Source organism: Pleurodeles waltl, chromosome 3_1 (assembly GCF_031143425.1).
Source record: "Pleurodeles waltl isolate 20211129_DDA chromosome 3_1, aPleWal1.hap1.20221129, whole genome shotgun sequence".
Lineage (NCBI taxonomy): Eukaryota > Metazoa > Chordata > Amphibia > Caudata > Salamandridae > Pleurodeles > Pleurodeles waltl.
The window spans coordinates 198,830,847-198,902,935 of NC_090440.1; positions in this window are offsets into that span (position 1 = coordinate 198,830,847).

Consider the following 72,089-nt stretch of genomic DNA (forward strand, 5'->3'; position numbering starts at 1 on the left):
TGTAAAAAAAAATGAAATACACTGAAGTACATTATATTTGTGAAATATAGTGAAGTACAGTGCATTTTATTTTTTACATATTTACTTTTTTTTATTACTGTTGTGTCTCCTAGGTAATACAACCGTACTCTGTAAATGTTTATTCAGATATATGGAAACATACATTATTTTCCCTTCACATGAAAGTGGTAATAGGTAGGAAAAAATACAAAACCTAATGCCTATACCTAAGGCTCTAACTCTGAACAAGGCCAAAGTGTACTTAAAACAACATAGCTGTGTTTAACTTTTGGAAAGGCAGTCTTTAGCCAATCACATAATGCCTTATCATTCCCATGTACCTCGGTACATTTGCGAAAGTTCACGAAACTAATGTGGTCACAGATATCTCTAAGTTAAAATGCCCTATCACATTAAAAAAAATGTCCTACTTACCTATAGTACCAGAAAGGATTGCATGTTCACCATAATCTATAATCCTGCCAAATTCAACTGTCCGTTTTGCGCTATATCCAATACAAAGGTCTATGGAAAATGCATTTCGAAAAAACTCGTTTTGGACCCTCCTTTTTAATTTGCACCCCTGATGAATCACCATGAAACTTTGCATCATCTCCCAATGTAGAAAAAGCAATAGGTCTGAAATGTTTTGTGGAGATTTGTCAAACGGGTGAAAAGTTATTTACTACTAAAAATCAGAGAAATTCGCCCAAGCCTAACTATAGCTAGAGAAGTCAAACTGGAAGTAGTGGTTCCTTTAATCCAACCAGTCGCTCAATAAAGATCCCATAAACGTATATCAGATGCACCCACTGACTGCTGGAGGTGCTGTGTACAAATGGCAGAGGTGCTAAATGTGTATCCTGATATCAAAACATTGCTACAAATAATTCCTAATTCTACACGTGCATTCGGCTTTGAAGGTGGCAGAGGATGTTCATGGGTTGCTGTGTTTATCCTCTGCTCTCTTCTTGGCTCTGTAGTTTTCAGCCTGCTCTTTGCCTGTACTGACAAAAGCTGCCCCCACTTAGTATTGCTGCCAGACAGTAAAAGCTATCATCTGGACAACAACGCACGCTCCATCAACACGTCACTTCACTGCCAATGACTGTCTACCTATAATTCTTTCGCTTTTACTTCAAAGACTGGGTCTTGCAAATTTTAATAATGCAAGCCCTTAGCCAAATAAGGCCTTGGCAAGATTTGCGCCTCGGTAACTCCAGAGTGACATTCTGGCAAGCAGGGCCGTGCCCGAGATTGGTTGATGCAGCTGGCGGAACGCTGTGGCTGGGAGCTCCATCCCTGGGCTGCCTTCTATTTTACTAAATTGTCCATCATAGCTCATCTAATTGGCCATTGCACATTTTTTATGCCTGTTTTATTCATAATAACATGCTTGTATCTTTCCGAGTTGGGTTTTTCTGTTTCCTTCTTTTCATCCCATTACGTTTGCTGCAGCAGAAGACCAACATATGCACGCGGCTGATAGAAACCACCAAAGATGGAAACAAAGGTCAAAATCGAGTTATATTGGGGAGAGAACGCATGGGTGTCTTCATTAGTGCTGATAGGGGGCAAACGATGTAGAGAAAGGAATATCTTATGCAGGTAAAATGTAGAAATCCCTAGCAGGTGTGGAGGACAGGTAGATATATATGGAGACAAATGCAAGGTGCCCAGTATCATACGGACATAATCTGTGGGAGATGCCCCCTGGAGAAGCATTTTTACTATGACATAGTGATATGCAGTGCTTTAAACGGGCAGGTACTCTCCCGTACTGAGTACCTGCACTTCAATTTGAAAGGGAGAGAGAGTGTTGGCACTACTGAGGAACAACCAGGTACTCTAAAGAGTGAGTACCTGGACTTCTGTATTTCCGTTTGAGAAGTGTGGCTCAATGGTTAGAGCGGCAGACCCTGAAGCAGAGATCTGGCTCAAGACCAGGGTTCAAGTCCTGCTTCAGCAGGTCTTGGGCTCAATTCCCCTTGACCAGATAATTCTCGCCTTGGTGCCTAATCTAATTCATGGGTCCCACTCTGCAACTCTGGGCAATAGCTTGCTTAATCTCCACAACGGCCCCAACAGTGCTTGGATGCCTGGCTTCACCCTGGGGGTGCTCAGGAGTGGGTGCCTCACAGGGAAAAAGCCAGGAGGGGTTCCATAGTGGTATGAGTACAGCGCCTTGAGACCCTAACGGGTGAGTAGTGCGCTATTCAAGTGCTAATTTACATTTTTACATTTTTTAAGGCACTGGTGATATGTACCTTAGAAAAATCATTGTGTTAATTGTCTAAAAATGAAGGCCATAATGGGAGCGACTCACCCTACCCTCCGGTTGTCTGTTCCTTCTTCTTGCACCAATTGCAGTCCCCTTTGTGCACGTGTGGAGACTCAGATGCTACTTACAACATGGATTGGCCTCACCCTATTTAGACCATGTAGCCTGTAACCCCACTGTAACTGATTGCACCTTTACTACAGGGAGAGTGGGCTGGAAAACCGTGAGCGTCCCACTGACATTTCTTGACCTTCCTGGTGGGATGTCTCTCTCAGAGGCTTGCGCACTGTGACCATGAGCTGTGAAGAGGTGTGTGTCTGGAGCTTGCATTTGTTTACGAGGGGACTTTGAGGGAGGTGCTGCAATACAGAAGGTATGCTTTAAAACATAGCTTTACAAACATGTTTTAGCTTTAGAGATAACCAGGAATGAGAAACCCTACAGTGAAGAAGCCCTCAAGCACCAGAGGAGTCGCCCCAAACTAGGGTGGGACCAGCTGCAAATTATTCACTGCCTTCAGGCCCACCTGGCAATTGCAAACTGAGCAATTGATCAGTCTGCTCCAGACAATCAGTGTCAAAGCAGGAGAGGGGGATTTGTGGTGAGCACATTACTTTGGGAAACAGAGGAAGAGGGAGCCTTTGGAGGATGCAGAAGTACATTTTACTCCTTCAAGCTAGCATAAGTTGACAAAACAATATCTTTTCAAACCTCTCCAGCCACATACAGACTCAGAAATTAAAGTTAAAATATTCCTTTTTATAGCACGTTTACACCTATAGACTCTTTAGGTGGGAGGCTCTCATATTGCACAGATGGACAAACAGTAGTAAAGTTTACAATTGCAAAGACCACTGTTGTCAGGCAGCTTACACTGATCTCTTGACCACTGGTTTATAGCAACAGTGAACTCCAGCTGCCATTTTCATTGATGGTGAAAATGTCATTCTCGGCAACAGCTGCTGCTTGGTTTTAAAAATGTAAGGCCCAATTTTGAGCTTGATGGACAGGTTCTCTAGCACAAAGGTGACAGATATTCAAGTAGCCTTATTACACATACCAGGAACTTTGGAATAATCATCAACAGCAAACAGCACAAGACCGCACGTCATTGTTGTCATTGCATCCTGCTTTCACATTCTGAAGATGCTGAGAAAGATATTCAAATGGCTCCCAAGTAACATTAGAAAAACTATCACTCATGCCCTCATCACCAGCAGGTTGAACTTTGGGAACACCTTCTATGCTGGGATCAAAAAGCAACTCACTAAAAGAATATAAACTATACCAAACTCGGCAGCAGGACTCATCTTCAACCTCCTATACAAAGTTTACATCACATCACACCTCAAGGAGCCCCGCTGGTTCCAGATACACAAACAAGCTGATTTCAAACTCCTCATACACACATTCAAGGCACTGCAAAACCTAGGCCCTATCTACCTTAACACTTGCATCTCCTTCCACCAACCACTCAGACAACCCACTGCAGGACTCCTACCCATACACATTCCACAAATACACAGAACCAGATCAAGAGGATGGGCGTTCTCCTACGTTGCCTCTAAAGCATGGAATGGCCTTTGGAATGCATCAAAGTGTCCTCCTCTCTTCTTGAATTCTGCAAAAAGCTGAAGACCTGGCTTTCCAGCTAGCCAACATATTATAGGTAAGGCTCAGCACACACACCTGCTAAGCGCCAGGATACTTTTGTGGATGATAGTGCGCTTTACAAGCACACTTTATATAATGTCTTCAATACACTGTCAGAGGACCCTCATAGACTAACACAAAAGCCTCCTCCCTTGCACTGTCAGGGGACTCTCTGAGACTTTCAGAAGACCATCAGTGTACTGCAGGAGGACCCTCAGAGATTGTCATAACACCCGCGGCACACTGTGGGAACACTCTCAGAGACTCATAACCCCTTAATATACTGGCAGACACTATCACACATTCCCCTGTACACTGTGAAAAGACTCTTAGAGGATCTATAAGATCAGAGGACACCCAGAGACTGTCACAAGACTCACAAGAGACAGAAAGCATACCCTAGAAGAGTTTCACCCCAATTACACTGGCAGAGACGTCTCTGAAACTTTCAGAAGACCATCCGTACACTGTCAAAAGACTCTCAGAACTGTCACAAGACCTTGGGTACAGGGCCAGAAGACATTCACAGAATGTCACAAGATCCCAGTATGCTGTGTGAGAGTATTCAGAGTATCACAATCCCTCAGTATACTGTGAAAATATTCTCAAAGAGTGTGAGACAGTGAAAAGAGAGTGTAAAGACAGTGCAAGAGCACCCTTACAGCAGTGCTGCACAACACTCAATGCAGTGTCAGAGAACCACAATGGATTGTAGGGACACTCCATACAACACCAAAACATACTGATTTCCACCAGTTGACCATATTCTAATATGAGAGGGCCCTAAGAACAATGGTAAATGTAGGCTTGGCAGGTAACTCCATTTCACTAGGGACCACCTACTCCATTCTGTATGTTCCCTATTACAAACCATTCATTTCAGGTTTTAGTCTTATTGATTTGATTTAATTGACCCAGTACTTGAACTCCCAGGCTCAGCATGCCAGCCCACATTGGGGAGGGGTCAGAGGAAGTTCACTGTTGGTTCCCCACTGAAATTGAATGGTATTAAAATGGACCACCACTGCATTTGGCTTCAAATGAGGCTTCTCAAGCCTTTCCCTCTCAGTCACTTTGATACGTTTTCTGGATACTTTTTCTAGAACACGGCCAATGACAGGCTTTCTAGACCCTCTGGCACTAAAGACTTTGTCAGTGTGCCACCTCAAGAAAGAAAGCTAGTTGGACTGCAACCAAACCATAACCAATTTAGCACTATGCGAACAGGATGCATTTAGGTAACAATCTATCCTATGAGCTATCCCAGAGGAGGTTAATGGAATCCAAACTTCCTTTCACATTGGAAAAACTCACTCAAAAGCACTAGGAAATCATGGATGTATTTTAGAGGTTTATTTTAGAATCAAAAGCCTATCTAAGTGCACACAGCATGAATAGTAACATAATATTACACATGAGATAAAGTATCTCCTGTCCTCTATTATAAGGATATTGTAAGTCACTGAGGAGTTCCATTACCGTATAAACGAATGAGGCTGAATGGTAAGTTACTTTATACAATTATGGAACTCTATGGTAACTTGCAATATCCTTAAAATGTATGGCAGGGGGCACTTTATTCCTTTTAATACATGGTTACAACATCATCCTTTCCACAAGCCACTTAAATCTTTGGTGCACAGCTCTTTCATATGAAAGAGACAGAGGGCCTGATTACAACTTTGGAGGAGGTGTTAATCCGTCCCAAAAGTGACGATAAAGTGACGGATATACCACCAGCCTTATTACGAGTCCTTTATATCCTATGGAATTCGCAATACGACTGGTGGTATATCCGCCACTTTACCGTCACTTTTGGAACGGATTAACACCTCCTCCAAAGTTGTAATCAGGCCCAGAGTGTTGGTAAATATGAAGAACAAAAATAGAATCTCTAGTGCAAAAATAAACACATAAAAAAGAGTTGTTAGATACATGTTCCAAAAAGATACTAGAATCAGATTAATGTGTCATTTTTTTTTTTTTTTTTTTAAAGGAGCAGTAGCTCGCAATTTGTAGCAATATGCAGAAAGATTTCAACTTAACTTTGCTATACTTATCTGAGGAGTGCAGAAAATAAACATGTTGCCATAAGTATCACCTTTCTATGTGTTAACTGAACAGCTAGAAAAACAGAGCAGAAGAAAGAAAAGTCACAGACCTACCTTTTCCCTTGGCTGCTGGCATTGTGACGTTAGGCATCAACTTAATTATCAAGTTACTGCAGTTTAACGGCTATGCCATTTCTTTATAATAAATGTCAGTTCACAAGTCACCTATCATTAAAAAAAATTGAGACAGGTTTTATACAGGGATTGCAGAATCCCATGTGTTATTAGTATATAATATATCTTATAACATGTTAAGTCAGGCAGAATATCCTTCACATTTGTGATGGAGTGACCCATCTGCCAAATTAAATTATGCCCCCAGTATTGTGGACTGAAGTAAAGGTCACTGTCCTAATTACATACCTATTTAAATGGTGCTGATCTGGATGTTTTGATAAACATCCTAAGGACTCAGATCGGGTAAAGAGCAGTGGTAATTGGTCCAGAGGGCCCATGAGCGGGATTTTGGTTTTCTGCAAACTAATACAAAACGTTTAAGCTGCATCCAGTGTGTGGTATCCTGGAGGCATACTGACACCTGATGGTTGGATCTCAGGTGCTTCTTCCAATTCTGAGGTAAATCTAGATGTCTCCTGTACATATAACAATAATTGGGGATAGACGCATTTGTAAGCGCCAGCTAAGTAGCAGTGGGGGCATGGGCCCTAATACATGCGAGGAAATGAGCCAGTGTCTTCCTGTTAAGAAGTAAAAATACAGCTATAGTCAGGGTGCATTTGGGTCCTCTCTACCCTTGGGTCCCGGTGCCACTGTCCCTGCTGCACCATTGATAGCTATACCTCTAGCAGGAATAGGGTTGTGAGGCCTATTCTTCATTCCAGTATTCCTCATAGTGTGTCCCTAATGCCTGTCAGCGCTTCTTCCGCGATCACCTAGCTGCTATCACATTTCACAAACAACAGGTGTTATTTGCTGCCATTTTAGTTCAGAAGCTGCTAATTGTTCCCTGGTGACGCTAATGTGACTGAAAAGAGTGGCAGGTGCCCAATTTGTGTTTAGGAGGCAACACATTAAAAGTGGAAATTATTGCATGAGCACTTTTAGCAGACATTTGTGTACGTCCTTTAGTCCATGAATGTATGCATATACACGGGACCGTCTTTACCCTACCTTTGTGGTGGGTTCGCGATTACTTGCCCTTTTACGGATCTGTGAAACAGTTTCATGTGAAATTATAGGCTTTGTGTGTTTTGTTTTTATAATTACACACTGTAGTTAAATGTTATTCATACCATGTAATCAGAGATAACCAGATGTTTTCTCTACATAGCAGCACAGTTTAAACTAACATGAGTCACCTTTGTTTTTACCAGACACATAATTGTCTAACATAATAATGTATAGTCTGAGCCTCTGGACTTGGTACAGGTGCTATATGTGAGCCTTCAGCCAGTGAGTCTAGGCAGGGAACGGGAGCATTGTTAGAGGCTGAGAGGGTTTGTGGTGCATGCCAAAGGCAGTGAGTAATAACAAAAGTGCAGGGGGCCAAAGCTTTTCTTGTCATACCTCTGCCAGCGCGGCTATTGTAAGGGCGGCCGAATACAAGGACTATTGGGTCTTGACCCAAATCAACACAAGCCTCCGTCTTTCTCCACCCTGTTTTTCCTGCCTGTTTGTCTCATTCTTGCAGGTTTGTTTGGCAACTCTGCTTTTTTACTTTTTCGCTTTTTTCCTAGCTTTCTTTTCCTTCTCCCTTTTCTGCCTTGCTCTGTCTTGCTGTTGGTCAAAGTCGGATAGCGAAAAATAAATAATTCTTGGTCCCCAAAAATGAGTACCGGTGGCCACCATGTTTCACCTCCAGTATTAAGGAAGCGCTGGAGACAGGTCTGGGATGGACTGGTGGGAAGCGCTGTACGTAAGCGCGCCCTGTGCCGCAGAAACCCCCGGCCCAGTAGTCACAGCCACCCATGCACTGAAACGATAATCATTTTGTCATTTATGTTTATTGCCTTTATGCTTCTTATTGTATTACCATATAATTGAATGCCGCATAAAGTGCAGACCTTATTCTACCACGCGACAAATGGCGCTTTACAAAACTCTTAAATTAGTAAATAAACAAGAGTGAGTTGCGTACATTATTGGAAACAAATTCGTTCAACCCTAGCATAGATAGGCCACCGATAGGTCCTATCATCAAGCGCTCTCTTCTGCCTTTCCCCAACCCTGGAGACGCCCACATTTCAAGCACTTTGTGCCGGGTTCACAATGAAGCGTTTATTTGGGAGAAAATGGCACAAGAACAATTTGCGCGACCTACCCGCTCTTGTTGAGGCACATAAATGTCCATTTGCTGCTGGCACAAAATGTGCATGGCGCAGAGTGTACATGTAAATACTAATCAAATATATCGATTATTAGGTTCAGGACCGTCCGCCGAAAGGATGTCAAACTTGTCACTGACGAGAACTGCCTTCTTCATTGCTCTTGCTTTCTTTTATTTGCCTTCTGAGACTCCCAGCACCATTTCAACTTGAATTCCATTCACTTAGTAAAAAGAACATGGTAGTCACTTAATTGATTACACTGTCTCGTGTGAGGGAACCTCTGCTGCGAAACCGCACAGAAGCCCGAGCCAACTGCCCTTCATTTGTCCTCTAAGCCATTTGTTTTCAACCTATTACAGAAAGGCCTGTCTTAAACTGCTCTCTTTGAGCACGGTATGTTAAACAAGTTGAAGGAATGGCTACATTTATCAGCAACAATAGATTCCCTGCGTTTGTAATCTCTAACACAGCTCTGCAGAAACCTTTGACCATAAATCTGAAGAGCTTCAATTTACTGAAGCATTTTGTTGGAAAATAGCACACTTCAATATTTTTTTGTAATGAATTTATAAAAATCATATTGAATCTGTGGCGTGGAACTAGAGACTGAAATATTTTATAATTGATTTTTCTTTTTTCTTTTGTGTTCAATATTTGAAGATCATGTAATATAACGAATAAAATACCCCCAGATGTAAATAAAGTTTGATGACTTTATAAAGGTACTCAGCTTGTGGTTTCATACTTGTATATAGTGCTAGGGCTTCACTGTTCCATCCTAACACACTGCCAACCCATTCCTTTTTGAAGGGTGTGTGGGATGCTGATGGCCTTACCCAGATGCATGGTTATGTGTTTGACTTCAGTTGGGTATCCCCTGCATGTGCCAGACCACTATCATTTTGCTTTCTTTGGCTAGGCTGTATTTTGTGAGTAGGGCCCCCTTCTTAATGTGTGCTGCTGTTTCAGTTTTGATTTTCTGCCCCTACCTCCCCATTTCTCTGGGTGCTGGCTGCATTAGGATGTCTCCTGTACTTTATGCTGTGGCATGGCCTAGGTCAGGAGCTGAGTGCTTTTAGGGGCTGAGTGATTGTGTCTTGGTGTGGCACCATACTCTGAATGGCTTTCTCTATTGAGTCTCTGCTCATTCCCAGTTGACTTGGTGCTTGTCGGTAGCTCTGTGCTTTCCCCTGGTGCCTCTGCTTGTGGATGGCTATTTCAACTTGACTCCTAGGGGGTTGGTTCAGTCTTTTTACTCGGACTTTGGTCTCAACCCATTATGTTTGCTTTGGCCCCTCCTTATGGTAGGCTTGGGGTTTTGAGGTGTTCTACCCTGCTTTCCATCCTCACTTTCTGGTGTCTGTGAAGGAGTTTGGATTTGTACTCTATGCTAGCTTCTCTGCCATATTTTGCTTGTATTTACTTTTACCTGCTTGGTCTCCTTTCGGTATGATCCTCTTTGCTCCTATTGCATTTGGAGCTAGTAGGTACTGTCCATGTGTTCTAGGGCACTGCTTCCTGCCTGCCTGCCTAAGTTTTGTGGTGCTGAAGGAGTTGTAACATTGTAGACTCGCCAGTTTGTCTTTGTATTTTGCAGTTGGCATCTAGTTTTTACTGGATTTTGCCCCCACACCCTGCTTGTTCGTTTTTCAGTCTGGTAGTCAGTTGTCCCAGGTGCCCCTTGTTGTGACTTGAATTATGGCACTTTTGCATTTTGGGGGGCGCTCCCCTCATTCCCTGAGAAGCATTCCCTCCCCTTGCAGCCATGCTTGAGGTGCCGGAGACTTCCTGAATTATCTTGTTGGTCTCTGTCCAAATCTCTGCTGTGGGATTCTTGCCTAGTCTCTCTTCTTGTTCTCTGCAGGACTGCAGATCATTGTCTTCGTTCTTGAGGTTGGATAGTTGTATCCTTAGAATGTTGGATGCTAACTTCCCTTGAACATTGTGCCCTAGCCCCAATGCTGGTCTTGAAGTTTTGCTATTTGGCTTTATGCTTTCTTCCCTCTTTCTCCTGTAGGCCTTTGGAGAGTGGGAAGCTTTAGACTGCCTTTCCTCAGCACTTTTCCTCTTGTGCCTTTGGCACTCCCACACATTGCTGGAGGTATTTCCCTTGGCATACTTTGCTTACTGATACATGCACTTTTGTTGGAGCCTTAGGCTTACTCGCCCTATTTTGTTGTAGGTTCTAATAATATGCTTTGCCAGGTGCTCCCAGTTGGACATGAGACAGGGACTGCATCTTCTCTGGTTGGATGAGATATATCTATATATATATAGATATATCTCTATATATATATATATCTATATATCTATATCTATATATAGATATATATATCTAGATATATCTATATATATATATATATATATATATATATATATATAGATATATATATATAGATATATCTAGATATATATATCTAGATATATCTATATATATATATCTATATATATATATATATATATATATATATATATTAGGGATTAGGGGTGGGCAGGGAGCACAGAGTTCTCCAAAAACTCCGCTAGACCCGCCAGTGGAGCAGAGCTCACGCAGTGCGCACTGCAGCCAAGTTATGGACTTCAAAGAGCAAGCGCAGACAATCTGCGCTTGCTCTGTGTAGCCCATAACCGGGCTGCAGTGCGCACTGGGGATGAAATGGGAGGGCCAGGGATCCCTCTGCCAGCAGTGGAGCAGGGGTCAGAGGGAGGCAGAGAGATAGCCAGGCCGCTGGGAGAAGTACAATGAGGACCCTCGCCACCTATTTTCTTTTTTTTTTTCATTGTTTATACACACTGGTTCACAAACAAGAGGCCTGAAACAGCAGCTTTGTTTTGCTGCCTACAGCCCTGGCCTGAATTCAGGCTACGGCTGAGGCAGCTAAAGCTGCCAGGCCTCTTGTGCACTGGCCTGCCCAGTGTGCAGTGGACATGGGACAGGCCAGTGCGCAAGAGGCCTGAAATGACAGCTTTCACTGCCTACGTCCCTCTCCTGAATGCGTCCTATCTCAGAAGCGCTAAGCAGTTCCAAACATGGCTAACCAGGCCCGAACCCTGCTTAACGCTTCCAAGATTGGGCGCATTCAGGACTCCGTGGGTCACCGAACTCTGCCTCAGCGGAATTCCAGAGTTTTTAATCACCTGCGCAGAAGTCGAACTCTGTGAACTCCACCCAGGCCTAATAATAAATATATATACATATTCCTATATATATATATATATATATATATATATTCTGCCATGGAGACCTCCACCTCCCAAGGGCTTATTATGATTATGAGCAGAGGGCCCAGTGGGCTCGCCCATGCCCCGGGGACCACCACCTCCTCTGAGCCTAATTCGCATTGTATGCAGGGGGCCGCAGGCCCCACCCCCCACACAGCCCTGGTGACCTCCACCTTCCGAGGGCCAACATTCAATAATTTGCAGGGGGCCACACACCCTTCCCAGCAGCCCTGGGGACAGCCACCTCCCTGGGGCTGAATTTAAAGAAGATAGCTGGTCCATTGCGGACCCCTGGCCCTGGGGACCGCCACTTCCCTGTGGCAAATTGAATTGTTGGAAGGGGGCCACACTGCCCTCCTCGAGGAGCCAAAGATGGCCCTGCGACCTCCAGCTCCAAGGGCCTGCTCATGGCCCACCCTCGGGGTCATGGCTATCTGTTGTGACTTGGCGAGAGCTTTGACAGCTCCAGCCAAGTCAGAGCAAATGCTCCGCTTGCAGCAAGTGAGAGTTGTCAAACAGCTCTCACTTGCTGTGAGTAGAGGCTTTCTCTGTTTCCCTGCCTGCAGAAATGCATCTTTAGCAGCTCCTTCAATGTGACAGCGATGCCGGCTCCCGCGGGGGAGGTGGGAGAGGCAGCTGGGACCTCAGAGGGCCTTGAGGCTCCTCCCGTGGTCCCAATGCACACTGGGCTGCAGGGCCCTGGGGGATGGGGTCCTGGGGTGATATTGGCCAGAGGTGGTGGGGTGCGCGGTCCACCTCCCCCACCAAAATATATTTTAGAAGGCTTGCCCTTAGAGGATAGGGACCCTAGAGCCAACATAGACTGGAGGATGGGGGCCCTGTGGCCCCCTCCCCAAAAAATCATTTTATAAGGCCAGGCCCTGGGGAATGGGGTCTTCCGGGCTGATATCGGCCAGGGGAGGGGCTGTGTGGGCCCCTCCTCCATTTCATGAAGGTCAGGCCCAGTGGGATGGGGTCCCCGGGGCGCGGATCAGCCTGGGGAGGGGGGCTGCACAGGCCCTCCTCCCCCACACTGGCCATTCACCCATTGAGGTAGCACTTACTAACTAACCAGTAGAAAGTGTTCCCTCTTACACCCACTCTCACACCCACATAGACCCTACCAACTCACTCCCACACCCACACAGGTAGTCTCACAGCCACTGACACACCCAGAGACACCCTCTCACACCTATTCTCACACCCAGAGAGACAGACGCTGTGGCCAACTCCCACGACAACGTGGCCAAATGCCGTGAGCATTGTGGGGTTGGTTGGTTAGGGGGATTGGCGGCAGGGACTGTGATGCGGGGTTGGGTAATTATGGGGATTGGCTGCCTTGTGCAACGGTGGTTGGAAATGTATAATAATGAAAATTACTTTACGGTAAAAAAACATCATAGAAATTCACTGAAAAAAACAAAATTTATAGAGACGTTATAGTTAAGAAATAGAATGTAATTTTTAGAAATTTACTTAAAATACCAAAGGTTACAGGGACATTCTAGTTAGGAAACAGAATGAAAAAAACATTAGAAATTCACTTAAAATAACCAAAGGTTACAGGGACGTTATAGTTACAGTTATTTCAAGTAACTATAACTCACTGCCTAAGGTAACTATAGCTCCTGCCCTCGCCATGCACTGCTAATTACGCCAGATATTACAGCACTCATGACAACTTTTAAAACGTCAATAAAAATATCAATTAAACATTAGAAGTCAAATTATTGAAGAACAATCTGTCATGGCAGGGGCGTGAGTTATAGTTACCTTAGGCTGAACTTATAGTTACTTAAAATAACTGTTACTATAACTGCTGAATTTCTGTGGTTTTGTGTGAGTAAATTCAGAACCTAACTATAACGTCCCATAAACTTTGGTTTTTCAAGTGAATATATATATATATATATATATATATATATTCACTTGAAAAACCAAAGGTTACAGGGATGTTATAGTTAGGCTCCCATTTTAAACGTACAAAACCATAAAAATTCACAAGCTAAGGTTAGTGTTAACTCATGTAACTATAAGTTGTGCCCTAAGGTAACTATAACTTGCGCCCTCCCCATGCACTGCTAATTACCCCACAAATTACGGCACTCATGACATCTTTGATAAAATCATTAATAATATCAATGTAATATTTTCAGTAAAAGGTTTGCCGAAAAAAACTGTGCATGGCGAGGCAAATTTCTGTTTCTTAAATTTTTTATTTTATAACAATAACACCCCTATAACCTTTGTGTTCTTTTTGTTTTTTAGTGAATTTCTGTAGGTTTTTTAAAGTATAGTAAATTTCATTAGAAAAGAAAAAAAATCAGCAAAAATTGCAGAAATCCAGCTAGACTCTGATGGGATCAGAAAGAAAACAAAATAGCTTCTGGGCTGCATTCCTTAGTTATAGAGAGCCAACCCTTTGGGACAAAATTGTCAAAAAAGGGGTGAGGGCTGAGCAGCCCCCCCACCCGGAGACTCCAGAGGCCCCATGTACCCCATCTCCAAACGCTGAATTTATTAATTAAGCAGAGCGGGGGACCACGCATCCCCTTCCTGAGCCATTAAGATCACCCGGGAGCCCACCCTGGGCCAAAATGTGCTGAAAAGGGAAGGGCTTCATGCCCCCCCCCAAGCCTCTAGAAGCCCCAAGGATCCCATCCTCAGGGGCCACTAAACTTAAGTAAAAGAGAAAGGGGCCACACTGCCCCCTCCTCTCTGAGCTAATAATGGCCCAAGGACCCCATCCCCAGGGGCTGGCTCAGTAGCTATGTCCTGGAGATTAGGTATGTAAGAGGTCTTAAGTATCTGGAGGAACTTGGTTTTCTGACCTTTTTGTAGGGTGTTCATCCCCTGGGCCTTCTTGAATTTTTTAACCATTAAATGCCTTTTATCTGGCTGGGTCTTCGACTCCTATGTGTTGGGCACTAATAAGCTGCCTTGCTGGTGACTGTTGCCCCCTTTTAGTATTCCTTAGTCTCTAGCTTGGGGAATTAGGCTCACATGCCTTGTTTTGGGTGTGGTATAGTGCCTGTTTGTAGCCCTGCAGCTGCAATCTTCTGTGTGCCTCTGCTTGGGTTCATTTTGGAAGCCTATGTCTGCTGGCTCAGACCAGGTGACTTTCTTTAGTGTTACCACTCCTGATTTAGGGGCTCATTACTAGTTCGGCGGATGGTTTACACTGTCCATCGAACCTCCGATGGGGAGGTTGTCGCTGTGCAGGCTACCTTCCCGCCGGGCCCATTAAGACTTTCCCACTAGGTCAGCGGGCAGAAACCTGAGTTTCCGCCCACTGGCCTAGTGCGAAACAGCCTACAGCATTGTCTGCGGCTCGTAATCGAGACGGGGCAATGCTGTAGAGCACAGGGTGCACCAGCACCCTCGCAATATTCACAGTCTGCAAGGCAGACAGTGAATATTACAAGGGTGCTGGCCTGCACTGCCCATGCCAAGTGTATAGGTCCCCCTGGAACCCCTGCACCCGTTCTCTGCCAGCATTTTCATGGTGGTGGTACCACCATGAAACCGCTGGCGGAAAAGGGGGTCGTAATCCCCAGGGCAGTGCTTCTTTCAGCACTGCCTGGTGGATTAGGGCCACCACCCCCTCCACACCCCCAGGATCTCCGATCCTGCCGGGGCTGGCGGATACCTGGCAGCCCGACCCCAAGGGTTTTAATGTGGCAGTCGGACTGCCACATTGACGGTGGTCCGACTGCCATCCACAAGTCTGGTGGCCTAGTGACCGCCAGACTCGTAATAAGGCCTTTAGTGTTGTGTGAGTTATTATTGATGGAACCCTTTTGCTCCTGATGGACTCCATAGAACTGTGACGTATGTGTTAGAGCATGGTGAAGTAAATGCAGGTTTAGAATGTTGAGTTTGCGGTTATACACAGAAGGATTAGGACGTTTAATACCCAGCTCTGTATGTGGCTTAGTCATTGGCGGGTACCCAGGCTGGGGAAGACTTTACAATTGGTGATGAGATAGGAGATAAGTAACCTGAAGAACAACAGTGCTCACCCAGAGAGTTTGCCATTGTCCAAGCAAACTGGTCGTGCCTGCCACGTGTGATTCCGTTGACGTGCGGAATCGACATTTGGCGTATGTGAAGTCAAAGTGTAGCTCCAGCCAGTGTGAAGCACTTGAAAATAACAAAAGCTTCACTGAGAAGTCTACACATCATTAGCCAAGAACCGGCTCGCAAGGCCGTAAAGAGGGGTATCCACTCTACTATGCAACATGCAGAGTGACAACGCTAATGGCAGACACAAACAGATATAGAAAAGTAGTGCTGAAAATTACCATAGTCAGATACGAGTAGAACACACAAAAGCACTCGCAGACAGAACAATTGATAATAAAGCATACTGACATTGCACTTACCAGAGCCTCGACAAGAAGAGCTCTATGACCTCAGCAGCGGGCGAGGAGACCCAAGAAGAAGCACAGGGTTGTGCTTATGAAGCTTTCCAGTACCTGAAGTGGAACACCATCAAGGCTGTTGGGTGGCTCAGAACAACTACAGGGAAAAGGGAAAGGTTCCAATAGAGACAAAGAAAAAGGCAACAGTTCCACAGACTCGACAAGATGACCCACAGGCCAGCATATGACAGGGTCTTAAAGATGGCACGGAGGAATCGGGTCCTAGTGGACAGCAGCCAGTATTGTCAGCATTCCATTCTCACTGTCAGCCAATCTCGTAAGCAGTTATAATGTCACCGCCTTCCTAAAACCACCACCACCATTCAGAACTGCCAAAAAGCTGAATATTTGTGATAGATGGGCTGCTACGATAGAGACATTTGATTACTTCATTGATGCTCTAGAAGAAACACTTAACAAGAAGATTATCAAATATCTTAAGAATCTTGCTCATAAAGAAAATGCTGTGAGCTGATGACATTACATACCATCAAATTAATGAAGCTTTGAATCTCAAGTTCAGTCTGATTCTGAATGTAGATTACAAAAAGTACATTTTCAGTCAAAAATAACAGCGAGTTGGTGAAAGCATAGATGAATTTGTTGAGAGACTGAATATGCTCATCAAACACTGGAGGTTCAATGAATTTACTGAGCAAGCCATATGTCTCAGAGTTATTGATGGATGCCTACCCTGTTCAATTAGGCAACGAAGGCTGATTGAAACGCTTAGCCTCGAGAGAGTTCTCATGGCAGCCAGAGCTGAAGAGCTTGGTAATCAACAGGCTGGTGACATGGAGGCCGGAGGTGCCCAAAGTGTCTCAGTTATGAACATGAAAAGCAAGCAGAAGCAGAAGGCTGAAGGACACAAAGTGATATCTCCATGGAAAAAGACGTTGTGTTTCAGGTGTGGATTTTCATTTCCACACGAAGGTAAATATCCAACCATTGGGCAGAGATGCAGAGACAGTGGGTAGGAGAACCATTTTGTAATAGTTTGCAAGTCGAAGAAAAAAGTAAGGCCCATATTTATACTTTTTTAGCGCCGCATTTGCGCCAATTTTTGACGCAAAAGCAGCGCAAATTTACAAAATACAATTGCATTTTGTAAGTTTGCGCCGTTTTTGCGTCAAAAAGCGGCGCAAAAACGGCGCTAAAAAAGTATAAATATGGGCCTAAGTGTGTTACGGCAAGAAGACAAAATGGCTGCCAGAGCATTCCTGAAGCAATGTTCGACACACACCCACAAGGCCAAGTGACAGTACCAATTGGGACAGATCAACACCAAATGTAGTGGATCGTCATCTAAATCATTGCCAAAACATTCTTCAGTATCAACATCAAGTAAAAGTGAAGAAGATGATTGTGCATGTCGATGTTTAAAATACCAAAGAAAAGTTGAAATGAAAAAGCACCTATGTCATTCAAACATTGTCTGAAGATCAAACTGAAAGTAAACGGCTGTGTAATACCTTTCATTAGTGACAGGGGTGCATTCATAAACATTATGCCTGAGGAGAAATATAAGGAACTATCTCAGAAGCCACATCTGATGCCATTGAAAACGAAAGTATATACATAGGCTGCATCAATGCTATTGAAAATTTGAGGCTTATTCGTAGCGACAATGGTACACAAAGTGCAAGTGCCCATTCATGTGCTTCAATGTATGCCGTCAAGTGCCTGTTTACTCAGTTTCAGCACAGCTGCTGATATGGGACTGATCTCAGTGAACTACAACATGAATGCTCATCATAAATACTAAGTCAGTTCCCTTTGTTGATTAGTTGTTTATGAAAACTTAAGACTATGAAAACACAATTGCATTTGAATGAAGACAAATATCCTGTTGCTCAAAGACACAGACAAACTTAATTTCATTTATAAGAAGCTGTTGAAAAGGAACTAAAATCATTAAACATGATATTATTGAGTGTTCTACTGGTCCAATGCCATGGGTTTCTCCAGTGGTGGCAGTACTCAAAAAGGGCAGTGAAGGAGCTGCTAGCATCTGTGTGGATGTGCATCAAATGAACAAGGCAAATGAAACGCCTTCAAGGTTTGCACATTGCTGACATGATTACACAATTGAATGGTGCGGTCTTCTCTTGCCTTGATTTAAATAAAGGATATCATCAGTTTGAACTCAAGAAATTGCAGGTACATTACAACCTTTTCTACACATATTGGTGTATTTTGATATATAAAAGTCTTTGTGCCTGATTTAGATTTCAGCGGATGGGTAACTCTGTCACAACGATGCTGGATATCCTGTCTGCCGAAATATAATTCTCAATTTTTGGCCATATCTACTCCGAGGGGGGTATAACACCCAATCCAGCTAAAGTGCAAATGTGGTCAACTGCCAGTCCCCCACAAGATGTTTCCATGTCCTTGGCTTGGCCAGTTACTGTTCCAGATACAGATGAGACTTTGCCACCTTGAGTGCTCCATTGAGATACTCTATGAAAAATAATTTTTCATTTCATTGGTCACATGAATGCAAGCAAAGCTTTAAGAGACTCAAACAAGCTATCAAGAATGCTACTGAAATGGCATACTTTAATCCAAAGTTTCATACTGAAGTTGTTGTTGATCCTAGCCTAGTTGGGTTAGGTATAGTCCTTGCACAACACAACGGACACCCAAATGCTCGAAGAAATATTGTGGCATATGTAAGCAAACGTTTGTCCTAAACAGAACATGCTTCTTCACAACCTGAGAAACAAAAGTTAGCAGTTGTGTGGGCATGTGAACATTTCTACATGTTCTTATATGGAAAGCCTTTTACGCTTGTGACAGAACATCAGGCATTGTTGACCATCTTTGGCATCCAAAGGCCATGCTGCCTCCTCGCATTGAATGTGGGGGTCTACGATACCAAGAATACAACTACACAATTGTGCACCTTCCAGGGAAAGATAAAAATACTGCTGACTCCTTCTCCAGGGCGCCTATACGTGTCATAGTACCCCTTCCAAGATGGCTGAAGTCTACATAAATTTCATTGTGAAATTAAACACACCAGCTGCCATTTCGCTGGAGCAAATAGTCACTGCCACATGTCAAAACAGTGACATGTGAAAATTGAAAGGCATTATTATACATCATTCTTGGAACCAGCATACTCAACCTCTTGCCAGTGACAGTGAAAACAAGAAGTTTGAAAATGTCAAAAATTAACTGTCCGTGACTCAAGAAAGCATTATCCTAAGGGGCTCAATAATTGTTATTCCAGAGAGTCTGCGACAATAGATGATTGAAGTGGCCAATGAAAGACATTGTGGAATTGTTGCTACCAAACGAGCTCTCCAAGACCAAATCTGTTTTCCTCATCTCAATGAGAGAGTTGAAAGAGAGTTGAAGGCTCATCATCTATGCAACTGCCTGTCATTGAAAACCACTCAGCACTCCTTATGCATGTCAGAGTTGCCAAAACATGTATTGGAAAGAGTTGTTGTGGATTGTTTTGGTCCTGTAGCCAAATGACATCACCTGATGGTGATTGTTGATGAATACTTCTGCTTTCCATTGATAAAAGATTCCTCATCTGTCACTCAAGAGAGAGTCATTGAGAGCTTAGACAGCATCTTTGCGATATGGGGTATTCCTGTGATCATAAAGTCTGATAATGGCCCACCTTTCAACAACTAAGATTTCAGAGACTTTCTCAGTCTTAATGTGAAGCATCAGAAGAGCACACCTCTTTGGCCACAGTCCAATGCCTTGTCGAACATTTCGTGAGTGCATTAAAGAAAGCTGTTCTGTGTGCTGTATTGGAAAAGCTCAACCTTAAAACTGTCTTGACTTCTACCCTGCAAGCTTACCATTCAACTCCTCACTCGACCACAGGTGAAAACCCCACAACTTTGATGTTCGTGAGAGCCATGACAACCGACTTACATCAATGGATCAACAGAAGGTCAAGTACTGAGGAAGAAACCGGTACCAAAGCCTTGGATCGTTAAAGGAAAATGAAGGCATATACAGACAAACCACAACATGCAAAATACATTGGTTTCACCAGAGGAGATCGAATGCTAGTAAGTCGAGAAAGCGTAAGTCTGATTTGTATTAGATGCTCAGCTATTCCATGTCGTAACCAGCAAAGGACACATAGGTGGTCATTACAACCCTGGCGGACGGTGTTAAAGCTGCGGTAATACCGCAAACAGGCCGGCAGACAAAAAAAGGGAATTACGACCCTGGCGGAAACCGCCAACTAAGACAGCCACTTTAACACACCGCCCGCCACGGCGGTACAGACAAACAGTGCAGCGGTCACCGCGGAAGACAGGCGGAAGACAATGTTCCGCCCACACTATCACAACACACCAATCCGCCACCTTTTCCGGGGTGGATTCACCATGGATAAAAACACGGCGGAAACAGCCATTTCAATGGGAAAACGCTCACCTCAACAGATCCCACGAGGAACGAGGACACCATGGATCCGGAACTACAAATACTCCCTGCCCTTGCATTCCTGCTCATCTACGACCAACAGCGATGTAGGCGCAGAACATACCGGTGAGTACAGCACCTACGACACGGGGAGGGGGGAGGCAAAAGTTACGGGGACACCCACCAAACACCCCCACCCTCGCATATTACAACATACACACCAATGCATTCACAAAAATCACAGTAACAACCCACAATCCCCCCGGAAGAATGCAAAGACAAAGCAAATAGCGGTCAAACTTTGTATTGTGCCAATATACTACTCATTAAAAAATATACGGATATATATATCACGAAATCTGTCAAAAATATATGTACAATACAAGAAGTAGTGCAGATATGTACACAACAATGTCCGTGCATCAACAGTCCAAAAATGCATGGGCGACGCCCACAATAGATACCTGACCAAAATCCGAGAGAACACTGCCGGGGCATCAGATAGAAACACTACAGGCACCTCAGGGGGAAAGGAAGTGGGTGCACCTCAGCCACATGAATGCGAAGCCAGATCCACGACGGGGCTCCATGCCCATTGATGTATCCTGGGGAGTGCAAAGCCACAGTCTCTCAAGTCACTTCAAAGGGTGGGTTGCCCACTGTGCCATCCTGGGGAGTGCAAAGACACATCTTCGCAAGTAGATGCAGTTCTCTACTGGTACTGGGTGGGACTGGTGCCCAGACTGGATGAGTCTCCCCGTGAAAGTACATGTCCTGTCACAGTCCCAGCTGCACATGGGAAAACAATGCCTGATGTGCCGGACTATTCATACCCACACGGTCTTTACCCTGTTCAGCGGTCTTCACCATGGCAGTCTTGGGCTTGTTCAGCGGTGCTTTGCCATGGCGGTCTTCGCCCTGTTCAGCGGTCTTCACCATGGCGGTCTTTGCCCTGTTCAGCGGTCTTCACCATGGCGGTCTTGGCCTTGTTCAGCGGTGCTTTGCCATGGCGGTCTTTGCCCTGTTCAGCGGTCTTCACCATGGCGGTCTTTGCCCTGTTCAGCGGTCTTCACCATGGCGGTCTTGGCCTTGTTCAGCGGTGCTTTGCCATGGCGGTCTTTGCCCTGTTCAGCGGTCTTCACCATGGCGGTCTTTGCCCTGTTCAGCGGTCTTCACCATGGCGGTCTTGGCCTTGTTCAGCGGTGCTTTGCCATGGCGGTCTTTGCCCTGTTCAGCGGTGCTTTGCCACGGCAGTCTTTGCCCTGTTCAGCGGTCTTCACCATGGCGGTCTTGGCCTTGTTCAGCGGTGCTTTGCCATGGCGGTTCTGGTACGGATATTGGTGTGTGGCATTACGATCTCCACAATGGACATTGGTGTGTGGCATTACGATCTCCACAATGGACATTGGTGTGTGGCATGACGATCTCCACAATGGACATTGGTGTGTGGCATTACGATCTCCACAATGGACATTGGTGTGTGGCATCACGATCTCCACAATGGACATTGGTGTGTGGCATGACGATCTCCACACTGGACATTGGTGTGTGGCATGACGAACTCCACACTGGACATTGGTGTGTGGCATGACGAACTCCACACTGGACATTGGTGTGTGGCATGACGAACTCCACACTGGACATTGGTGTGTGGCATGACGAACTCCAAACTGGATGCTGGTGTGTGGCTTGACGTTCCATCATTGCCCAGCGGGGCTGTGGGATTCTGGACCCTCCTGGGCTGTGACTCCGGCGGTGGCGGTGGTCTCCTGACCAGTAACGATACTTGGGCCCTCCTGGGCTATGACTCTGGCGGTGGTCACCTGACCAGTAACGATACTTGGGCCCTCCTGGGCTATGACTCTGGCGGTGGTCTCCTGACCAGTTACGATACTTGAGCCCTCCTGGGCTGTGACTCCGGCGGTGGCGGTGGTCTCCTGACCAGTAACGATACTTGGGCCCTCCTGGGCTGTGACTCCGGCGGTGGCGGTGGTCTCCTGACCAGTAACGATACTTGGGCCCTCCTGGGCTGTGACTCTGGCGGTGGCGGTGGTCTCCTGACCAGTAACGATACTTGGGCCCTCCTGGGCTGTGACTCCGGCGTTGGTCTCCTGACCAGTAACGATACTTGGGCCCTCCTGGGCTATGACTCTGGCGGTGGTCTCTGGACCAGTGACGACGGTGCTGGCGGTTGTGTCTGGACCGCCGGAAATGATGGCGCACTTCTCCTCCGTGACACTCACAACAGGTTGGGGAGACTTCCTCGGGACCTTCCCCACCTTCTTTTGAGTTACAGATGACTCACCAATCCCCTTGGATCCCATTTCACTGTGTGTCCCACCAGGAGTCTTGACATGGTCCCGTCGTCTACTCTCCAATTTCGGAGCCTTTACAGGGGGTGGGCTGACAGTGCCTTGGCTCCGGGTCCTACTGCCTGTCCTGGTGGACGGGGCACTCCAAAAACCTGGTACACGCACCACTGGTACTTGAGGCTTTTTGGCTGAGGCGCTACGACGGAACTGATGAATTGGAGGGGGGGGCGAAAAGGTCAATTTGACATAGGGACAGTTTCTGACGTACACTGGGATGGGTAGCTGGAGGGGCTCTGAGAGTGGAGGAAGAGGAGGTGGTTGTAGGAGGTGTCACTTTAGCTGTTTTGGGTGCAGGTGCAGGTACTGGAGGCTGTCGTGAGGTGGATGGATGTTGTGTGGGTGATGGTGTAGTGTGCCTCTGTGTGATGGTGTTATCTATTCTGTGCTGTCTCTCTCTGGCCTTCGTCTCTAATTTGTGGTCGTAGGGGTTTGTGGGTGATGTGGGTGTGTGTTTTATATAGTGTTGGGTGTGTGGGAGTGGTGTGTGTATGTGTATCAGGTGTGTGTATTTGGAATTGTCCAACGTGGCAGTGTTTTGGAGCTGTGTGTGTATTTTGAGCGCGGCGGTGTGTACCGCCAATGGAATACCGCGGTTGAAAGACCACCGCGTGGATTCGTGTGTCGTAATAGCATGGGCGTGTTTCTGTTGGCGTGGAGGTGGAGGATTTGTTTACACATATTTATCGCTGACCTTTGGTGTGGCGGACTTGTGTGGGTGTCAGAATTTCGGCGTATTCCGTGATGTGTGTCATAATAGCTGTGGCGGTCTCCCTCGCCGCGGCGGTGTATTGGCGGTCTTCTGCACGGCGGTAAGCGCCTTTTACCGCCAATGTTGTAATGACCCCCATAATACCTGCACAGCATCCTGGGAAGTCCATTACACGAGATTCCTTGCATTTCCTATATGTAGCTCACCACTTGTCAGATACTGCTGTCAACATAGAGACTGGTTCTGAAAGAACAATTGAAAAAACCCTCTCTGCTGTTGCTCCTGCATCACCAATACAGATCATGAACACTTCTAATACCAGCTTCCAGTTTCCAAAGACACAAACCAGGACAAGTACTCAGAGTGCCACAAAAGCTCATAGAATAACTATGATTTTGTATATGTATTTGTAAAAAATGTATTTTTTTATTTAAGAGAGGAGGAGATGTAGTGTCCTATGAGTCATTAATGACAGAACTGTTTTGGCTCCTGATGGACTCCGTAGAACTGTGATGTATGTGTAGAGCGTGATGCGGTGAATGCAGGTTTAGAATGTTGAGTTTGTGATTACATGCAGATGAATAAATACATGTAAAACCCATCTCCATGTGTGGCATAGTGGTTGGCGGCTACCCAGGGTGAGGCAGACGTTACACTGCCTCCCTCCTAGTCCTGGGTATAGGTGGCATTCTCTTTATGGGCTGCTTTCTTTGTAGGAGGGTCTCAATGCTTTTCGCCTTTTGCAATCTTCTGCTTTTTCTGCATCACTGGCTGTGAGTTAGTGCTACTCTCTTTGGTTTTCATGGTGCTCTTTTTGCTTCTTGTGGGTCACTATTCCAGGTGTCTCTTAATTTTGAACCCTGCCCCTCTCGGAGTATGGGTTTTGCCAACTACGTTTTGGGATTATATAGTTTGTTGGTTTGCTTTGGCATTGGCACTTGGGGCTTTGGTATCCTACCTGGTTTGGTCCTTCTTCCTATTTATCTGGATGTTACTCTTTCTGGCTGGCTCCCATTAAGGATGATCAATGATGGTCTTATCTCCTTTGATATATCCTCTTTTGATGACACAAGGACTGGGATAAGGACATGATAAACAAGTAATGCTTTGATTCCTGTCTGGTAATATATTTACTCTGTTTCTACTTTTTTGTCCTAGTCTTTATAAATAATGTGTGGCTGGCTTAAAATGTTGTCAGCTTGCGTGCTTTGGTGGTTAACTCGCCAGAGATTCTCCCGCTCAGATGCAGGCGGTGTCACTATCCTGCCAATGGCACAGTAGTGTCAGTAACACTATCACATAATTTGCAGACTGAAACCCAGGAAACCGAGCAAGCGTGCAGAGGGCTGAAAGCATCTGCGTTCTCTGTGCGCCCAAGGAGTTGTGCTAAAAGAGATCTGTTGTTAGAAGTTTAGAAAATCAACGTTCAAACAATACCTCCTTTTTACTTCAGAATGCCAGGGTCCACCTCCAACAGTAGATATTCCAGAATGACTAGGAGTGTTTGACGATGGAGCAGGAATTCCGGAAAGGTAGCCAGAAAAGCTCAGTGCCCATGGAGGACAGAGTTATCCTGAGCTGCCCTAATCAGCCAAATTAAACTAAAAGTGAAGAAAACAAAAAGGTTGCAGGGAACTCAATCGGTGAAAACTATGCAACTGGATTTCCTGTGACTGGTGCTTAAATCTTACTAGCTCTTACTGACCCAGAACTTTCTGGCTCCTTCCAGAATGTCTTCCTTCTCCAAAATATTCTGTCTCCTCCAGGGTCTTTGCACCATGCCCTGGAAATGCTGATATGTGTTACCCTGTGACTTTTCCCTCCCTCACCCCTCAACCACTACTGGGCCATCTGCCACAATCTCCAGGGGTGCCCCAAAGAAAGCAGGTATTATGGTGGCTGAGAAATGTGACAGCATCCCAGCAACACCACTGGACACAATTGCCAGAGAGCATGAACTGCAGGATTCCAGACATCCTTTAGTCTGCCACTTCACTTTTGTATTTTCCTTGTGACCTTTTGAGTTCTGGTTTCAAAACATTCAGGCCCTGATTATGAGTCTGGCGGTACTAGGTCCGACCGCCAGCACTGCCATGTTTTGGCCAGCTGACGGGTCGGCGGTGCCGGCAGTCTTAATCTACCAGGGCTGCACTGCAAGCAACGCTGCCCTGGGCATTACAACTCCTGTGTCTCCCAGCTTTTGCATGGCGGTTCCACTGCCATGCAAAGGCTGGCGGAGACGGGGCACCAGGTGCCCCATGGGGACCCCTGTACAGCCCATGCACTCGGCATGGGCAGTGCAGGGGCCCCCATGGATATTCCTGTTGTGCTTTTCACTGCCTGAAAAGTGAAAATCATGATGGGTGATGTCACACCTGATGCACCGCAACATTGCCGCCGGCTTGATTATGAGTCGGCGTCAATGTTTTGGGTAGTTTCCCTCTGGGCCAGCAGGTGGAAATGCTGTTTCCGCCTGCTGGCCCAGCAGTAAACTCATAATAGGGCCAGCGGGTGGAAGACCAGAGATGCGGTCCTAAACCTAAAGAGTTTGGAAGCCCTAATTTCTTCTTAGGTCACTTATTACTCTATGAATGCCATTCCAGGTGAACAACAGAGCAGTTGGGAAAGAACACAGATCTCCTAGATCTGTTTTCAAGATCTTCACTGAATTTCATGACAGCGCTACTCAAGTGGATGTTAAAGGGCCTGATTTAGATCTCGGTAGTGGGGTTATTTTGTTGCAACGGTGATGGATATCCTATCAGCGGAAATCTAAATAACATTGAAAACAATGGTATTTAAATTTCGTCAGACAGAATATCCGTCACCATTGCGATTGAGTAACCCCTCCACCAAGATCTAAATCGGGCCCAAAATGTTTTCCAAGATTCTAACAAACAGGCTAGCTAAGCTGATGTCTTATATGATTAAAGCATATCAAGTAGGCTTTATAAAAGGCAGATGTTAAAGATTTTTGTGCCTCCTCAACAATGTACAAAATTCGTTTTTTGTACACGCTGATATTGAGCTATTGTTTTTTAAACAAATTTCCTATGACATGTAAAAGTGTGTTTTTCCAACCCTTGTTAACCAGGTCTCAATTTGGCCTGGCAGCCTTGTTTTACAAAATGAATGCCTTCTCCCTGCATATTTCACTATCATTATTTTACAACACACAGTCAAGTAGTGTTATGTTTGTTTATTGCCATTGCTGTTCTGCTAGCTCATTCTGCCCTATTAATTCATACTAGTTTGCTGTTATTCATGTTTCTGGTTTGTTTCTCTATTGATTTTTCTGCTCATGTGGACCTTCAATTTTTTTTTATTTTGCATTTTATTCTCTATGCCATTTTGCTGAGAGCCTTCATGGCAAGGACTTCATGGTGATTCTCTATCACAAATCTTCGGAATTTTTTGTAATAAATCTTTCAATTTATTAACCTGATTCAGACTTCAGTTATTGATGGGGCCCTTTTACTTAAATAAATGTATTTATAATGTTTTGCAGTGTGGCTTATCTCGGAGACAAATTGCCTCATGAAACTGACATGTCTCTGAAGGATCAATTTGACGGCGTTCTGTTGAAAGTTTTGAAGTGCAAAAGTTGCAGGGAACCCCAAACCCACACAGACACTGTGAAGAGAATGTAAAGAAAGTGACACATCTCTTTGAAAAGGCCTCCTGTAGAAAGATTCTGGCCGCGCTACTGAGGCTTGACACTGAAAAGCCTTTTGATAGAGTATACTGTCAGTATCTGCCAGACAACCTAAGAGAGATAAGTTTGGGCCCAAAGATGAGCGAGTGGATCATTGCAAACTAAAGGAATCCAGCAGCTAAGATTTGGGGAAATGGTTTGGCAGCGCGCTTCTTTGCTCTTCAAAAGGAGATTGAGCAAGGATGCCCCATTTCCCCACTTCTCTATGATCTAATTGTAGAACATCCTATGATTCAAATCCATAAACATGATCCAGAGACTTCCCTACCCATGGGCGAATGGCTTTGACAGACTATCAGGATTCAATTTAACCAGTAGAAGTGATAAATGCTCAACCTAACCCTCACAAGTTAGGGGATGCATCAGAATAGGCACTCATGCCCGTTTAGTTAGGCTAACACCTCAATTAAAACTATAGCCTACAATGAACCAGTAAGGATGGCGTAAGGCCCATAGGCCATAGTTAAATAAATAATTGAGACTTGGCCAGATAGAATTCATTATATATTTCATGGCTGGAGGGCGCTCCTGGTCTTAGGATAAACGTTCTACCTCACCTTTTGTAACTTTTTTTAATATTATCCCCGTTGTTATTCCAGAAAATAAATTTAAGGGTCTACAGGGCAATTTACTTTTCTTTATCTGGCCACGTACAATAGTTAGTGTTAGTGCGAAAGTCTAAAAAGCACCTAGAGAAAAGAGTGGGTTGCCTTGTCCTAATATCGTGTTCTATTATAGAGCAACTCATCTGAGGGCTTTCATTTACTGGACCTTACAGAAAAAAGAGAAAAATTGAAACCTATGGATAGGGCAGTCATTGGAAGACCTCAGATCTGAGTGCATCTTCAATTTGTATTGATCCTTTCCTATGAAAACAATCCTGGAGATCTGGGATGAAGTCACGAGAAGGAGGAATGTAGCAATATATCCATTCCCCAGCACTTCAATCCATAAAAAGCCATCTTTCACACTGACACTTCAAGATGAAGCCTTTATACGTTGGGAAGAAGAGGAATGCTAAGTCCTATTCTCAGGCAAGGTGAGATAAAGTTGTTTAAAGGCAATAAAGGTGGCTCCTGTATTTTTAGAGAGATATAGCCTGCAGTATTTATAATTAAGACACTATGGCCCCAATTACGACTTCAGCTGTATTTTCACAAGACCGCAGTAGCCACGGATGCCAGAAGACCGCCAGTGTTGGCGGCCTGAAGACTGCTGCATTACGAGTTATGTCAGATTTCTGCCTGTTTACAGGCGTAAATCTTACACTGTCGGCCTGGCCAATGGCAGAAGAGAGGCATTTCCACCGCCAGCAATGCCACACCAACAGGACTCCACCCGCCATGTTATGATATGGCATGGCGGTTTCTTGAACGGCCGTGCAGTGCTGGTGGTGGAAATGCCGAGACCCCTCCCCTCCTGGACGACCACCTCACCGAGACAGGTTGGTGGACCATCCGAAAGGGTGTGTGTGTGTGCGTGTATGTATATGTTAATTGATAAGGGTGCGCATGAGTGCGTGTGTGTAAGGATGTGGATGTGGAAAGTGTGTGTTTCGGAAGGGACGCAGAGGGGAAGGGGGTGTGAGTGTGTTTGTGTTTGCATGCAGAGGGGTGGGGTATCTGTTTGAGTGCATGTTTGAGTGCAAATTAGGGTGTCTGAGTGCATGTTTGTGAGCAAGCAAGTGGGTGTGCCTGAATTTATGCGTGCAGTTGGGGGGGTGTCTGCATGTGTGTGGATGGGGTGTCTGCATGTATGCGGAGGGGAGAGGAAGTGTTAGGGTGTGAGTGAGTAGGTGTGTGAATTGGGATGAATGCGAGTGGGGGTTTGTGTGCAAGTCTGTAAGTGAGTGGTGAGATCAGATGGGGCTGTTTGTATGGAAGTGTGCAGATGGGGGTGTGTGAATGTATGTGCACGTGGAGGGGGTGGGGGTGTGCATGAATGCGGAGGGGGGTGCGTATATGTGAGTGGGGATGTGTGCATGTCAGTGTGAGAGCGGGTGAGGGTCTTAGTATGGATGTGTGTGGTGTCTGAATGTGTGTATGAATGGGGAGGGGGTGTCTGTGTGTGCATTTGTGAGTGCTTGTAAGCAGGGGGATGTTGTGTGCGTGCATGTATGTTTGTGTGAATGTGGAAGGGAGAGAGGGGATCTATTTGAGTGCGTGTGTGCGAGTGAAATGGTGTATCTGAGTTTGTGTTTGGGTGCGAGTATGTGGGGGTGTATGTAAGTGAATGCATGGGTGAGTGGGGGTGCGTGAATGTAGGTGTGTGGCCCTCTGGGTGTGTGTCTGCTGACAACAGGAATGGAGATTCAACTGCCACGAAAATGCTGGCGGTCTGCCGAGTCGTAATACCGATGGTGATATTATCGCTACCGCCGGGCCAGAAGTGCTCACCTGTGTCCCGGCGGTCCGACCGCCCTGGCGGCATGGGCAATGTTTTGCCAAAGTCATATTATGGCGGTCTTTACCGCCAGCCTCGCGGAGGTAAGACCACCATCGCGAGTCTGGCGGTCCATGGACCACCAGACTCATAATGAGGGCCTATAAATTAGAAGTAATACACGAACTTTGGGCACCCAAGCAGGAGCGCAGGCATCTACAAAATTCTAAAGGAAGAGATTGGAATCCCATGGGGATACCAGAAAAAAATGGGCTCTGATCTTGAACAGAGAAATTTCAGAGAAAGATTAGGAAGGTGTACACAAAAGTCTTACCCCGTAGAGACTCACTATGTAAAACGCCTTAGCACTGGTATACGATACCTGAAAGGTTACATCAGATGTACCCAACTATCTCTGAAAAGTGCTAGAGGTATGTGAAAGGAAGAGGCACAGTTTCACTTGGACTGTCCTACTCTCAAAGTCTTTTGGAAACAGGTACTGTGTAAACTGAAAGGGACATTAGGATTCGTGATACTGGCAGAGCCTCGCCTGATACTTCTAGATATATCCCAGGGTGACTTTGAGATGATATATCACATTGATAAAGCTTTCAAAAGAAGTTGCTGGATGTCAGTAGAATGTTAATAGCTCTATTCTGGAGGGAAAAACATCTCCTGATATAACTTAGTGGTTTGGGAAGCTTTGACAACTTTCAGCCTATAAGAAACTGTGACACAACCTTAACCATACAGAGAAAAAGCCTAAAAAATCTGTTCCCTACTGATCACCTATTTGTCCAGAATCGAATACAACTGCTTTGAACCCACCAAACTGCAAGCTTTACAAATATTTAGTAACTATGAGACAGTCTATACATTGGGAGAGAGGGCCCTTACATCATTAATTCCATGAATGGTATAGGTGTATTTAAAGGTATTTGAAGTGACTAAGGGATGGGGTGGAGAGGTTCTTTACTTCCTCTAAGAGGATACTGTGTTTTCCGTGTGTAAGTAGTATAATTTTTTGCATGTGTGTCGTAAGTATGAAAATGATCAGCAAACAGATTTGAGTAATAAATATGATAGTGTTGTCTAAAGTCCAGTTTTTATTTCAAGGCTTGTTGGTTCATGCGAACCCAGAAAAATTATTGCACATCCCATGCACATGCAAAGATTTCATAGAATGAGGGAGATCATTAAGGGGATCAGCAAACTTGTGTTCATCCATTTGGAAAATAATACAGAGGCATCTGCAGTTTCAACATATCCTAAAAAGCATCACATCTTTGATATTTCTTTCAGTGGTCCAAAATGATGATAGAACATTATTGGTGGTTTACAGGCTGTTCGTTGGCAAGAAGACCCCATGGAAAGTTCCTTGGCTCACTACGTAGGATAGGTCCTCTAATATGTAATGCACTGTATTGTACTAGCCCTTTATACGGTGCAATAAATACTAAACAATGTCCTGGCGTTCTCTAGGTGAACTGACAGAACGGGAGAAACCTCTTTACTTGGCTAAAAGCCAGATCTTTAAATAATTATGGTGCCAAGGCAAAGCGTCTTGCAGTCTTAGGTTCAGGGGTGGGGAGTTCCACAGCATGGCAGCTGCCCCTGAAAATGTTGAGCTTCACATCCATGTCTGATTAATTCTATGGACCAACAAAAGGAGAGCATCAGCCGATCTCAAACTACAAGAGGGAAGATAAAGAGGAAATTTAAATTGCTGGTATTGGGGTCCTGCTGATTGAAGACCCTTGTGAAGGCTTGTGAACACTGCATTGAACGATGTAGGTGAATGACCTGGATTCACAGGACCATAATGAGGTGGGACTAGCAAAGTCTAAAACTTAACGGATGCCTTACCATAAGGACGAGGGGTTCTATAGGACCGATGACCAGAAGGGACATTAGAATCAGCCCTGAAGAAGTCCTTTGTGGGACAAAACATGTTGGCTACAGTCAAAATGAAGGGTTTAAGAAGAAGATGAATTAAGAGAATATATCTTAGCAACTACTTGGAAGACTTTTGGAATTATATGAAAATATTTGTTCTGATATGTGGCTTAAATCACAGATGTTGCTGTGACTTTAATGAGTCTGGTTTGATTCATTTTTTTATATAACTTAGAGAGTAAGTCCAAGTGGGAGCACATTGTGGCTGGTTTCCCAGACTTGTGCCCCAGGATTTGGTCTAGTGAATCATTTTGCTTCCACTAGTGTTTTAGGTGCAATAAGTCTTGCCTCAACCATCATTGTATAATTTGTTATAGTTGTCTGCCAAACAGACCCTGTAGGCCAAATTGGGACCATCTCCTGTACCCCATATTTAGATCTGGTCATTTAAACTGTGGTATGTCCTAGGAAGAGAAAGATCACCTATACTTTCAGGGGCTTGGAATATGCCTTATTTAGTGTTGTTCCCATTTCTGGAACATTTCTCTATGGATTACACAACAATCACATGGCCAAAGACATTACAAGCATTGCCAATCTTAACCTAGGATAACCCATTGGGCTACATGGAGAGCTGTCTCTTACAGTGCTTAATTTGCAAATAAAAACGTGCCGGTGCCCAAAGCCCTCCTCTTAAACACGCGGCTGCTGCAATTAAATGTGGGAACACGGAATACTAACACAGCATAATCCTGAAGGCATATTAATATCCAACTAGAGCACACCAACAAACAGACCAGTAAAGTACGTACAAAATGAGACCCACTCCAGAGACATACGCCATACAAGTACATGGGTGTAGAAGATGAAGTAGGAAGTGACGTGAAGATAGAATTTATAACAAAAAAACATACCCCATATATATGAGAATCCGATAAGATGTATCATACAATAATATTTTATGTATAAGACTAAAAAGTGCCTCTATGATAAATGATATGTGAACTCTGTCAAAAACGTCCTTCTTGAATCATAAATGTTCCAAGTGACCATGATAAGCCTAAAATGGAAGATAAAGAAATACAAGCAATTTGGGAGCCCCCATACCAAAATTAGGTAAGAAGAAAAAAGAGAACTTAGTCCTAAATGCAAATACCACTATACGACCTTCACAAATGAGTACGTTAGACCTATCGCGAAATACAAAACAAAAGGAGGGACAGGCAAACGTTACCAAAATTCCTCCCAGATAGTAGAAGTGCGGGTAAAGGATGAAAAGAACCCGTGTCAATATCCAATAAACATGACTTATTAATATCCAATTAGCATTATGCCAAAAACTATGGACACAGATGCATAAGTGACTTAACACTAAAATAACGAATCAGCAGTAAAATATATCGAGTGTAACACATAAAGAAAAAAGGAGAAAGTAAATCAATGCCCCAGCATGTTATTTAACCCCTTCCCCGCCACGGACATAATGGTTACGTCCATGGCAGCGCCAGTGTGGCGCCATGGACGTAACCATTACGTCCTGGGACTGGCAGTCGGGGGAAGCGCTGGGGCTTCCCCCGAGGGCCGCCCCCACACCCCCCCAGGCAAGGGCTGAAAGGGGAATCCCTTCCCCTTTCACCCCCACCCCCCCATGACGTCAGCGCGCGATCGCGCGCTGATTTCATGAAAGGGGGAAAGACGCGCTGGAAGCCATTTTCTTCCAGCGCATCTAAGGGAGAAGGTGAGTTTTTCACCTTCGTGCGGGGGGGGATGCCTCTGAAAGAGGCATCGAGGGAAAGGAAAGGGTTTTCCTTTCCCTCGATGTCGATTTGAGCATTCCTGCTGCCCGATCGCATCAAATGCCCACTAGACACCAGGGATTTGTGTATGTGTGTGTGTGTGTGCTTGTTTATTGTGTGGGGGAGCGACCCCTTGGGCAAGGGTCGCTCCCCTTTGGGGGCAAATGTATTTTTCGTCGTTTCTGCCCCCCTTGGGGGCACATTGGCCCTATTTTTAGGCCGATCTACCCCCAAGGGGGGCAGAAAGCCACTAGACACCAGGGATTTTATTGTTGGTTTTTATTTTTTGTGTTGGGGGGCGGCCCCTTGGGCAAGGGTCGCCCCCAGGGGCCCACATGTATTTTTGGGGGCAGATAGGCCTATTTGTTTTAGGCCTTTAGCGCCAGAAATATTATGTTTGTATGTGTGCTTTGTGTTGGGGGGTGGCCCCTTGGGCAAGGGTCGCTCCCCCTGGGGGGGCAATGTATTTATCGTCGTTTAGATTGGCCTTATTTTTAGACCAATCTGCCCCCAAGGGGGGCAGAAAGCCACTAGACACCAGGGATTTTATTGTTTTTTTTTCTTTGTGTTAGGGGGCGGCCCCTTGGGCAAGGGTCGCCCCCAGGGGCCCATATGTATTATTGGGCAGCTCTGCCCCCCTTGGGGGCAGATAGGCCTATTTTTTTTAGGCCTTTCTGCCCCCAAGGGGCGCAGAATCCCAATAGCGCCAGGGATATTATATGTGTGTATGTGTGCTTTGTGTGGGGTGGTGGCCCCTTGGGCAAGGGTCGCTCCCCCTGGGGGGCTAACGTATTTATTGCCGTTTCTGCCCCCCTTGGGGGCAGATTTGCCTTATTTTTAGGCCGGGCAGAAAGCCACTAGACACCAGGGATTTTATTGTTGTTTTTATTTTGTGTTGGGAGGGCGGCCCCTTGGGCAAGGGTCGCCACCAGGGCCCGTATGTATTATTGGGTAGTTCTGCCCCCCCTTGGGGGCAGATAGGCCTTTTTTTTTTTTTTAGGGCAATAGCGCCAGGGATATTATATGTGTGTATGTGTGCTTTGTGTGGGGTGGTGGCCCCTTGGGCAAGGGTCGCTCCCTCTGGGGGGCCAATATATATATTGCCGTTTCTGCCCCCCTTGGGGGCAGATTTGCCTTATTTTTAGGCCGATCTGTCCCCAAGGGGGGCAGAAAGCCACTAGACACCAGGGATTTTATTGTTGTTTTTTTTTGTGTTGGGGGGGCGGCCCCTTGGGCAAGGGTCGCCACCAGGGCCCGTATGTATTATTGGGTAGTTATGACCCCCTTGGGGGCAGATAGGCCTATTTTTTTTAGGCCTTTCTGCCCCCAAGGGGGGCAGAATCCCCATAGCGCCAGGGATACTATGGGGGTCATTCCGACCCTGGCGGTCAAAGACCGCCAGGGCCGCGAATGATGGAAGCACCGCCAACAGGCTGGCGGTGCTTCCTTGCCCATTCTGACCGCGGCGGTAAAGCCGGGGCCGGCGGATTCTGACCCCCTTCCCGCCAGCCTGTTTCGGGCGGTTTTCACCGCCAGGAAGAGGCTGGCGGGAACGGGTGTCCTAGGGCCCCTGGGGGTCCCTGCACTGCCCATGCCACTGGCATGGGCAGTGCAGGGGTCCCCTAACAGGGCCCAGGGCGGCTTTTCACTGTCTGCTTAGCAGACAGTGAAAAGCGTGACGGGTGCAACTGCACCCGCCGCAACACCGCCGGCTCCATTTGGAGCCGGCTCCTGTGTTGCGGCCCCCATTCCCGCTGGCCCAGCGGGAATGTTGGAATGCCGCCAGCGGTCTTTTGACCGCATGGTGGCAGATTGGAGGTTCCCGCATGGCGGGCGGCAACTGCCGCCCGCCAATGTAGGAATGAGGGCCTATATGTGTGTGTGTGCGCTTTGTGTGGGGGTGCCCCCCCAAAGGGTGCAATGTAATCTGGGTGATTTCTGCCCCCCCCCCCTTGGGGGTGGATTGGCCTATTTTATTTAGGCCCATCTTCCCCCAAGCAGAGAACACTAGACACAAGGGAAAATTAAAAAATGGTTGGTGGCGGAGTGTTTGTCAACTGGCAAAGTATTTGCTTTTATGATAATAACAGTTTTTCTCCTTTTTGTTCTAGTTCAAAGCTTTTGCTGACTTTGCTGTGGCTTGTTACAGTTTTGGCAGTAGTTGTCCTGCGGTTTGCGTAGTTTCATGTTTTAGGTAAGTAAATAAATTTACTCCAAGTGAGTATTGTTGCCATGCATGAATGGCATGTTTGTAGGTGGTGTACTGAATGCAGGATTGTGTGTGAAATTGTCCTTAGATTTATGCACAATGATTATTGTGTTGTCTTATGTCTAATTTGCTTTTTTTTTTTTCTCTTTGTAGTGGGATATCGTTGGTGATTGCTGTGGCTGTGAAGAGTAGTTGCTGGTGAGTCAAGCTTTTTCAGGCAAGTGAGCAGTATAGTTTTTGAGTTTATAACTCTTAGTGATAAAGCTATACTTTGTTACTTATCTTACACATTGCTGGTTGTTGGTGGTGTATTTGTCCAGTTAATTTTTGTAGGAAGGATCATGGCTAGCCGTAGGATGACCGCTCAGCAGGTTGTTAGTGTGTTTTTTGAGTCATCTTCTGACCATGAATATGAGACTGACTCTGCATCTGAGGCAGAGGAGGAAGTGCAGGATTCTGGAAGTGAATTTTCTGTCAGAGATGAATCATCTGATGATGAAGCCACTCTCAGTGCTGATGAAGGGCCTGTTTTAAAGGAGGACAGTGATGTGCCAATGGTGCAGGAGCCAGCGGCTGAAAGGCTTCCCATTGGAAGACCTGACACATGGGTTGCACCAAACATGGAGCAGCCACAGTTGCCTGCGTTTACTGGTTTTCCAGGGTGTCGAGTTAATATGGAAAACTTTTTGCCCGTCAACTTTTTTGAGTTGTTTATGGACGATATATTTTTGGAAGAGATTGTTGAGCAGACTAATTTGAATGCAGAGCAGTTTTTGAGGGACAACGCTGCCAGACTTAGGCCACACTCTAGAGCTAGCTGGTGGATTCCCACAAATCTGGAAGAGTTGAAATAGTTCTTGGGTTTAACTTTTTTGATGGGGCTGATAAGGAAGCCATTGCTGTCTTCATATTGGTCTACTAGTCCCTTAATGGCAACTGCTATATTTCCTGCCATCATGAGTCGTAACCGGTATGAGCTTCTTCTTCGGATGTTGCATTTTGTAGATAATGCTTTAGCCTTGCCACAAGATCATCCTGATTCTGACCGTCTTTTTAAGATTAGACCTGTCCTTGATCATTTGGTAGATCGGTTTTCAGAGATCTATGTTCCAGGGAAAGAAATATCTGTAGATGAGTCTTTGGTCCTGTTCAAGGGTCGTTTGGTTTTTAGGCAGTACATTCCTAGCAAGAGGGCACGGTATGGAATTAAATTGTATATGCTGTCAGAAAGTAGTACAGGATATGTTTATAATTTCCAGGTCTACACTGGTAGGGATTCCAATATTGACCCTCCTGGTTGTCCACCCACTTTTAGAGTTAGTGAGAAAATTGTGTGGGAACTTGGTAGACGACTGTTTAACAAAGGTCACCATTTATATGTAGATAACTTCTACACTGGAGTTCGGTTGTTCAAGGAGTTGTTCAGAGTGGACACTGTTGCTTGTGGCACAATCCGCTCTAATCGGAAAGGCTATCCAAGAGAGCTTGTCTGTAAAAAACTTGCGGAATGATGAGCTGCTAGCTCTGAAATTTGTAGACAAGAGAGATGTATACATGTTAAGCACCATCCATGATGAGAGTACTTCACCTGTGGCTGTTTGGGGTCAGGTTGCCGAAGTGCGCAAACCTGTGTGCATCTTAGACTATAATAAGCACATGGGTGGTGTTGATAGAGTAGATCAGAGGTTAGAACCTTACACTGCCGCTCGTAAGTCTTATGTGTGGTATAAGAAATTAGAGGTTCACTTGTTCCACTTGGCAACTTTTAATGCTTTTATTGTGTTCAAGGATAGTTCTCCAGAGTCAAGGATGACATTTGTGAAATTTCAGGAGTCTATCATAGCTAGCCTTGTTCTGCTGGAATAGGCAAGAGTTCCTAGAGAAGCAGTGGTGGAGGATGTGGCTAGATTGAAAGATCGTCACTTTGCTGAGCAAATTCCTCCCACGGCCAAAAAAAACTTTCCCGCTAAGAGATGTAGAGTCTGTGCTCGAAGAGGTATCAGGAAGGAGACTAGGATGTACTGCCCTGATTGTCCTTCAAAGCCTGGGCTCTGTGTGGGTGGCTGTTTCAGGAGCTACCACACACAGAAGAATTATTGGGAAATTCTGTGAGCGTAAACTGCTGTTTTATATTTTTATATGTTCGGTTTCACGGTTGGCATTAGTCATGTATTCAGTTAGAGCTTTTGTGTTTGTAGTTTTGTACTTATTTATGATTAGTGGTTTCTTTGTTGTTTAAAAACAACAACAAAAAAGGGATGTATGTGTAGGGTGGCACTTGGCTGGCGGTGTGGGTGGGGTGGCGCTTGGCTGGCGGTGTGCGTGGGGCTTGGCTGGTTGTGTGGGTGGGGTGGCGCTTGGCTGGCGGTGTGGGGTGGGGCGGCGCTTGGCTGGTGGTTTGCGTGGGGTGGCGATTGGCTGGCGATGTGGGTGGGGTGGCGCTTGGCTGGCGGTGTGGGTGGGTGGGGTGGCGCTTGGCTGGCGATGTGGGTGGGGTGGCACTTGGCTGGCGGTGTGGGTGGGGTGGCGCTTGGCTGGCGGTGTGCGTGGGGCTTGGCTGGTGGTGTGGGTGGGGTGGCACTTGGCTGGCGGTGCCAGCCAAACGCCAGTCCACACACTCATCAGCTGGTGTGATTGCTGTATCAGGTATGTGGGCGTATGAAAGTGATGGGCCCTTGACTGTCGCTGTCTGTGGATGCGAGTCTTGTAATGTGCTGGGCCCGTGGCTGGCGGCGTGAATGGTCTTGTGCATGTCATGTATGAAAGGTGTGTGAATGGACTGTAAAGCGGTTGGTGCCTTGTCGTGGCTTTACAGCTCACGAGCTGTGAGTCATTGATTCAGTTTTTTGGTCTTTCAGTTATTACCAGTGCATTTCACTTTTGTGAAATCTCTTGTTAATAAAATTTGATCTACTGAACCATCACTCACCCTCGTGCCAAATCCAACCAGTATGTGTGGTACAAATGACAAAACCTGCTCCGCTGTAATCAGGCGTCGCAGCACACTTGAGACACGGTAGGTGTCTCAGGTGGGACCCCGATGATGAAGCATGCCACCAACTTGGTTGGTGGGTGAGGGGTCTTTTTCACATAACCTAAGTGCGTTTCTTTTCACAATTTTATTGTTTGGCACATCACAGACGTATGTGGACACATCAAAATGATATATTACAAAACTACCTGTGTTTGGGGGGGAGGGGTCACCTGTGTTTTTGGACCTGGGTGCGGCCTTCATCTAGGGAAACCTACCAAACCCAAACATTTTTTTAAACTAGACACCCCAAGGAGTGCAGGGAGATGTGGCTTGCGTGGATCCCCCCACATTTTCTTACCCAGACGCCTCTGCAAACCGCAAAATTTGCTTAAAAAAACATATTTTCCTGACTTTTGTTTGTACGATCACACAAAATTCCTACTCCCCAGTGTTCCCCTCAGTCTCCCAAGTAAAATGACACCTCACTTATGTGGGTCCCCAATGCAGAGTCAGTCTAAAGATGTATAAAAGAATATGGGGGTCATTCCAACCCTGGCGGTCGGTGTTAAAGCGGCGGGCAACCCGCCAACAGGCAGGCGGATAAAAAAATGGAATTCTGACCCTGGCGGGAACCGCCAACAGAGACCGCCACTTTAACACTCCGACCGCCACGGCGGGACAAACAAACAGCGCAGCGGTCACCGCCAACAGACAGGCGGGAGACAATGTACCGCCCACCCTATCACAACCCACCAATCCGCCACCTTTTCCGGGGCAGGAGCCCCGCCGATAAAAACACAGCGGAAACAGACAGTACGAACGGAAAACGCTCACCTCTACACACTCCACGAGGAATCTGGACAGCATGGAACCCGAATTACACATCCTACCAGCTATTGTCTACCTGCTCCTCTACCAGGAGCACGAACGCCGCCGCAGGAGACAACGGTGAGTACTGCACCTACGACACAGGGGAGGGGGGGAGGAGAAAAGATTACGGGCACACACATACGCGACACACCCACCCTCACCCTCACCCACAACTACATACACATCAATGCAGAGCAACAACTCAGAGTGACACCCCCCAACCCCCCCGGAAGAATGCAAAGACAAAATAAAATGATCATGAAAATTGAAGTATATTGTACGGCTAAGTAAAAAAATATAACAAACAACTATAACTATATATACATATGTAAATTGTCTTGTCCAAATTGGGTATCAGCCATTGTACGTGGGCCAATGGGCCGAAACACATGGGCAAAGCCCACACAGGAGACCCAAATCCATTGGAGAGAACACTGCAGGGGCATCAGATATCAAAACTACAGGCACCTCAGAGGGAGGGGAAGGGGGGGCACCTCAGCCAGATGAGTCCACGACGCCAGATCCACAAGGGGCCTCCATGGCTACTGTTCCATCCTGGGGAGTGCAAAGCCACAGTCTCACAAGTCTCTACAGTGGGTGGTTTGCCCACTGTTCAATCCTGGGGAGTGCAAAGCCACAGTCTCACAAGTCTCTACAGTGGGTGGATTGCTCACTGTACCATCCTGGGGAGTGCAAAGCCACAGTCTATCAAGTGGATTACAGACTCCACTGGTTCTGGAGGAGTCATGGTGCCCAGAGTGCTTCGTGCAGCCCTGCCCGACACAGATCCGGCCCTGCCCCTTCTGCCAATGGGCCAGCGGTGCTTGAGACTGCGGTGCCCAGCGGAGCGGTGCTTGAGATGAAGGGCCCAGCTGAGCGGTGCTTGAGATGAAGGGCCCAGCGGAGCGGTGCTTGAGATGAAGGGCCCCGCGGAGCGGTGCTTGAGATGAAGGGCCCAGCGGAGCGGTGCTTGAGATGAAGGGCCCAGCGGAGCAGTGCTCGAGATGAAGGGCCCAGCGGAGCGGTGCTTGAGATGAAGGGCCCAGCGGAGCGGTCCTTGAGATGAAGGGCCCAGCGGAGCAGTGCTTGAGACGGCGGTGCCCTGTTCAGCGGTGCTTGACTTGAAGGGCCCTGGTCAGCGGTGCTTGAGACGGCGGTGCCCTGTTCAGCGGTGCTTGGCTTGAAAGGCCCTGTTCAGCGGTTCTTGACACGGCGGTGCCCTGTTCAGCGGTGCTTGACTTGAAGGGCCCTGGTCAGCGGTGCTTGTCTTGAAGGGCCCTGTTCAGCGGTTCTTGACACAGCGGTGCCCTGTTCAGCGGTGCTTGACTTGAAGGGCCCTGTTCAGCGGTGCTTGAGACGGCGGTGCCCTGTTCAGCGGTGCTTGACTTGAAGGGCCCTGTTCAGCAGTCCTTGACACGGCGGTGCCCTGTTCAGCGGTGCTTGTCTTGAAGGGCCCTGTTCAGCGGTTCTTGACACGGCGGTGCCCTGTTCAGCGGTGCTTGTCTTAAGGGCCCTGTTCAGCGGTTCTTGACTTGAAGGGCCCTGTTCAGCTGGCTTGTCTTGAGGGCCCTGTCCAGCGGTTCTTGACACGGCGGTGCCCTGTTCAGCGGTGCTTGACTTGAAGGGCCCTGTTCAGCGGTGCTTGAGACGGCGGTGCCCTGTTCAGCGGTGCTTGACTTGAAGGGCCCTGTTCAGCGGTTCTTGACACGGCGGTGCCCTGTTCAGCGGTGCTTGTCTTGAAGGGCCCTGTTCAGCGGTTCTTGACTTGAAGGCCCTGGTCAGCGGTGCTTGTCTTGAAGGGCCCTGTTCAGCGGTTCTTGACACGGCGGTGCCTTGTTTAGCGGTGCTTGACTTGAAGGGCCCTGTTCAGCGGTGCTTGAGACGGCGGTGCCCTGTTCAGCGGTGCTTGGCTTGAAGGGCCCTGTTCAGCGGTTCTTGACACGGCAGTGCCCTGTTCAGCGGTGCTTGTCTCGAAGGGCCCTGTTCAGCGGGTCTTGACTTGAAGGGCCCTGGTCAGCGGTGCTTGTCTTGAAGGGCCCTGTTCAGCGGTGCTTGAGACGGCGGTGCCCTGTTCAGCGGTGCTTGTCTTGAAGGGCCCTGTTCAGCGGTTCTTGACACGGCGGTGCCCTGCTCAGCGGTGCTTGACTTGAAGGGCCCTGTTCAGCGGTGCTTGTCTTGAAGGGCCCTGTTCAGCAGTTCTTGACACGGCGGTGCCCTGTTCAGCAGTGCTTGACTTGAAGGGCCCTGTTCAGCGGTGCTTGACATGTGTCTCCAGGGCACCAGATCCGGCCATGAGATGGAGTTCACTCGCCACCCGACATGTGGCTGCTGGGCCCTTCGTGCACATCTGTCTTCTCGCTTGCGGGGCCCGCCTGTGCTGGCGTCCCGGGCCTGTGGGTGTCCTCCTTCACACCTGGAATGGGGCTGGTGGGGCCCTCCTGGGCAGCTCGCCTGCTGCCGGACTTGTCGGGCGTGCTGCCCTTGCCACCCTTCCCTGCTCCTCTGTGTCCCTTTCCTCCCTTTGTTGGTGTGACAGGTGGCACCCCACTTCCTGACGGTGCCAGGGTAGTGCCATTAAAGCCTGCTGTCTCTGTCCTCTCGTGCCGGGCCTTGCCTTTCTTTGATTTTTTACCAGGGGGTGGGCTGGCTGTCCCTTTACTGCTAGCCGAAGTAGCTGCCCTTGAAGGTGGTGGACTCCAAAATCCCTGGACTATTGTCCTTGTAGGTCCAGGGGATGTGGTGGCTGAGGTGCTGATTCGACTCTTATGAGATGGAGGGGGTGGGTCAGGTGATGGAAAGAGGTTAATTTTGGACAGGATTTTTTTTTTAGGAGCAGTGGGAAGGGTAGGTGCAGTGGGTATGGGAGTGGAGGAAGAGGATGTGGTTGTAGGTGAGTCAGGTCTGGTGTCTTTGGGTGCAGGTGCTTGTGCTGGAGGCTGTCGTGAGGTGGATGGGTGTTTGGTGGGTGGCTGCCTGCGTTTGTGTGGTTTGGAAGAGGGGGTGACAGACGCACTGGGAGAGGACACAGGGGACGTGTAAATGGCAGTGGGGGTGGTGACTGCACGTGTGCGGAGTGTCCTGGTGGGTGTGCTGGTGATGGACGTAGTGGCTGATGATGTTGTGCATGCAAGTGTGAGTGGAGACGTCACAGGGAGGGAGGAGGGAGACGAGGAGGAGGGGGACACAGAGGAGGCAGTGGCTGTTGGCATGTCTGCATGTGGATGTTGCTTGGGTGAATGCTTGTGTGATATGTGGTGCTAATGTCTGGATGAGCTTGCCTTGGGTGTTGAGGTGTGTGCAGGCTGGTCTGTAGGTGTGTCTGGGATAGGCAGAGGAACAGGGGAGTGGGACTGGGTTGAGGAAGTTGGAGGAGGGAGGCAGGAGACAGGGACAATGGCTGCCGTCAGTGCTGAGGCCAGAGCGTTGAACGATCGCTGATGGGCAGCCTGACCCGAATGAATGCCCTCCAGGTATGCATTACTCCGGTGCACCTCCCTTTCTACACCCTGGATGGCATTCAAAAGGGTAGACTGCCCAACAATGAGCGTCCTGATGAGGTCAATGACCTCCTCACTGAGGGCAGCAGGGGTAACTGGGGCAGGGCCTGAGGTGCCTGGGGTGAAGGAGATGCCCACCTTCCTGGGTGAGCGGGCACGGGGCGAAGGCTGAGGGGCTGCTGGGAGGGTGGAGCTGGTGCGCTGGGTGGCGGCTGTACCTGTTGTTGCGGTGGGCACGGATGTTGCCGCCACCACAAGGGAGCACGAGGACGTGTCTGTGTCGCTGGTGTCACCACGTGTCCCCGCTGTGGAGCTCCCCTCGCCCTCCGTCTCACTGGTGAACTCCGAGTCGGTTGCATGGCCCTCCAGGGCCATGTGAGATGCAGCTCCCTCGTGCTCCGATGCCACTTCTCCTCCGCCTGATGATGCTAATGCACACGTGAATAGGAAGACCAACAAAAAAGGGGGGGGGAGAAATAAAGGGGGTAATTCTGATCTTGGCGGGCGGCGGGAACCGCCAGAAGACCGTACCGCGGTCAAAAGACCGCGGCGGTCATTCTGAGTTTCCCGCTGGGCTGGCGGGCGACCGCCAGAAGTCCGGCCGCCCGCCCAGCGGGAAACCCCCTTCCACGGGGATGCCGGCTCCGAATGGAGCCGGCGGAGTGGAAAGGGTGCGACGGGTGCAGTTGCACCCGTCGCGATTTTCAGTGTCTGCTATGCAGACACTGAAAATCTTTGTGGGGCCCTGTTAGGGGGCCCCTACAGTGCCCATGCCATTGGCATGGGCACTGCAGGGGCCCCCAGGGGCCCCACGACAACCGTTCCCGCCAGCCAGGTTCTGGCGGTCAAAACCGCCAGAACCAGAATGGCGGGAAGGGGGTCGGAATCCCCATGGCGGCGCTGCCTGCAGCGCCGCCATGGAGGATTCTTCAGGCCAGGGAAAACCGGCGGGAAACCGCTGGCTTCCCTTTTCTGACCGCGGCTTTACCGCCGCGGTCAGAATTGGCCTGGATGCACCGCCAGCCTGTTGGCGGTGCATCCGCGGTCCCCGGCCCTGGCGGTCTATGACCGCCAGGGTCGGAATGACCGCCAAAGACATGTTGAGTGCATGCACTTGGGGTACACTACTCAATCCGTGGGACATGGCCTACAAGCCTATGGACGACAAATCCACACAGGTGACACAGGGCCATGATTAGCTGTACTAGGCAACCTACAGAGGGGGGGTGGGGGCACAGGGCCATGCCTAATGGAGGGGCCTAGCCTACAGAAATCGCCCTGGCCTAGGGATACCCACAGCCCTCCTCCCCCACCCAGACACCTCCAATGTGCGCTAAATCAGCAGAATGTGCTTGTACTCACCCCCTTGTGTCTGCTGTGATGTCCTCACGCGCCCATCCAAATCGGGTTAGGCCACCGCCACGATCCGGGACATCAGGGGGGCCAATTGACGGGAGCCACCCCTCCTACGTTGGGAGGCCATCCCCAGCAGAGCCTCCGCGGTCTTCCTGCTCCCGCGGCGGTTGTCCTCCCACCTCTTGCGGCAGTGGGTGCCCCGTCTGTTGTGGACCCCCAGGGTCCGGACGTCATTGGCGATGGCACGCCAAATGTCGATTTTCTGATGGGCGCTGACCTATGTCACATGTACAGGGGGAGAAATAACATTGTCATAATTTTCTGCATGCTCGATGTGAGTGGCCCCCCATCCCCACCCTTGCCATGTGGCACATGCTCTCATCTGTCGTTTGATGCATGCCTCAATCGCTCCCCTCCCCACCATCTTTCATCCACCCGACTCAACACAGGCATTGCCCACAAAGCATGGTCCCAGTGGACTTACCTGTTGGTCTGGAGGACCGTAGAGTAGCGCATACTGGGGGAGGACCCCATCCACGAGTTTCTCCAATTCTTCAGAAGTGAAGGCAGGGGCCCTTTCCCCAGTCGCAGCAGCCATTGTCTCTTCCAGACCGAGGTCACAGCAGCACTTGCAGTATAGGTCCTCTCCTGTGGATGATCAGGTCTCGAGTGATTAAGCAGATAGAAAATGGCGGTCACGTCCGCGGCGGTGCGTACCGCGACCGCCAGCGCACTTCGTCATAGGCTCCTGAAACCCATAGGGTTCAATGTTAACCAATGCGGCTTTGCGCCGCGGTCTTCGACCGCCCACCGCCACGGTGTGCCACGCCAGTGCATTTACCTCACATCCCATTGTCGCACTTCACAGGTCAGGCAGCCGCCATTTCAAGGGCCCACATGGCTTAATTTCTACTGCGTCACACATGCCTAGGCCTTACATCGACACTCATACAAGCCATTCAATGCATAGAGAATCGTGTACTGTGCAAGCTGTGGGAACGTACCTGTGGGTTGATTGACTCTGTGCTCGCTGTTGTCCTTCCTAGGCACCGTCCGCTGGGACTTGCGAGGAGATGGAGGAATGTTCCTGTGTACAGACCGCTGGTGGACCTGTCGACAATGGAAGAAAGACATTTCATACTGACATACAGGCTTGACCGAGCCACTATACAGGAACTGTGTGCCCAGCTGGAGCCACACCTGATGTCACCCATCCGCCAACCCACAGGGATCCCCCCTCTAGTGCAGGTTCTGTCAGTACTCCATTTTTAGGCAAGTGGCTAATTTCAAACAACAGTGGCCATTTCATCAGGGATGTCTCAGCCTATGTTTTCAAAGGTGTTGTCCAGAGTGTTGTCTGCCCAGCTCAAACACATGCGGAGATACATTGTTTTCCCTGAGGTGGGGGATTTGCCTACAGTGAAGGGTGATTTCTATGCCCTTGGACATATTCCCAACATCATTGGTGCCATTGATGGGACACATGTGGCTTTGGTCCCCCCCAGCAGGAGTGAACAGGTGTACAGGAACAGAAACAGTTATCATTCCATGAATGTCCAGGTGGTCTGTTTGGCTGACCAGTACATCTCCCATGTAAATGCCAAGTTCCCTGGGTCAGTGCATGACGCGTACATCATGCGAAATAGCAGCATCCCTTATGTGATGGAACAACTACAGAGACACCGTGTGTGGCTAATTGGTGACTCAGGTTACCCCAGCCTGTCGTGGTTACTGACCCCAGTGAGGAATCCCAGGACAAGGGCAGAGGAACGGTACAATGAGGCACATGGGCGTACTAGGAGGGTGATCGAGCGGACCTTCGGCCTCCTGAAGGCCAGGTTTAGGTGCCTGCATATGACAGGTGGATCCCTAATGTACTCACCAAAGAAGGTGTGTCATATCATCGTGGCCGGCTGTATGCTTCACAACCTGGCTTTGCGACGCCAGGTGCCTTCCCTGCAGGGGGATGCTCCAGATGGTGGTGTTGTGGCAGCTGTGGAGCCTGCGGAGAGCGAAGAGGAGGAAGACGAAGAGGACGACACAGACAACAGGGACACAGTGATACAGCAGTATTTTCAATAACACACAGGGAAGAATCAACACCGGCATTTTACATTTACTTACAGTCTCCTGCCTCTCTACTGTCTGTCCTTTTCACCCAGTGTATGCTAACAGAGTTGTGACTTTCCCTTCCAATTTCAGAGCTGTGGGCCCCACTGCGTGACCTCTGCTTTGTTTGCCCATGGACTACAGCTGTGTGACAGTGGTATGTTGTCATCACAATGTAACTGGTCATTTTGGCACATTTATGTCTAATACATATTTTCAAAAATACAGGCAGACTCCAGATTATTTGTGTGCAATAAGTGTGTTTATTAAAGTGCTCAATTTTGAGACATGGTTGAAAATCGGTGATGGGTGATGGTGGAGGAATGTCCATGGCAGAGTCCAGATTCTCAGTCTCACAGGTGCATTGTCCATATGCCTGTGGAAGGTGGAGCAGGGGCAGTTTAAGGTTGGACAGGGTGACAATGTGGGACAGTGGGATGACATCAGGGGGTATCCTTTCCTGGCGGGGGTCTTGGCATCCTACTCTGTCTTCTTCCTAGATCTCAGGCCCCGCTTGCGGGGTGGTTCTTCTTCTGCAGGGGGTGGGGTTCTGGTGGCCGGTTGTTCTTGTGTCGGGGCCTCCTGTCCACTAGCGCCGGCGGAGGTGGTAGCCTGTTCCTGGTCCATGCTAGTGACAGGGGCCCTTTGTGGTGCCACATGGTCCCGCAATGTGGTGACAATCTGGTTGAGAGCCACAACGATGGTGCCCATTGCGGAACTAATGTTTCTCAGTTCTTCCCTAAACCCCATAAACTGTTCCTCCTGCAGTACCTGGATCTCCTGGAACTTGGCCAGGACCGTCGCCATCGTCTCCTGGGAGTGGTGGTATGCTCCCATGATGGAGGTGAGGGCCTCGTGGAGAGTGGGTTCCCTGGGCCTGTCCCCCCCCTGTCGCACAGCAGCCCTCCCAGTTCCCCTGTTTCCTTGTGCCTCTGTCCCCTGGACCGTGTGCCCACTACCACTGCCCCCAGGTCCCTGTTGTTGTTGGGGTGGTGGGTTAACCTGGGTTCCCTGTAGTGGTGGACACACCGCTGATTGACGTGTCCTGGAGACGGAGGCATGGGCCCGCTGGGTGGGTGCTGTGCTGGTGTTCCCAGAGGGGGGTAGGTCTGCTGTGGCCTGTGGCTGTGTGAGGGGAACCGACTGTCCCGAGGTCCCCGATGGGCTGGGCTGGTCATCTGGGTCCAGGGAGACAGAGCTGCTGTCATCACTGGGGGCCTCTTCTGGGGGTGGGATGGACATTTCTGGACCCTCCTGGGCGGTGTGGTGGCGTTCGGGTCCTGCAGGGGTATAAGAGTATGGTTATTGCTTCTGTGTGTGCCATAGCGTGCAATGGGTGGGGGCCCGTGTACCCCAGTGCTGGCATTCCCTTGTGGGGGCTGTTGTGACGGCGGTTTGTGGGGGAGATGGGTATGTGCAGTGGGCATGCTTAGGTGATGGGTGTCGATGGTTTGTGGTGGCATGCAGGGTTTGGTGTTGGGATGGGTGGGTTGTGATGGTGAGACATTAGCAAGGAGGATGTGTGATGGGGTGGGGGGTATGAGTTGGCATGCTGGTGGGTGGGGGGGATGAAGTAGTTGAGATTAGACTTATCAGAGTCCATTCCTCCAGATACTCCTGCGAGGCCCTCAGTATGCAGGATGTTCAAGACCTGTTCCTCCCATGTTGTAAATTCTGGGGGTTGAGGTGGGGGTCCGCCGCCAGTCTTCTGCACCGCGATGTTGTGCCTGGATACCATGTAACGCACCTTCCCCCGTAGGTCGTTCCACCGCTTCCTGATGTCGTCCCGATTTCGTGGATGCTTTCCCACAGCGTTGACCCTGTCCACTATTCTTTGCCATAGCTCCATCTTCCTGGCAATGGTGGTGTGCTGCACCTGTGTCCCGAAGAGCTGGGGCTCTACCCGAACTATTTCCTCCACCATGACCCTGAGTTCTGCGTCTGAAAACCTGGGGTGTCTTGGGGGTGCCATGGGGTGGTGTGGATGAGGTGTGGGGTGGTGTTTGCGGTGATGAGTGTGGTGAGTGTGGTGGTTTGTGGTGTTTTGTGCGTGGTTGTTGTGTGGGTGATGGTGTAGTGTGCCTCTGTGTGATGGTGTTCTCTATTCTGTGCTGTCTCTCTCTGGGCTTCATCTCTGATTTGTGGTCATAGGGGTTTGTGGGTGATGTGGGTGTGTATTTTATAGTTAATTGGGTGTGTGGGAGTGTTGTGTGTATGTGTCTCAGGTGTGTGTATTTCAAATTGTCCAATGTGGCTGTGTTTTGGAGCTGTGTGTGTATTTTGAGCGCGGCGGTGTGTACCGCCAATGGAATACCGCGGTTGAAAGACCGCCGCGTGGATTTGTGGGTCGTAATGCCATGGGCGTATTTCTGTTGGCGTGACGGTGTAGGTTTGGTCTTCCCCAGTTTATCGCTGGCCGTTGGTGTGGCGGACTTTTGTGGATGTCGGGTTTTTGGCGGTTTGCCTCTTGAGGGTCAGAATGACCGTGGCGGTTTACCGCGACCGCAGCGGTGTTGTGGCGGTCTTCTGACCGGTGGTAAGCGCCTTTTACCGCCGAGGTCAGAATGACCACCTATGTCCTTATAAACTTGCTGAGCTATACCCTCTATCTCTACAAGTTTTGGGCCTTATTCTGTTGCAGGCACCTGGCCCACCCACACAAGTAAGGTATAATTTTTACCGGGAGACTTGGGGGAACGCTGGGTGGAAGGAAATTTGTGGCTCCTCTCAGATTCCAGAACTTTCTGTCACCGAAAAGTGAGGAAAATGTGTTTCTTTAGCCACGTTTTGAGGTTTGCAAAGGATTCTGGGTAACAGAACCTGGTCAGAGCCCCACAAGTCACCCCATCTTGGATTCCCCTAGGTCTCTAGTTTTCAGAAATGCACAGGTGTGGTAGGTTTCCCTAGGTGCCGGCTGAGCTAGAAGCCAAAATCCACAGGTAGGCACTGTTTTCTATGAAAAAATGTGATGTGTCCACGTTGTGTTTTGGGCCATTTCCTGTTGCGGGCGCTGTTCCTACCCACACAAATGAGGTACCATTTTTATCGGGAGACTTGGGGGAACGCTGGATAGAAGGAAATGTGTGGCTCCTCTCAGATTCCAGAACTTTCTGTCACCATAATGTGAGGAAAATGTGTTTTTTAGCCAAATTATGAGGTTTGCAAAGGATTCTGGGTAACAGAACCTGGTCAGAGCCCCACAAGTCACCCCATCTTTGATTCCCCTAGGTCTCTAGTTTTCACAAATGCACAGGTTTGGTAGGTTTCCCTAGGTGCCGGCTGAGCTAGAGGCCAAAATCTACAGGTAGGCACTTTGCAAAAAACACCTCTGTTTTCTTTAAAAAAAATGGGATGTGTCCACGTTGTGTTTTGGGGTGTTTCCTGTTGCGGGCGCTAGACCTACCCACACAAGTGAGGTATCATTTTTATCGGGAGACTTGGGGGAACGCTGGGTGGAAGGAAATTTGTGCCTCCTCTCAGAATCCAGAACTTTCTGTCACAGAAATGTGAGGAACATGTGTTTTTTCAGCCAAATTTTGAGGTTTGCAAAGGATTCTGGGTAACCGAACCTGGTCAGAGCCCCACAAGTCATCCCATCTTGGATTCCCCTAGGTCTCTAGTTTTAAAAAATGCACAGGTTTGGTAGGTTTCCCTAGGTGCCGGCTGAGCTAGAGGCCTAAATCTACAGGTAGGCACTTTGCAAAAAACACCTCTGTTTTCTTTCAAAAAATGGGATGTGTGCACGTTGTGTTTTGGGGCGTTTCCTGTCGCGGGCGCTAGGCCTACCCACACAAGTGAGGTATCATTTTTATCGGGAGACTTGGGGGAACGCTGGGTGCAAGGAAATTTGTGGCTCCTCTCTGATTCCAGGACTTTCTGTCACCAAAATTTGAGGAAAATTTGTTTTTTTTAGCCAACGTTTGAGGTTTGCAAAGGATTCTGGGTAACAGAACCTGGTCAGAGCCCCACAAGTCACTCCATCTTGGATTCCCCTAGGTCTCTAGTTTTCAAAAAGGCACAGGTTTGGTAGGTTTCCCTAGGTGCCGGCGGAGCTAGAGGCCAAAATCTACAGGTAGGCCCTTTGCAAAATACACCTCTGTTTTCTTTCAAAAAATGGGATGTGTCCACGTTGCGTTTTGGGGCGTTTCCTGTCGCGGGCGCTAGGCCTACCCACACAAGTGAGGTATCATTTTTATCGGGAGACTTGGGGGAACATAGATTAGCAAAACAATTGTTATTGCCCCATGTCTTTCTCTACATTTTTTCCTTCCAAATATAAGAGAGTGTAATTCACATGCTAGTATGATCACCCCGGAATTCAGAGATGTGCAAATAACCACTGCTCCTCAACACCTTATCTTGTACCCATTTTGGAAATACAAAGGTTTTCTTGATAGCTCTTTTTCACTCTTTATATTTCAGCAAATGAATTGATGTATACCCGGTATAGAATGAAAACGCACTGCAGGGTGCAGTTCATTTATTGGCTCTGGGTACCTAGGGTTCTTGATGAACCTACAAGCCCTATATATCCCCGCAACCAGAGGAGTCCAGCAGACGAAATGGTATATTGCTTTCGAAAATCTGACATTGCAGGAAAAAATTACAGAGTAAAACGTAGAGAAAAATTGATGTTTTTTTCACCTCAATTTCAATATGTTTCTTTTTCAGTTGTTGTTTTCTGTAGGAAACCCTTGTAGGATCTACACAACTTGCCCCTTGCTGAATTCAGAATTGTGTCTACTTTTCAGAAATGTTTAGCTTTCTGGGATCCAGCATTGGATTCACAACGATTTCTGTCACTATCTGGAGGAGGCTGAAAGCGCAAAAAATAGTAAAAATGGGGTATGTCCCAGTAAAATGCCAAAATTGTGTTGAAAAATTTGGTTTTCTGATTCAAGTCTGCTTGTTCCTGAAAGCTGGGAAGATGGTGATTTTAGCACTGCAAACCCTTTGTTGATGCAATTTTCAGGGGAAAACCCAAAAGCCTTCTTCTGCAGCCCTTTTTTCCATTTTTTTGAAAAAAACGAACATTTCACTGTATTGTGTCTAATTTCTTGGTCTCCTTCAGGGGAACCCACAAAGTCTGGGTACCTCTAGAATCCCTAGGATGTTGGAAAAAAGGACGCAAATTTGGCGTGGGTAGCTTATGTGGACAAAAAGTTATGAGGGCCTAAGCGCAAACTGTCCCAAATAGCCAAAAAAAGGCTTGGCACCTGAGGGGGAAAAGGCCTGGCAGCGAAGGGGTTAAAAAGCTGACCAAAACAGATACATAAATACCAAGCAAATCCAAGTAGGTAGTCGACATATGCCCTAACCCCAGCTAAAATATGCATGCCCGACAGAGGCATATCGATCCGGACATGTTAGTCTTACTAGACAGCTTGGAGACTATCATTTTTATGTTGAGGAAACAACTAGAAAGGCAGGCTATAGGACACGCATAATTATATATGAAAAATAAATAATCAAGTATCGGGAAAATTCCGGCAGGTGATCTATATATGCCCTTAATTATACTGAAATGTAAGGACCCGATAAAAGAATATAATCCTGTACGCGATGAAATTTATCTTACCAGACAGCATGGGGAGTTTTGTTACTGTGACGAAAAAGCAGCTGGAGGGGTGCCGCCATTAGAAACGCCTAAATACCCTCAGGACTTAACAGGGAGAGATGACTAACATTACCTCAGCAGGCAAAATAGACAAAAGACTGTCAAGCTGGGAACGTGTATTGAAACAAAATATAAAATATGAAAAAAATATGGAAAAAAAGGGGTGCCGTCATATTACCATGAATACCTTGTTTGGAAAATGTACTATAAACAAAGATTGTACACGCCTATATGAACAGAAATAGAGATTGTGGAAATTGATATGCCGACATACGATGTGAAAAAACTATGGGGGTCATTACAACATCGGCGGTAAAAGCCACTTACCGCCGTGCAGAAGACTGCCAACACACCGCCGCGGCCGCGGAATTCCGCCACAGCTATTATGACCCACATCTCGAAATCTGACAAAATTCAGACACCCACACAAGTCCGCCACACCAAAGGTCAGTGATAAACTGGCAAAAACAAAATCTCCACCGTCACGCCAACAGAAATACGCCCACGCTATCACGACCCACGAATCCACGTGGCGGTCTTTCAACTGCAATACATACCCTTACAAAACACAGCCACATTGGACAATTCCAAATACACACACCTAATACACATACACACACCAATCCCACACACCCAATACCATATAAAACACACACCCACATCACCCACAAACCCCTCCGACCAATATTCACGACCGAAGGCCAGAGAGAGACACCACCATCCACAAACTAGCATCCACAGGCACTCAACAACATCACCCACACAACTTCCACGCACAAAACACCACACACCACTAAATATCACCACACTCATCACCACACACACCACCCCACACATCATCTACACCACCCCATGGCACAGCAAAGACACCCCAGGTTCTCTGAGGAGGAGCTCAGGGTCATGGTGGAGGAAATCGTCCGGGTAAAGCCACATCTATTTGGAGCACAGGTGCAGCACACCTCCATTGCAAGGAAGATGGAACTATGGCGAAGAATAGTCGACCAGGTCAACGCAGTGGGACAACAACTGGAAGAGGTGGAACGACCTACGGGGGAAGGTGCCTTCCGTGGTCTCAAGACACCACCAGGCGGTTCAGCGGACTGGCGGCGGACCCCCACCTCCTCACCCACAACTAACAACATGGGAGGAGCAGGTCTTGGCGATTCTGCATCCTGAGGGCCTCGCAGGAGTCGGTGGAGGAATGGACTCTGGTAAGTCAAATCTTAACTATTACATCCCCCACCCTACCTGCATGCCATCACATACCCCCACCCTCACCCCCATCACTCCAACTCCTCACAAATGTCCCAATATCACAAACCACACATCCCAACACCAAGCCCTGCATGAAACAACAACGCAAGGACACCCATCACTAAAGCATGCCCACTGCACATACCCATGCACCCCCCTAAACTATCATCACACAAGCCCCCACACAGGAATGCCAGCACTGGGGTACACGGTCACACACCCATCGCACACCATGACACACACAGATGTAATAATCATGCTTTTCCACCCCTGCAGGACCACTACCCAACGTCACCAAACAGGAGGGTCCAGACATCTCCACCCCACCCACAGAAGAGGCCCACTGTGATGACAGCAGCTCTGTCCAACTGGATCTAGATGACCAGCCCGGACCATCGTGGGCCTCAGGACAGTTGGTTCCCCTCACACAGGCACAGGCCACCACAGACCTTCCACCCTCTGGTAACACCAGCACAGCACCCACCCAGCGGGCCCTTACCTCCGTCCCCAGGACACGTCAATCAGCTGTGTGTCCACCACTACAGGGAACCCAGGATAACCCACCACCCCAACAACAACAGAGACCTGGGGGCAGTGGCAGTGGGCACACGGTCCAGGGGACGGAGGCCCAGGAACACAGGGGAACTGGGAGGGCTGCTGTGCCACAGAGGGCGGACAGGCCAAGGGAACCCACTCTCCACGAGGCCCTCTCCTCCATCATGGGAGCATACCACCACTCCCAGGAGACGATGGCAACGGTCCTGGCCAAGTTTCAGGAGACCCAGCGCATGCAGGAGCAACAGTATTTGGGGTTCAGGGAGGAACTCAGAACCATCAGCTCTGCCCTGGGCACCATCGTAGGGGTGCTGAAGGAAATACTCAACACCAGAAGGGACACTGTGGCACTACAAGGGGCCCCTGACACTATCATGGACGATGAACTGCCCACCACCTCCGCCGGTGCTAGTGGACAGGAGGTACCGCCACAGGACCAACACATCAGCACCCCACCCCCTGCAGATGGAGAACCACCCCGCAAGCGGTCCCTGAGATCCAGGAACAAGACAGAGCACGATGCCAAGACCCCCGCCAAGAAATGAGACCACCCTGATTGTCAACCCACTGTCCCACTTTGTCACCCTGTCCATATTGGAACTGCCCCAGCTCCACTTCCTATGCCCATATGGGCAATGCACCTATGAGACAAATAGACTGGACTCTGCCATGGACACTCCTCCGCCATCACCCCTCACCATTTAACTTCCCCCTCCAATATTTTGTATGTAAATAAACACACCTAAACCACCAAAAGATCTGGAGTCTGTCTGTGATTTTGAAATAGTGTATTTGCAATTACAGTGACAAAATATCCTGCAAATAGTAATGTCAACATACCTGTGTCACACAGCTCTAGTCCATGAGGAATCTAAGCAGATGACACATGTTGGGACCCACACCTGTGAAACCGTAAGGGAAAGTGACAACTCAGTGACCATACACTGGGTGAAAACAACAGACAGGAGAGAGGTAGAAGTGTAAAAGCACTTGTAGTAGGCAGGAATGTATTCTCACCTGTGTGTCACTGGAAATATTTCTGGATGACTGAGTCCCTGTTGTCAATGTCTTCTTCCTCTGCTTCCTCCTCATCACTGTCCCCAGGCTCCACAGCTGCCACAACACCGCCATCTAGACCATCCTCCTGCAGAAAAGGCACCTGTCTTCGCAAAGCCAAGTTATGAAGCATACAGCAGGCCACGATGATCTGGCACACCTTCTTTGGTGAGTAGAATAGGGATCCACCTGTCATATGGAGGCACCTAAAGCTGGCCTTCAGTAGGCCGAAGGTGCGTTCGATCACCCTCCTAGTCCGCCCATGGGCCTCATTGTAGCGTTCCTCTGCCCTGGTCCTGGGATTCCTCATCGGGGTCAGTAGCCATGACAGGTTGGGGTAACCAGAGTCACCCAATAGCCACACCCGGTGCCTCTGTAGTTGACCCATCACATAAGGGATGCTGCTATTCCGCATGATGTAGGCGTCATGCACTGAGCCAGGGAACATGGCATTCACATGGGAGATGTACTGGTCTGCCAAACATACCATCTGTACATTCATGGAATGATAACTCTTCCGGTTCCTGTACACCTGTTCACTCCTGTGGGGGGGGGGACCAAAGCCACATGGGTCCCATCAATGGCACCTATGATGTTGGGGATATGTCCAAGGGCATAGAAGTCACCTTTCACTGTAGGCAAGTCCTCCACCTGAGGGAAAACGATGTAGCTCTGCATGTGTTTCAGCAGGGCAGACAACACTCTGGACAATACGTTGGAAAACATGGGCTGGAACATCCCTGATGCAATGGCCACAGTTGTTTGAAATGACCCACTTGCGAGGAAATGGAGCACTGATAGCACCTGCACTTGAGGGTGGATTCATGTGGGTTGGCGGATTGCTGACATCAGGTCTGGCTCCAACTGGGTACACAGTTCCTGGATTGTGGCACGGTCAAACCTGTAGGTGATGATCAAATGTCTTTCCTCCATTGTCAACAGGTCCACCAGCGGTCGGTACACCGGAGGATTCCGCCATCTCCTCACATGTCCCAGCGGACGGTGCCTAGGAAGGACAACAGCGAGCACAGAGTCAAACAACTCAGAGGTATGTACGCACAGTCTACACAGAACACCATTCATACACAAATTCTGGCCTGTATGTGTATTGAGAGTAAGCCTAGGTATGTGTGACGCAGTTGGTAATTAGGCCATGTGGGCCCCTGAAATGGTGGCTGCCTGACCTGTAAATTGGGACAATGGGATGTGAGGCAACTGCGCTGGCGTTGTACACCGTCGCGGTAGGCGGTCGAAGACCACGGCGCAATGCTGCATTGGTTAACATTGGACCCTATGGGTCCCAGGAGCCAATGATGATGTACGCCGGCGGTGGTGGTACGCACCGCCGTGGACGTGACCGCCGTGGACGTGACCACCATTTTCTAGCTGTTGAATCACTCGATACCTGATCTTCGACAGGAGAGGACCTACACTGCAAGTGCTGCTTTGACCTCAGTCAGGAAGAGACAATGGCTTGTGCGTCTGGGGAAAGGGCCCTTGCCTTCACTGCAGAGGAATTGGAGAAGCTCGTGGATGGGGTCCTCCCCCAGTACACGCTACTCTACGGTCCTCCAGACCAACAGGTAAGTACACAGGGAGCATGCTGTATGGGCTATGCCTGTGTGGAGAGGGCTGGTTGTAAGAAGGAAGGGGGCAGAGTTATGAGTGAATGAAAGACGGTGGGTGCATGTGCCACATGGCAAGGGTAGGGATGGGGGCCACTCACTTTGACGGTGCAGTTGGTAATGACTACTCTTCCTCCCATGTACATTTCATGTAGGTCAGCGCCCACCAGAAGAAGGATATTTGGCGTGCCATCGCCAAGGATGTCCGGACCCTGGGGTCCACCACAGATGGAGCACCCACTGCCGGAAGAGATGGGAGGACATTCGCTGCTGGAGCAAGAAGACGGCGGAGGCTCAGCTGGGGATGGCCTCCCAATGTGGGAGGGGTGCCCGTCGAACCATGACCCCCCTGATGTTCCGGATCCTGGCGGTGGCCTACCCTGAGTTGGATGGGCGCTTGAGGGCATCACAGCAGACACAAGGGGGTGAGTACACTCTCATTTTGCTGACTTTCCGTGCAGTGGATGGGTCTGGGTGGGGGAGGAGGGATGTGGGTTTCCCTAGGCCAGGGCGAGTTCCATAGGCTAGGCCCCTTCGTAAGGCATGGTCTCCCTGTTCTTGTGTGCATTAGCATCATCAGGCGGAGGTGCAGTGGCACCGGAGCACGAGGGAGGTGCGTCCCACATAGGCATGGAGGCCCACACTATGGACTCTGAATACACCAGTGGGACGGAGGGCGAGGGGAGCACCACGGCGGTCACAGGATCTGCAACCAGTGACACGGACTCGTCCTCCGATGGGAGCTCCCTTGTGGTGGTGGCAACATCTGTGCCCCCCCACTTCTACAGGTACAGCTGCCACCCCCCCCTACCAGCACCGCCCTCCCAGCAGCCCCTCAGCCTTCGCCCCATGCCCGCTCACCCAGGAGGTTGGGCATCACCTTCGCCCCAGGCACCTCAGCCCCTGCCCCTGTTACCTCTGCTGCCCTCAGTGAGGAGGCCATTGACCTCCTCAGGTCCCTCACTGTTGGGCAGTCTACCATTTTGAATGCCATCCAGGGTGTAGAAAGGGAGTTGCAACACACAAATGCATTCCTGGAGGGCATTCATTCTGGTCAGGCTGCCCTTCATCGAACTGTTCAAACTCTGGCCTCAGCACTGATGGCAGGCATTGTCCCTGTGTCAAGCCTCCCCCTCCAACTTCCTCCACCCAGACCCAATCCCCTGTACCCCTGCCTATCCCAAGCACACCATCAGACCAGCCTGCACACACCTCACCACACAAGGGAAGCTCAGGCAAACATAAGCACCACATCCCACAGGCACTCACGCAAGCATCACACACATACAGACACACCAACATCCACTGCCTCCACTGTGTCCCCATCCTCGTCGTCTCCCTCCTCCCTCCCAGACTCGTCTACACTCACACCTGCATGCACTACCACTACAGCCACTACGTCCCGCACCAGCACACCCACCAGCACACCCCGCTCACGTGCAGTCACCACCCCCACTACCATTCACACGTCCCCTCTCTCCTCTCCCAGTGTGTCTGTGACGCCCCCTCCCAAGATACACAAATGCAGGCACACACCCACCCAACAGCCATCCACCTCACTACAGCCTCCATCGCATGCACCTGCACCCAAATCCACAAAAGTTACACCTCCTGCAACCACCACCTCTTCCTCCACTCCCAAACCCCCTCCAGCTACCCGTCCCAGTGTCTCCAAACAACTTTTCCTGTCCACCCTTAACCTATTTCCCACCACACCACCCCCCCCCCGGTCCAACTCATAGGTCCCGTACTAGCACCTCAGCCACAAAATCACCGGGACCAGGTATGTGGAGTGCACCGGCCACCAGGCCAGCCAGTGTATCACGGAGCCAGAGCACAGCCAGTCCCCCCCCTGTGAAGCACCAGAAGTTGGCCAGTGCCCGGCGGGAGAGGGGGAAGACTCCAGGCACCCAAGCCGCTCACAGCGGTCCCGGGAGGAGTGTGGACTCAGCTGTGACTCCTCCCAAGGTGGGGAAGGGGCAGAAGAAAGCCGCAAAGTCTGGGAGGAGCAGCACGGCAGAGAAGTCTGCCATCATTCCCGCTAGCCAGAAGGCCACCGCCAGCCCCATCGTCGCTGCCCAGGAGGGCCCCGCCAGCCACAGTCCAGCTGCACAGGAGGGCCCCGCCAGCCACAGCCCAGCTGCACAGGAGTGACCCTCCAGCCACAGCCCAGCTGCACAGGAGGGCCCCGCTAGTCACAGCTCAGCTGCACAGGAGGGCCCCGCCAGCCACAGCCCAGCTGCACAGGAGGGCCCCGCCAGCCACAGCCCAGCTGCAGCCACAGCCCAGCTGCACAGGAGGGCCCCGCCTGTCACAGCCCAGCTGGGCAATGAAGGACCGCCAAGTTCAGCACCGCTGAACAGGGCAAGCACCGCTGAACAGGGCAAGGACCGCCAACTCAAGCACCACTGAACAGGGCAAGGACCACCAAGTCAAGCACCGCTGAACAGGGCAAGCACCGCTGAACAGGGCAAGGACCGCCAAGTCAAGCACCGCTGAACAGGGCAAGGACCGCCAACTCAAGCACCGCTGAACTGGGCAAGGACCGCCAAGTCAAGCACCGCTGAACAGGGCAAGCACCGCTGAACAGGGCAAGGACTGCCTAGTCAAGCACCGCTGAACAGGGCAAGCACCGCTGAACAGGGCAAGGACCGCCAAGTCAAGCACCGCTGAACAGGGCAAGGACCGCCAAGTCAAGCACCGCTGAACTGGGCAAGGACCGCCAAGTCAAGCACCGCTGAACAGGGCAAGGACAGCCAAGTCAAGCACCGCTGAACAGGGCAAGCACCGCTGAACAGGGCAAGGACCGCCAAGTCAAGCACCGCTGAACAGGGCAAGGACCGCCAACTCAAGCACCGCTGAACAGGGCAAGAACCGCCAACTCAAGCACCGCTAAACAGGGCAAGGACCGCCAAGTCAAGCACCGCTAGCCCATGAGCGGCAGGGGCAGTGACGCAACAAGGACCATCACGGGGTGAGTGATGCACTCTGGGCACCAGTCCCCCTCCAGAACCAGTGGAGACATGCATCCACTCCGTCTGTCCTGCACAGGATGAAGCACTCTGGGCACCAGTCCCCCTCCAGAACCAGTGGAGACATGCATCCACTCCGTCTGTCCTTGGCAGGATGAAGCACTCTGGGCACCCGTTCCCCTCCTGAATCAGTGGAGACATGCATCCACTCCGTCTGTCCTGCACAGGATGAAGCACTCTGGGCACCAGTCCCCCTCCAGAACCAGTGGAGACATGCATCCACTCCGTCTGTCCTTGGCAGGATGAAGCACTCTGGGCACCCGTTCCCCTCCAGAACCAGTGGAGACATGCATCCACTCCGTCTTTCCTGCACAGGATGAAGCACTCTGGGCACCAGTCCCCCCCCAGAACCAGTGGAGACATGCATCCACTCCGTCTGTCTTTGGCAGGATGAAGCACTCTGGGCACCAGTCCCCCTCCAGAACCAGTGGAGACATGCATCCACTCCATCTCTCCTGCACAGGATGAAGCACTCTGGGCACCAGTCCCCCTCCAGAACCAGTGGAGACATGCATCCACTCCGTCTGTCCTTGGCAGGATGAAGCACTCTGGGCACCAGTCCCCCTCCAGAACCAGTGGAGACTGTTATCCACTTGAGAGACTGTGGCTTTGCACTCCCCAGGATTGAACAGTGGGCAAACCACCCACTGTAGAGACTTGAGAGACTGTGGCTTTGCACTCCCCAGGATTGAACAGTGGGCAAACCACCCACTGTAGAGACTTGAGAGACTGTGGCTTTGCACTCTCCAGGATACATCAATGGGCATTGTGCCCCCTTCGTGGATCTGGCGTCGTGCACTCATCCGGCTGAGGTGCCCCCCCCTTCCCTTCCCCCTGAGGTGCCTGTTGTGTTTCTATCTGATGCCCCTGCAGTGTTCTCTCCGTCATGTTCGGGTATCTTGTGTGGGCCTCGCCCATGCGTTTTGGGCCTAGTGGTCCACGGACTATGAATGGTGCATTACCTGGAATACTATTTGTGGTGTATATTTTGTTAATAGTGTATATATGTAAATTTTTGCTTGGTCTATTTTGATATATTACAATGGTTACACTCATTTCCTTTTGTCTTTGCATTCTTCAGGGGGGGTGGGGGTGTTACTGTAATGTTTGGATATGCATTGGTGTGTGTGTTGTAGTGGGTGAGGGTGGGGGTGGGGGTTGGGGTGTTGCGTGTGTGTGTCCCTGTTTTTGCCTCCCCCCTCCCCAATGTTGTAGGTGCAGTACTCACTGTGGTCTTAGCCGCAGGCGTTGGTGCTTCCGGTACAGGAGCAGGAAGACTAGCGCAGGAAGAATATGGAGTTCCGGCTCCATGGTGTCGTCGTTCCTCGTGGAGTGTGTAGAGGTGAGCGTTCTCCCCTTTGAAATGCCTGTTTCCACCGTGTTTTTATCCGCGGTGAATCCGCCCCGGAAAAAGTTGCCGGATTGGCCTGTCATAATAGTGTGGGTGGTACATTGTCTCCCGCCTGTCTGTTGGCGGTGACTGCCGCGCTGTTTGTTTGTACCGCCGTGGCGGTCGGAGTGTTAAAGTAGCTGTCTTTGTTGGCGGTTGGCCACCGCAAGGGAGCTTCCATCAGAAGAGGAGTCGCTGTCGCTGGTGTATGCTCCTGTCCCCATTGTGGAGCTCCCCTTGCCCTCCGTCCCACTGGTGGCTTCAGACTCCGTTGCTTCACCCTCCAGGGCTAAGTGGGTTGCAGCGCCCTCCTGCTCCGGTGCCACTGCTCCTCCGCCAGATGATGCTATTGCACACAAGAACAGGGAGACAAAACAAAAAGGGGGGGAAGACAGAAAAAAAAACATGTTCAGTGCATGCAACACCACTACCGTTGGCGGACACAACACACAGGGAGCAGCCCTCTCCACTACGCGATGCACTAACAGTTCCTGGCAAATTCACATGCCCATGGGCTACGAGGCCTAAGCCCAATTGCTGCACACCTGGAAGTCACAGGAGCCTGACTAGGTGTAGATGGCTATTACCACTAGTGGGGTTGGGGTGCCACAGAGCCTGCTTAACAAGGGTCCTTGCCTACCAAGTCCGCCCTGGCCTAGGGGAACCCACTGCCCACCTCCCCCACCCAGACACCTTGTGATGCGTGCAGAGTCAGCTGAATGAGAGTGTACTCACCCCCTTGTGGCTGCTGTGATGCCCTCAAGCACCCATCCAACTCCGGATAGGCCACCGTCAGGATCCGGGACATCTGGGGGGTCATGGTGCGACGGGCACCCCTTCCACGTTGGGAGGCCATCCTCAGCTGGGCCTCTGCCGTCTTCTTGCTCCAGCGGCGCAGGTCCTCCCATCTTTTACGGCAGTGGGTGCTCCAGCTGTGGTAGACCCCCAGGGTCCGAACGTCCTTGGCGATGGCACGCCAAATACCCTTCTTCTGGTGGGCGCTGACCTAGAGGAAAGATACAGGAGGAAAGGATATTACTCACCCGTCCAGACCGTCATACTCATTGCCCACCAGTTCCCACCCATGCCCTGACACACATACACTCACCATCCGCACATGCAGGCCTCAGCCCCCCCCCCCATGTATCCCCCATCCACACCACTCTAAACAGGCATTGCTCACGCAGCATGCTCACAGTGTACTCTCCTGTTCGTCTGGAGGACAGTACAGTTGCGTGCACTGGGGGAGGACCCCATCCACCAGTTTCTCCAACTCCTCCGAAGTGAAGGCAGTGGCCCTTTCCCCAGACACTGTAGCCATTGTCGCTTCCAGACACAGGTCACAGCAGCACTTGCAGTGTAGGTCCTCTCCTGTTGAAGGTCAGGTATCAAGTGAGGGAACAGATAGAAAATGGCGGTCACGTCCGCGGCGGTGCGTACCGTCACTGCCGGGGTACATCGTCATTGGCTCCCGGGACCTATACGGCCCAAGGTTAACCAATGCTGAATAGCACCGCGGTCTTCGACCGCCCACCGCGACGGTGTACAACACCAGCGCAGTTACCTCATTTCCACTTGTCCCACCTTACAGGTCAGGCAGCCGCCATTTCAGGGGGCCACATGGAATGGGAAAAAACTGCGTCACACCTATCCAGGCCGGGAATACAGACAGATATCGGCACATTGTGAATTACCAACGTTTCAGCAAATTACACATTGTGATACCTCAGTGTTGGATGACCCTCTGCTCGCGGTTCTCCTCCACAGGGCACGTCTGCTGGGTCAGGTGATGAGAAGGCGGCATCCTCCGGTGTACAGACCCCTGGTGGACCTGTCGACAATGGAAGAGAGACACATCATAATCACATACAGACTTGATTGTGCAACAATCCTGGAACTGTGTGCCCAGTTGGAGCCAGACCTGATTTCAGCTATCCGCCATCCCACAGGAATCCCTCCTCTAGTGCAGGTTCTGTCTGTATTCCATTTCCTGGCCAGTGGTGTCTTTTCAAACAGCAGTGGCCATGGCATCTGGGATGTCCCAGCCAATGTTCTCTAACGTGTTGTCCAGAGCGTTGTCAGCCCTGCTGAAACACATGCGCAGCTATATCGTTTTCCCTCAGGTGGAGGATTTGCCCACAGTGAAAGGTGACTTTTATGCCCTGGGACATATCCCCAACATCATTGGTGCAATCTATGGTACACATGTGGCATTTGTCCCCCCCCTGCAGGAATGAACAGGTGTACAGAAACCGGAAAAGCTACCATTCGATGAATGTGCGGATAGTGTGTTTGGCAGACCAGTACATCTCCCATGGGAATGCCAAGTATCCTGGCTCAGTGCATGATGCTTACATTTTGAGGAATAGCAGCATCCCTTATGTGATGGGCCAACTCCAGAGGCACTGTGTGTGGCTAATAGGTGAGGCCAGGGTCCCAACACAGTTGGCATAGGTGTCTTGGTATGGGATTGTCCCTAAGGGTTAGTATGTGTCTAACAATTGTCCCTCGACATTTACAGGTGACACTGGTTACCCCAACCTGTCATGGCTCCTGACCCCAGTGAGGAATCCCAGGACAAGGGCAGAGGAACGCTACAATGAGGCACATGTGCGAACTAGGAGGATTATAGAACGCACCTTCGGTCTCCTGAAGGCCAGATTCCGGTGCCTCCATCTGACAGGTGGCTCCCTATACTACTCACCGTAGAAGGTGTGCCAGATAATCGTGGCCTGCTGTATGCTGCACAACCTGTCTTTGCGATGGCAGGTGCCTTTTCTGCAGGAGGATGGGCCAGATGGTGGTCTGGTGGCAGCTGGGGAGCCTGTGGACAGTGAAGAAGAGGAGGCAGAAGAAGAAGATGTTGACAACCGAAACAACATCATCATGCAATACTTCCAGCGAGACACAGGTAAGAAGATGTAACTGCTTCCCACATCTCATACTATAGTTGGAGCTAGCATAAGTCTGTCATTTTCACTTAGTGTATGTACCATGACTTGTTACTTTGGCTTTCCATTTCACAGATCTGGCTCCCACTTTGTGCCCTGTGCTATGTTTACTCCTGGCCTAAAGCTGTGTTACATTGGTATGTGAACAAGTACATTGACATTGCTATATTTCAGAGATTTAGCAATGACAAATTTGTGAAAGCACAGACTGACTCCAGCTTGTTTAGATATTCAAGTGTGTTTATTTGTGTGCAAATAAGTGGAGGGGGGTGTAAAATGGGCTGGGGTGATGGTAGAGGAATGTCCATGGCAGAGTCCAGTCTATTTGTTTCACAGGTGCATTGTCCAATGGGGAATAGGAAGTGGAGCAATGGCAGTTTCAGGTGGAAAGGGTGTCAAAGTGGGACAGAAGGGTGACATTCAGGGGGGACTTATTTCCTGGCGGAGGTCTTGGCAATGTTCTCTGTCTTGTTCCTGGATCTCAGGCACCGTTTGCAGGGTGGTTCTCCATCTGCAGGGGGTACGGTGCTGGTGTCCTGTTGTTCCTGTGGCGGTGCTTCCTGTCCACTAGCGGCAGCAGAGGTGAAGGGCTGTTCATCGTCCAGGCTAGTGTCAGGGACCCGTTGGTGTGCCACTGTGTCACTCCTGGTGTTGAGAAGGTCTGCCAGCACCCCTACAATGGTGACCAGGTTGGTGTTGATGGACTTCAAGTCCTCCCTGATCCCCAGGTAGCGTTCCTCCTGCAGCCCCTGGGTCTCCTGAAAGTTGTCCAATACTGTGCCCATGGTCTCCTGGGAATAGTGGTAAGCTCCCATGATGTTGGAGAGTGCCTCGTGGAGTGTTGGTCCCCTTTGTCGCACAGCAGTCCTCCCAGCTTCCCTGTTATCCTATGCCTCTGTCCCCTGAACCGTGTGCCCACTGCCACTGCCCCCAGGTCCCTGATCGTCCTGTATTAGTGGGGTTGCCTGGGTTCTCTGTAGTGGTGGATACACTGCTGATTGACGTGTCCTGGGGACAGAGGGATGGGCCCGCTGGTTGGGTGCTGTGTTGGTGTTTCCTGAGGGGGGAGGTTCAATGGTGGTTTGTGACTGTGTCAGGAGAACCGACTGTCCCGAGGTCCTAGATGGGCCGGGCTGGTCATCCTGATCTAGGCGTGCAGAGCTGCTGTCGTCACTGTGGGTCTCTTCTGTGGGGGGACTGGATATGTCTGGCACCTCCTGTCCGGTGAGGTTGGGTAGGGGTCCTGTTGGGGTGTAAATGCATAGTTATTGTATGTGTGTGTGCCATCTTGTGCAATGAGTGAGTTACCCTCTACTCCTGTGCTTGCATTCTTGGCTTGGTCCTTGTGTGATTGGTGATTTTGGGGCATGAGTGAGTCTGTACTGGACATGCTTTGGTGATGGGTGTCCATGCATTGGTGTTACTTGCAGGGCTTGGTTTTGGGATGTGTGGGTTGTGTTGGTGGGGTATCTGTGGGTTGTTGGGGTGATGGGTGTGAGGGTGAGGGTGGGAGTATGTGATGGAATGCATGTGGGGTGGGGGGGATAAAGTAGTAAAGATTTGCCTTACCAGAGTCCAGTCCTCCTGCTACTCCTGTGAGGTACTCAGGATGCATAATTGCCAAGACTTGTTCCTCCCATGTTGTTAGTTGTGGGGGAGTAGGAGGGGGGTCCACCGCCAGTCCTCTGTACAGCAATCTGGTGTCTGGATACCACGAAACGTACCTTCCCCCGTAGGTCGTTCCACCTCTTCCTGATGTCATCCCGTGTTCTTGGATGCTGTCCCACTGCGTTTACCCTGTCGACAATTCTGCACCATAGCTCCATCTTCCTTGCAATGGATGTCTGCTGCACCTGTGATCCGAATGGCTGTGGTTCTACCCGGACGATTTCCTCCACCATGACCCTGAGCTCCTCCTCTGAAAACCTGGGGTGTCTTTGGGGTGCCATGATGTGGTGTGGGTGATGTGTGAGGTGGTGTCTCTTGTGATGTGTGGGGGGATGTGTTGTTGTGTGTTGTTTGAGGTGTGTGGATGTTGTATGAGTGATGGTGTTGTGTGTCTGTGGATGCTGGTGTTGTGTTAGGTAGTCTCTCTCTCTGGCCTTCTTTCAAATTTCTGGATGCAAGGGTTTGTGGGTGATGTGGGTGTGTGCTTTATATTGGATTGGGTGTGTGGGTGTGGTGTGTGTATGTGTATCAGGTGTGAGTATTTTGAATTGTCCAATGTGGTTGTACTTTGTAAGTGAGTGTGTTTTTTTTTAGCGCAGTGGTGGGTACTGCCAATGTTTTACCACGGTTGAAAGACCGCCGTGTTGATTCGTCGGTCGTGATACTGTGGGCGTATTCCTGTTGGTGTTACGGTGTGGGTTTTGGTATCGACAGTTTATCACTGACCTTTGGTGTGGCGGACTTGTGTGGGTGTCTGTATTGTGGCGGATTCCGAGCTGTGGGTCGTGATACCTGTGGCGGAATTCCGCTGCCGCGACGGTATGTTGGCGGTCTTCTGCACAGCGGAAAGTGGGATTTACTGCCAATGTTGTAATGAGGGCCATAGTTTTTTCACATCGTATGTCGGCATATCGATTTCCACAATCTCTATTTCTGTTCATATAGGCGTATACAATCTTTGTTCATAGTACATTTTCCAAACATGTTAATATGACGGCACCCCCTTTTTCCATATTGTTTTCATATTTTATATTTTGTTTCGATACACGTTCCCAGCTTGACAGTCCTTTGTCTATTTTGCTTGCCGAGGTAATGCTAGTCCTCTCTCCATGTTTAGTCCTGAGGGTATTTAGGCGTGTCTAATGGCGGCACCCCTCCAGCTGCTTTTTCATCACAGTAACGAAACTCCCCATGCTGTCTGGTAAGATAAATTTAATCGTGTACGGGATGATATGCTTTTATCGGGTCATTACATTTCAGAATAATTAAGGGCATATATAGATCACCTGCGGAATTTGCCCGATATTTGATTATTTATTTTTCGTTTATAATTATGCGTGTCCTATGGTGCACCTTTCTAGTTGTTTCCTCGACATAAAAATGATACTCTACAAGCTGTCTAGTAAGACTAACATTATCATGTCTGGATCGATATGCCTCTGTCGGGCATGCATATTTTAGCTGGGGTTAAGGCATATGTCTACTACCTACTTGGATTTGCTCAGTATTTATGTATCTGTTTTTGTCAGCTTTTTAAATAACATCCTGGGGCATTGATTTACTTTCTCCTTTTTTCTTTATGTGTTACACTCAATATATTTTACTGCTGATTTGTTATTTAGTGTTAAGTTACTTATGTATCTGGGTCCATAGTTTTTGGCATAATGCTAATTGGATATTAATAAGTCATGTTTATTGGATATTGACACAGGTTCTTTCCATCCTTTATCCGCAATTCTACTATCTGGGAGGAATTTTGGTAACGTTTGCCTTTCCCTCCCTTTGTTTTGTATTTCGTGATAGGTCTAACTTACTCATTTGTGAAGGTCGTATAGTGGTATTTGCATTTAGGATGAAGGGGCCGTGTAAACAGCCTTCTGCGATGCACATTCACAATTTGCGAGTCGGTACCGACCCGCAAATTGTGAATGCGACTCGCAAATAGGAAGGGGTGTTCCCTTCCTATTTGCGACTCGCATCGCAATGCAGAATTGCTTTGTGACCGCGAATGCGGTCGCAAAGCAATTTACAGTTACCACCAGTGTCACACTGGTGGCAACTCATTCGCAAAAGGGAAGGGGTCCCTATGGGACCCCTTCCCCTTTGTGAATGTTGCTAAAAAGGTTTTTTCAGAGCAGGCAGTGGTCCACTGGACCACTGCCTACACTGAAAAAATGAAACCAAATGGTTTCGTTATTTTTTTTATCTTGCAACTCGTTTTCCTTTAAGGAAAACAGGCTGCAAAATAAAAATAAAAAACTGCTTTATTGAAAAAGCAGTCAAAGACATGGAGGTATGCTGACTTCAGCAGGCCACCATCCCTGTGAGTGCAGGGACTCGCTATGGGGTCGCAAAATGTGACCCACTTCATTAATATTTGTGAGGTGGGTCTTTGCGACCCCATAGCGAGTCGCAGACGGTGTCTGAGACACCGTTCTGCATCAGGATTTGCGATTCTGAAATTGCGAGTCGCACCGACTCGCAATTTCAGACTTGCAAATTCTGACCTTGCTACATCTGGCCCTAAGTTCTCTTTTTTCTTCTTACTTAATTTTGGTATTGGGGCTCCCAAATTGCTTGTATTTCTTTATCTTTCTTTTTAGGCTTATCATGGTCACTTGGAACATTCATGATTCGAGAAGGACGTTTTTGACAGAGTTCGCATATTATTCATCATAGAGGCACTTTTTTGCCTTATACATAAAATATTATCGTATGATACATCTTATCGGATTCTTATATATCTGGGGTATGTTTTTTTGTTATAAATTCTATCTTTACGTCACTTCCTACTTCATCTTCTACACCCACGTACTTGTATGGCATATGTCTCTGGAGTAAGTCTCACTTTGCACGTACTTTACTGGTCTGTTTGTATTCACTGGGGGTCTCTGTGTCATCGCCGTGTAATTACACCGATTGGGATATTGTTTGCATGTAGACATTTTTGTCAATCATTTATGGTATAGTCTTTTAGATAAATGTATGTCATACACCTGGAGTATTTTTATGTACATTTCGGATGTGGTTGTTCTGCAATAGTATTGTATCCCTTGTTCATGACATGTTATATATGTTTTGGAATACATATGTTTTTTCCTTTTTGCATTTACATCTTTCAGCCTTGAAAAAGTCTTGTTGACGAAACACGTTTCGGCTGTTGCATCTTTGGACTTATGATGTCACTCTTCTTCATGAACTATTTGAAGGAACAATAAAGAACTGACTCCTCACACTTTCTGTTACCTGTTATGACCAAGAAGATTACGAACTACCGTTGGTGTGCCCTAATTGGATATTAATGTGTTACAATGTGTCTTTTGATGTCTCAATTGACATATTTGCATTCTTGATGGCTGTTCGCTCACTAGTGTTGGCACCCGTCTTAGTACCATTACTTATTGGTACATATCAGTTCCTACATCTTACTTTGCCGAAACAATTTGGAGGTGCAAACCTATTACACAGCCACCCTCTTTGTTTTGCTTAATCCTGAAGGCATCACAAGCCTCGTCAATCCATTTAAAGCCCCTCCCTGCCCCTTCAGCTCACTCTAGCAGCTTTCTACTTTCTCCTTTTGTGACGCTTTTTCATTTTTCTCTTCCTCCGTCTTTCCCATATGTGTCTTTTGCCCGCAGCAAATGCTTGAGGCAGAAGAATAAGCGCCAGCCTCAGTGTTGGTGCTCTGCACCGGAAACAACCAGCACAAATTAAGCACTGGTCTCTTGGCAATCAATCCATAGAGTTGGAGCTAACAAACCGAGATACGTCATGGTGTGTGAGGGTTAACGCAGTCAGAGGACACATTTGCGATTAGCTGCGTTCAATAGCATTTATTAAAGCAGTAAACATTTTACAATGTGTTATTGTCTACCTATCAAGTGTTTGTTCTGAGCTTTTGCTTGTAATTTCTGAAGCTGGAATGTGGGTGATTCTTAAGGAAGATCTTCCTCACTTTACCTCTACCTTTACATCCCTTTACTGTGCAGTTATCAAGCCATGAGCAGGTGTCAACCAGTTCAATGTCTTACGGATATGGCCTTATGAGGTATTTCCACACCATTATGCAATGGACTTGGTGAAGAATGCAAATCCTATTCCACTCAGAGTTCTAGAAGACCGCTACTTTACAGACAATTGATGGTACATGCTTACCGCATGACAAGAAAGTGGACAAAAGTAAAACATTATTTTGAAATTATAGTCCTCAAACGCTGGAAGGGCGAGGCAGCTGTTGGCACATGTCTGGGATACGCTCTTGGAAGACTGTCAATCCTGGACATCATGGTCCAGAACCACTAAACCTGCTTCTCCTGGAGCTGTAAGGACCCAGAGGGAGGTTAATTTGCCAGAGACTCTCCCGCTCTGGCGCAGAGACCCAGGCCTCCTAAACAGAGAAACCGGCTCCACTGACTAACAGCTAAAGAACATATATGTAAGTTCTTAATCTTCAGTCCAAAATGGAAAAAAAAACATGTAGTGCTATTACCCCTCCACAAAGGCAAGGTCTCCACCACACGTGAGATACCTGGTGGATAACACAAGTGTAATACATTTAGGCATACTGGTTGTTGGACTTTTTTGTTTATGCAGGGTCATCCCCAACATTTTTGCATCCTGCCTCCTATTTTATCTGACCTGTTGCTGTTGGCTTTTGAACTCTGAGCACTTTACCACTGCTAACCAGTGGTAAAGTGCATATGCTCACTGTATAAAATTGTATGCAATTGGTTTATCCATGATTGGCATATTTGATTTACTAGTAAGTCCCTAGGAAAGTGCACTAGAGGTGCCAGGGCCTGTAAATCAAATGCTACTAGTGGGCCTACAGCACTGGTTGTGCCACCCACATAAGTAACTCTGTAATCATGTCTCAGACCTGCCACTGCAGTGTCTGTGTGTGCAGTTTTAACTGTAAATTCATTTTTGCAAGTGTACCCACTTGCCAGGCCTAAGCCTTCCCTTTTTCTACATGTAAGGCACCCCTAAGGTAGGCCCTTGGTAGCCCCAAGGGCAGGGTACAGTGTATGGTTAAGGTAGGACATATAGAGGGTCATTCTGACCCTGGCGGCCACCGACCACGGGAGCACCGCCAACAGGCTGGCGGTGCTCCAACGAGCATTCTGACCGCGGCGGTTCAGCCGCGGTCAGAAGCGGAAAGTCAGCGGTCTCCCGCTGACTTTCCGCTGCTCGTGTGAATCCTCCATGGCTGCGTAGCGCGCTCCGCAGCCATGAGGATTCTGACCCCCCCTACCGCCATCCTGTTCATGGCGGGAAAGCCGCCATGAACAGGATGGCGGTAGGGGGGGTCGCGGGGCCCCTGGGGGCCCCTGCTGTGCCCATGCCAATGGCATGGGCACGGCAGGGGCCCCCGTAAGAGGGCCCGCAAAGTATTTCAGTGTCTGCCTTGCAGACACTGAAATACGCGACGGGTGCCACTGCACCCGTCGCACCTTCCCACTCCGCCGGCTCGATTACGAGCCGGCATCCTCGTGGGAAGGTCGTTTTCCCCTGGGCTGGCGGGCGGTTTTTCAGCAACCGCCCGCCAGCCCAGGGGAAAACTTGTAATACCCGCCGCGGTCTTTTGACCGCGGCGCGGTATTTTGGAGGGCGGCATCCTGGCGGGCGGCCTCCGCCGCCCGCCAGGGTCATAATGAGGCCCATAGTAATGTGTTTTATATGTCTTAACAGTGAAATATTGCTACATTTGTTTTTCACTGTTGCAAGGCCTGTCCCTCTCATAGGTTAACATGGGGGCTACCTTTAAATATGATTAAAGTGTCCCTTTGGGAGCAGATGGACATATGGAGTTTGGGGTCTCTGAGCTCACAATTTAAAAATACATCTTTTAGTAAAGTTGATTTTAAGATTGTGTGTTTGAAAATGCCACTTTTAGAAAGTGAGCATTTTCTTGCTTATACCATTTCTGTGACTCTGCCTGTTTGTGGATTCCCTGTATGGGTCAGTTTGACAGTTGGGCTGGTTGCACCTCACACTAGACAGTGACACAAAGGGAGCCGGGGGGATAGTCTACATTTCCTGATGAGCCATCTCTGCTAGGAGGGAGGGGAGGAGTGGTCACCTACACCTGAAAGGGCTGTGCCTGTCCTCACACAATGCAGTCTCCAACCCCCTGGTGAGTGTCTTTGGCCTGGCCTGGGCAAGGCAGGATTTCACATTCAAAAGAGACTTTACTTTGAAGTAGGCCTACTTCAAAGGCGAAATTGGATATAAGAAGGACACCCAAAGCCACAGAATTTGTAACACTTCTGGAAACAAGAGGAACCTCTGCCTGGAGAAGAGCTGAAGAGCTGAGGAAGAAGAGCTGCCCTGCCAGTGATTTGTGTAGCTATCCTGCAGTTACTGCTTCTGCCGGAATAAGAGGGCAAAGACTGGACTTGTGTGCCTTCCATCTTGAGAAGAACTCTCCAAGGGCTTGATTTAGAGCTTGCCTCCTGTTGTTTGAAGTTTCAGGGACAGCAAAGACTTCTCTCTGCCAGCACCTGGAGTCTCTGGAGAGACTCCTACTCTGCCCTGTGGTGCCTATCCAGTTCATGGGACCCTGAAAGGAGAAGCTAGCAGCCCAAGAGGAAGAAATCCACACACAGAACGCCGTGTGGGGAAAAGATCGATGCGACTCCGATTTGCGGCTGAAGAAACGGTGCACCACCAG